Here is a 72,089-nt window from a genome sequence, read left to right on the forward strand (position 1 = left end):
AAAATATCACCCATACCATTTAACATATTTATCTATCTCAAAGTCCTATCATAACAGACAAGTGATGAAATATCAGGTTCTTGGAGATGGAAGCTGTAGTCACAACTCTGCACACAGGTGGCACAGGACATAGATTTGTCTTGTCATTGGAAGTAGCAGTAGGACTTGATGTCCCCAAGTGTCTGAGAAGTGTTTTAAGGACTGCATTGCTCACCTTCTGGTGTAAGGAAGACACTAGAAAGGTGCTCTAAAAATCATCTGCTTACCCAAGATTGGCTCATTTACCTGGGCACATGGGAATCCCAACCTATGGTAAAAACACACAAAAAAATATGTACAAAACCTTTTGTAGAGGTTATTCCACTCACCATTGATATATGGAATGTGTGCACACTTATGAAGAACACAAAATCTAACAGACTTGAAAAATGAACAGCTCTTTTTGTTAGAGAACTAATCAGGTATCCTATACAAATAGCAGCCCTGAGTGAAACAAGGCTGGCAAATGAAGGCCAGTTTACCAAAGTCACAGCTCGATACACTTTTTTTTTTTTTCTGGAGTGGCCACAGTGAAGGGGAATGCCTCTGAAGGTGGCATATGTTCCTCAATTTAAACAAATTAAGTCAACACACTTGTATGGCTACCAAAAGAGTGAATGACAGGCTCATGACTATGTGATTGCCACTTGCAAGTAAATGCCATAGCACCATCATCAGTGCCTATGCTTCCATTATGACAAACCATGATGAAGTCAAAGATGTTTATGAAAACCTAGAGACCATCATCATGAATGTGTCACAAAAGGACAAGCTTATAATTTGGGGTGACTTTGGTTCTAGCATTGGCTCAGAATACCAGACGTGGCAGGCAGTCATTGGTAGGAATGGAATTGGAAAAAGCAAAAGCAGTAGTCATTTATCATTGAAGATTTCTGCATCTCATGATATTTTCATTACTAACACTGTCTTCTGTTTGCTTACATGCAATAAAACTTCATGGATGCACCCACACAGCAAACATTGTCATTTAATAGACTATGTCAGTATAAGGAGAAAATAGACACAGGATGTGAGAATGACAAAGGCAAGGTGTGACACAGAGTGCTCAATTCATCATAGACTTATCTTCTCCAAGCTGAAAATTCACATTCAACAAAAGTAGCATCTCTAAGGCAAAATAACTACCAGAAGACTTCATGTCACCAGATTAGAACTCTTCTCTGAGAAGAAATAATTTGTTGCTAACTTGGAAGGAAAGCTGAGTCAACACACAGTTGGCAACAGTGGAGCATAAAAGGAATGGGTAGTTTTCATGGCACTGCATTTACTAATCTATGTCAGAACATACACTCATAAACATCAAGACCGGTTTGATGATAATGATGGGGAAATTCAAAAGTGGCCAAATGTAAGACAAGAATGCCACAGGGTTTACCAACAAGATAGCTCATCCATCACTAAGAAGGCAGCAGTTTACTCCATCAAATGTAAAGTACAAGTGAAGCCTTGGAGTATGCAGGATTCTTGGCTCAGTAAGAAGGAAGATGAAATTCAGTGTTACTCTGATAGTAACAAACCAAATAAATTTTATGATGCTCAGAAGGCTACTTATGGGCCAAAGATATATGATGCATCTCAACTACTCAGTGCTGATGAAGCCACACTGAGTAGTGACAAGGAGATGATTCTAGAGGGATGAACTGAATGCTTCCATAATGTCCTTTTTTTGAGACTAAATTTTTTTTTCTTTTTTTTCCAACAAGGATTTATTCATCCATTTTTCATTTACATTCATTCATTCATTTATTCATTTATCTATATATCTATCATCTATTTGTCTACTTATCAACTTATTCATTTATTCATATATATATTTATTCATTTTATATATTTATTTGTTTGATTGTTTATACATTAATGATTTTTTTTTTAGTTTTCAATATTTGTTTTTATAAGATTTATAGTTCCAAGTTTTTCTCCCTCCCTCCCTCCCTCCCTCCCTCCCTTCACTCCCTCCTCCCCAAGAAGCAAGCCATCTGATATGGCTATATATGTACAATCATATTGAACAATTTCTGCATTAGTCATGTTGTGAAAGAAAAATCAGAACAAAAGGGGAAAACTTCAAAAAGAAAAGCAAAAAATGTAGAAATAGTATGGTTCAATATGCATCTAAATTCCACAGTTAAATTTTCTGGATGTGGAGAGCATTTTCCATCCTGAATCCTTTGGAATTATCTTGGACCATTGTATTTCTGAGAAGAGTTAAGTCTATCAAAGTTGATCATCACAAAATGTTCTTGATACTGTGTACAATGTTCTCCTGCTTCTGCTCATCTCACTCAGCATTATTCATGTAGGTCCTTCCAGGTTTCTCTGAAGACTGCCTGCTAATCATTTCTTCTTATACTTCTCTTGAGTCTTGTATTTGAAGATCAAATTTTCTGTTCAGTTCTGTTCTTTTCTTCAGGAAACCTTGGAAGTCCCTTATTCCATTGAATATCTATCTTTTCCCCTGGAAGATAATGCTCAGTTTTTCTGTGCAATTGATTCTTGGTTGCAATCCAAGCTCCTTTGCCTTCTGGAATATCATATTCCAAGCCTTGCAATACTTTAATTTTGAAGCTCCCAGGTCCTGTGGTATTCTGACTATGGCTCCATGATATTTAAATTGTTTCTTTCTGGCTTCTTGTAGTGTTTTATTCACCTGATAATTCTGGAATTTGGCTATAATATTACCTGAAATTTTCCTTTTGGGGTTACTTTCAGGAAGTCATTAGTGAATTCTTCCAATAACTATTTTATCCTCTGCTTCTAAAATATCAGGATAGTTCTCCTTGATAATTTCCTGGAATATGGTGTCTAGACTCTTTTGTTGATCATGGATTTTAGGTAGTCCAATAATTCTTAGATTATCTCTCTTGGATCTATTTTCCAGGTCAGTTGTCTTTCCATTGAGCTATTTCACATTTGCTACTACTTTTTTCAATCTTTGATTCTGCTTGACAGATTCATGGTGTCCCATGGAGTCATTAGCTTCCATCTGCGCAATTTTAATTTTTAGGGCATTGTTTTACTCAGTAAACTTTTGCACCTCCTTTTGCACTTGGCCAATTTTTTTTTCCCCATTTGGTCACTTCGATTTATAAGGAATTGTTTTCTTCAGTCATTTTTTGTGCTTCTTTTTTGAAGTTGATGACTCTTTTTTTTTATAATTTTCTTGTGTAACTCTCATTTCTCTCCTTTCTTTTCCCATTTTTCTTCTACCTTCCTCATTTGATTTTTAAAAACCTTATTGAGCTCTTCCAAGAAGACTTTTTGGTCTTGAGACCAATTCAACTTCTCCCTCAAGGCTTCACATGTAGGTATTTGACAGTATTGTCCTCATCTGAGTTTGTGTTTTGGTCTTCCCTGTCACCATAGAAGCTGTCAATGGTAAGAGTCTTTTTTTTTCTGTTTCTTGCTCATATTATAGCCTATTTTTAAACTTATAAAGTTGAGGTCTTCTCCTGGGGCACAGGGACAACTGTTGAAAGCTTCTTCTGCTGGGGGATAGGGGCCTGGCCACTGGATTTCTGCTCTGATATCTCTGTGTCTGTTGGATTCCTCGCATCCCTGGGATTGCTTCCCTTCACTGGGATGGCTTGGCCAATTCATACCTGTCCTGTGGGTGGTTTTCTAGCCTCTAATAGTGGTATTGCTGAGTCAAAGGGTATGCAAAGTTTTATAGCCCTTTTGGCATAGTTCCAAACTGCTCTCCAGAATGGTTGGATCAGTTCACAGCTCCATCAACAATGCATTAGTGTTCCAATTTTTCCATAGCTTCTCCAACATTTATTATTTTCCTTTTTTTTGTCATATTAGCCAATCTAATAAGTATCAGGTGGTACCTCAGAGTTGTTTTAATTTGCATCTCTCTAAACAATAGTGATTTAGAGGATTTTTTCATATGGCAATAGATAGCTTTGATTTCTTCATCAAAAAACTGCCTGTTCATATCCTTTGATCATTTCTCAATTGTGGAATGACTTGGATTCTTATAAATTTGATTTAGTTCCTCATATATTTTAGAAATGAGGCCTTATCAGAAGTACTGACTATAAAAACTGTTTCCCAGTTTTTTGTCTCCCTTCTAATTTTGGATGTATTGTTTCAAAACCTTTTTAATTTAATGTAATCAAAATCATCAATTTTTCATTTCATACTATTCTCTATCTCCTGTTTGGTCATAAACTGTTCTCCTTTCCAAAGATCTGAGAGATAAACTATTCCCTCCTCTCCTAATTTGTCTATGGTATAACCTTTTATGTCTAAATCATATGCCCATTTTGAACTTATTTTAGTATAAGGTGTAATATGTTGGTCTATGCCTAGTTTCTGCCATACGATCTTCCAGTTTTCCCTGCAGTTTTTGTCAAATACTGAATTCCTATCCCAGAAGCTGGGGTCTTTGGGTTTATCAAACAGCACATTATTAAAGTAATTTACTATTTTATCTCCTATGCCTAACCTATTCCATGGATTTTCCACTCTATTTCTCAGCCAGTACCAGATAGTTTTGATGACTGCTGTTTTATAGTAAAGCTTCAGATTTGGTACAGCTAGCCGACCTTTCTGTGCATTTTTTTTATCATTATTTCCTTTGATATTGTTGATCTTTTGGTTTTTCATATGAATTTTCTTATTATTTTTGCTAGCTCTACAAAATAATTTTTAGGTAGTGTGATTGGTATGGCACTGAATAAGTAAATTAATTTATGTAGAATTGTCATTTTTATTATATTAGCTTGGCTTATTCATAAGCAATTGATATTTTTCCAATTATTTAGATCTAATTTGATTTGTGTGGAACATGTTGTGTAATTGTGTTCAGAGTCCCTGGGTTTGTCTTGGCAAGTAGACTCCCAATTATTTTATATATTTTATTGTAACATTAAATGGGATTTCTCTTTCTATCTCTTCCTGCTGGACTTTGTTGGTCATCTATAGAGATGCTGATGATTTATGTGGATTTATTTTATATCCTGCTACTTTATTAAAGTTTTTAGTTGTTTCAAGTAATTTTTATATGATTCTCTAGGATTCTCTAAGTATACTATCATATATATCATCTGCAAAGAGTGATGGTTTTGTTTCCTCCTTGCCTACTCTAATTCATTTAATTCCTTTTTCTTCTCTGATTTCTAAAGCTAACATTTCTAGTACAATATTACATAATAGAGGTGATAATGGACATCCCTGTTTAACCCCTGATCTTATTGGGAAGGCCTCTAACTTATATCTATTACATATAATGCTTGCTGAAAGTTTTAGTTAGATAGTGCTTATTATTTTTAGGAAAGCTACACCTATTCCTAAGGTCTCTAGTGTTGGGTGTTGTATTTTGTCAAAAGCTTTCTCTGCATCTATTGAGATAATCATATGATTTTATTTAGTTTTCTTATTGATGTGTTTGATTATGTTAATAGTTTTTCTAATGTTGAACCAGCTCTGCATTTCTGGAATAAATCTCACCTGGTCATGGTGTATTATCCTGATGATCACTTGCTCTAATCTCCTTACTAATATCTTATTTAAGGTTTTTGCATCAATATCCCTTAGGGAAATTGGTCTATAATTTTCTTTTTCTGTTTTAGCTTTCCCTGGTTTTGGTATCAACACCATATTTGTGTCATAAAAAGAATTTGGTAGAACTCCTTCTTCACCTATTTTTCCAAATAATTTGAATAATATTGGAATTAATTGGTCTTTACATTTTTGGTAGAATTCACTTGAAAATCCATCTGGCCCTGGAGATTTTTTCTTAGGGAGTTCATTGATGGCATGTTCAAATTCTTTTTCTGATATGGGCTTATTTAATGAATTTGTTTCCTTTCAGTTAATGTGGGCAGTTTGTATTTTTGTAAATATTTATCCATTTCATTTAGATTGTCAAATTTATTGGTATACAGTTGGGCAAAATAGTTCCTAGTTATTGCTTTAATTTTCACTTCATTGGTGGTGAAATCACCTCTTTCATTTTTGATACTGGTCATTTGGTTTTCTTCTTTCTTTTTTTTAATCAAATGAACCAATGCTTTATCTATTTTATTGGTTTTATCATAAAACCAGCTCTGAGTTTTATTGATTAATTTTATGGTTTCCTTGTTTTCAATTTCATTTATGTATCCTTTAATTTTAAGGATTTCTAATTTAGTATGTAATTGGGGATTTTTAATTTGTTCTTTTTCTAGCTCTTTAAGTTGCATGCCCAATTCATTGATCTCCTCTTTCTCTTTTTTATTGATATAAGCAATTAGTGATATAAAATTTCCCCTAAGCACTGCTTTGACTGCACCCCATAGATTTTGATATGTTGTCTCATTATTGTCATTGTCTTGGATGAAGTTAATGCGTGTTTCTAGGTTTTGTTGTTTGACCCACTCATTCTTCAGAATTAAATTATTTGGATAAAGAAACTTAGCATATTCTTTAGAGAAGTAAAAAAGAAAGGGTAAAGGGGGGACTATTAGAAGGGAGGGAAGAAGCAGGGGAGAAAAGGGTAAAGAAAAGGGAGAGGGGCTGATAATAGGGAGGGCAGATTGGGGGAGGCAGGGGTAAGAAGCAAAATGTTAGTGAGGAAGAATAGGGGGAAAGTACAAAGAGGATAAATAGAATGGAGGGAAATAGATAGCTAGCAATAATAACTCTGAATATGAATGGGATGAACTCTGCTATAAAATGGAAAATGAATAGCAGTCAATTAAAAAACAGAATCCTACAATATGTTGTTTACAAAAACCACATTTGAAGCAGAGAGATACACAGAGAGCAAATGTAAAAGTTTGGAGCAGAATATATTATGCTTCATCTGAAATCAGAAAAGCAGATAAAAGAGATAAGGAATGAAACTACATCTTGTTAAAGGTACTACAGAAAATGAAGAAATATCAACACTAAATATGTATGTGCCAAGTGGTATAGCATCCAAATTCTTAGAGGAGAAGTTAAATGAGTTACAAGAAGAAATAGAGTGCAAAACTATATGTCCTACCAGCCTACCCTGTCCTAAGAGGAGAGCATTCACCAACTGACAGCCTTCCTGAGCCAAGAGTAAAATACAAGATGGCGATGACCAGGAATCTCACATGTTCTTGACTTTTAACCTCTTTTGATAGAGGTGGGTTACATTATGCTTTTCAAAGCTAAATGGTTAGTATTATTCAATTCCATTGGTTGGAGTTACTTGAGGGTGGTCCATATTAAAATGATCTCTACCAGATATGTGAGACCCCTTGAGGGGCAAACACAAAGTCCATATAGTGTGGCTTAATCCCATCAGCTCAATTTAGCTACAAAAAGGAGTCTATTCTCCACCTCTATTGTACCTTTAGGCTGGTTCCAAAAAGAGATTAGAACTTTCTCAAGAATTGGCCTTTCTGAACTGAGGGGGACAGAAAGCCAACTAAAACTGGGGCCCCACAAAATTCTTTATTGGCAATCATTTTCTCACAAAGTAATATAAGTGATAAATGGAAGAAGTGAGATTTTAACCTAGAATAAGTGAAATTTCTCTTTCATTATATTGCCTTTTCCCAAATCAAATCTTCCATTTGTTTTAAATGTATTGTGAAGACAGCCAGGTGGCTCACTGGATAAAACTAGGACTGGAGTCAGAAAGACCTAAATTCAAATCTGGCCTCAGACACTTACTAGCTGTTTGACCTTGGTTAAGTCACTTAAGTTCTGTTTGCCTTAATCCACTAGAGAATAAAATGACAAACCCCTCCAGCAACTTTATGCCCCCCCCCAAAAAAAAAACACACAACAATATTGGTATATGGCTCTTAGAATCATGAAGAGTTGGATATGACTGAACAACAAAAACACAATTTTGTACATTTTGCATTTCCTTGGAGGGACCCAAGTTTAACATATATTACCTCAATATATCCATTATATTATAACATTGTTTCATGCTTAAAATAGCAAATCTTTATCCTTAAAGAAAGAATAAATAAATCACAATTACTAAACATTTGAAGCTGTTCTTTCTTTTTACATACTTTAAAGCTTGTTAATTGGGAGTGAAAATCACTCCCAATTAGACAGTGATTGATTACAGAACTGAACTGATAATTCTCCATTAAGATCAGCCCTAAACTTTAGAAATTAATAATGAATTATGTCTAACTTTTCTTCATTTTTCCTACCTTTTCTTTGTTACTTTGCCCAAGGCAATTATTAATAAATTTTATTAATGTAGCTAACCTAGACAATTAGAACCGATGGCAGATTAAAATGAAATGGGAATAATTGGTTTGCTTTCTCTTCCTAACTTTGTCTTTTTATGCACCATTGCTATGACATGAATAAATGGGGAAAAAGAAGAAACTATTTCACTGGCCTCAAACCCAGATTTTCAGACAGATACTTGCGGAGGAGGGGGAAATGTAACCTTGATTATAAAGAGCAGAGCAATTGTGAGTGTAGACAATAATAGCTTCCTAGGAAATAATCTTCTTTTTTTTTAGTTTTTTGAAAGACCCCTCTAAAATCTATGGTCAAATCATTAGATATCCATTCAATAATGAAAGGAAATACCAGATTACTTCACATTTAAGTAAACAACTTGAATGCTCACAAACTGCATGATGATGGTGTTTTTATTTGTTTGTTTTCCCTTCTTTCTCTTCATATTAGCCAAACATGTACCAAGGACACCCAACATAATCACAACATTGGACAATGATATATTTTAACTAAAATATCAGGAACATCATGGAGCCCACCCTAGTTTTTTGTAGCCAGAAAGGGAAAAGGATTCCATCCAGTTTTGAAGAAATGGTGTAGTGTGTACTTCATATCTTCATATATACTTTTGTAAAAGTATTTAATTTGAAAACATTTTATATGGAGCTGAACAAAGTTTATTTCAATGCTTTCAAGGATTCCCAGATGGCGCAATGAAAAGTTTCCTCTACAATGAATGAAAGTAAATCACTATATGAGATCAAAGCACTGAAAATGTTTGTTTCAGTATTGCTAATGTCAATTGGGCTCTCAGTGAAATAGTCTTTATATGATCTGTCTAAAATCTATCTAAATTGCTATCACAACAAAGCAAAGCCTCATAGAACTCATTCTAAAATACATTAAAAAACAAACTGAGGTTTTGAAACATGTTCATTGAAATATAAATGCATATGCAAAAAATCTGATTTTACATAGTAAAATAATATTTCTCATCCTGTCTTTATTTTTTTGGGGGGGGCAATGAGGTTTAAGTGAATTGCCCAGGGTCACACAGCTAGTGTCAAGTGTCTGAGGCTGGATTTGAACTCAGGTCCTCCCGAATCCAGGCCTGGTGCTTTATCCACTGTGCCACCTAGCTGCCCTCTACACCTATCTTCTTACATAATTTTTGAAATAGTCAACTCAAAAATAATTTATTTAGCACCTATTTGCATTTTCAAGTATTGTGTTGAACATTGGGGATACAAGAATGTCTTGCCCTCAGTTTCCACAGTGTAATGGGAGTAGACAACATCAAACAACTATGTGCAAACAATACACACATGCATCACTCTCTATCCTTGAACATTTTGGGTTATCACTTATCTACAGTCTTTCATGAAAATTGTTCACTGCACTGAGATTATCTTCTGCAATCACCTGAGGTTGAATTTCTATCTAATTTGAAAAGCACATATCAAACACTATTTTCTGCCCAAGCCTCCCTGGATACCATAGATAGTAACCACTATCCCCCTACCCCTCAGTTACTACTTTGTTTTGTGATTCTTCAGTTACTTATCATAATAGTGTGCATTATGCTTATTAGTGACTGTTTTTTATCTTCCTCAGATATTTGTCTCTCTCATAGCGCCTAATGGAACTTTTGCCACTGTAAGCACTTCATATTTGTTGAACTAATGAATACTGTTGTGTAAAGGGACAGGACTTAATCTCTTTGATGGAGTAGAACAATCTGTCAAAAAGCATTTATTTGCAAGTCACTTGAAACAAAGAAAATTAAAAAAAAAAAACTTTGAAGATGGTTACATTCTATTGCAGCTACTAACATGTACACACAAAAGGAGAGAGAGAATAAAAGGGTAAAAATGAATATAATATAGTAAAATACAAGTTAATTAAGGAAGAAAGTAATTAGCATTAGGAATTGGCCAATTTAGAAATTCTTCTTTGATTTTGGTTTTAAGGAAGAGTGTTATTCAAAAACAGAGGTGTGGAGGAAGTTCATTTCAATCATGGGGGATGGCCATTACAAAGACATGGAGGTAGGAAAGGCAGTAGCATTTGTAAATAAAAACAATGTGGTTAGACCATAGAGAGTGAGGGGAAAATAAATTATAATGAGGATAGAAATATATTTTGGGGAGAGTTAAGGAAGAAAGAGATGATTCCCCACAGCCCCTAAACTTGAAGTCTCTATAACTAGATCTTTGGGATATTTGCTCCCATTAAGAAATACTGAAAAAGGTCTCTGATCATAAAAAGGATATCATTTAACTTTCTTATGCATGACACTGAAAAATTATTCTTAGGTGAAGATAGAGAAAAATAGTGAATTCTAGAGAAGGTGTCATTAATAGCTGTGCATTCTTTTTTTCTTTCAATATATGGGATAATATTAACTTAGGGAAATTTAATTCATTTATGTAATTATTATACTTTTTCTTTTTTTCAAATTACATGTAAATAACATTTCAACATTAATTTTTAAATAAAATTTTTAGTTCCAAATTTTCTACCTCTCTCCCTTTCTTATCGCCTCTCTAAGAAAGTACACACTCTGATATAGGTGATATATGTGCAATCATGTTAAACATATTCACGTATTAGTCAAGTTGTGAAAGAAGAAATAGAATCAAAGGGGAATTTGTTTTTTGAAGTGAAAATTGTATGATTTGATCACCATTCAGATTCCATCAGTTCTTCTTGAATGCATTGCATTTTCCATCATGAGTTTTTTGGAATCACCTTAGATTATTGTATTTCTGAGAACTAAGTCAAACATAGTTGATCACTGAATAATGCAATATTCTCCTGGTTCTTCTCATTTTACTTTGCATCAGTTCTTGTAAGTCTTCCCAGGTTTTTTCTGAAATCTACTTGCTTGTCATTTCTTATAGAACAATAGTATTCTGTTACTTTCATATACCACAACTTGTTCAGCCATACCCCAATTGATTAGATCCCTCTCAATTTCCAATTCTTAGCCAACACAAATAAGAGCTGCTATAAATATTTTTGTACATGAGGGTCTCTTTTCCTTGTTTTCTTTATTATCTCTTTGGGATGTGTATTACATTATTGCTGGACCTAAGAGTTTGCACAGTTTGATTGCCCTTTAGGCATAGTCCCAAATTACTTTCTGTAATGTTTGAATCAGTTCAAAACCACACAGTGCATTACTGTATCAATTTCCCCACATCCTCTCCAAAAATTATGATTTTCCTTTTCTGTCACATTAACCAATCTGATAGATAGGTGGTTCTACAGAGTTGTTTTAATTTGGATTGCTTTAATCAAGAATGATTTCGAGCAGTTTTTCACATTACTATAAATAACTATTGTTGTTGCTCTTGGTTTTTATCTTAAAACTGCCCACTCATATCCTTTGACCATTATTTTTCCAATGGGGGAATGACTTTTATTCTTATAAGTTTGATTCAGTTCTCTCTGTATTTTAGAAATGAGGCCTTTATAAGAAATATTTGTGGAAAAAAAATGTTTCCCAGCTTTCTATTTTCCTTCTAATCTTTATTGCATTAGTTTGTGCAAAAGCTTTTTAATTTAATTTATTCAAAGTTATCCACTTTTTATCTCATAATGTTCTCTATCTCTTGTTTGGTCACAAATTCTTCTCTTCTCCAAGATCTGATAGGTAAACTATTTCTTGCTCTTTTAATCTGGTTATGGTATCACCCTTCATGTCTAAATCATACACCCATTTTGAACTTTTCACAGCATATAACAAGATGTTGGTCTACATCTAGTTTCTGTCATGGTGTTTTCAAGTTTTCCCAGCAGTTTTGGTGAAATAGTGAGTTCTTATCCCAGAAGTTTGGGTATTTGACTTTATCAAGCACCACTTCACTATGGTCATTCACTGCTGTGTCTCCTATACCTAATTTATTTTGCTGATCTGCCCCTCTATTTCTTAGCCAATACCAGATTGTTTTTGGTGATTACCACTTTATAATGCAGTTTGATATCTGGCACGGGTAGGTCACATTATTTCAGATTTTTTCTTCATTAATTACCTTGACATTCTTGAACTTTTGTTATTCCAGGTGAATTTTGTTATTACTTTTTTCTAGTTCTGTAAAATTATTTTGGTAGTTTGATTGAAGAAGTCAATTAATTTAGGTTGAGTTGTCATTTGTATTATATTAATTTGGACTACCTATAAGTGATTAATATTTTTCTTAATTTTATTTGTGTAAAAAGTGTTTTGAAATTGTGTTCATATAAGTCATGAATTTGTCTTGGAAAGTAGATACCCAAATATTTTTTATTGTCTAAAGTTATATTTAATTGAATTTCTATTTTTCATTTGGTGCTGCTGGGATTTGTTGGTCATGTATAGTCAAACATTCATTTTCATTAATTTTATATAGACCCTTTTCATTTATTTATTTATTTATTTTTATTTTGGCGAGGCAATTGGGGTTAAATGACTTGTCCAGGGTCACACAGCTAGTAAGTGTCAAGAGACTGATGCCGGATTTGAACTCAAGTCCTCCTGAATCCAGGGCCAGTGCTTTATCCACTGTGCCACCTAGCTGTCCGTGACCCTTTTTATTTTTGATACTATTAATTTGGTTTTCTTCTTTACTAAAAAAAAAAAATTAACCAATGGCTTATCTTTTTTTTATAAAATAAATTCCTAGTTTCATTTATTAACTCAATTATTTTGTTACATTCAATTTTATTAATCAGATCAAAGTACTTAGAAAGCTCACAATGGACTAGTTTTAAGAAGGGAGATTTACATGTTACCAAGGTAACTAAAAAAACTTAAACATAAACCAGGATTTCAAGTCTCAGATCAGAAACCAAAGTCTCAAAACCTGAGACTAGAGACCAAGATTCTCAGTTTATTTCCCTGTTTCTTTTATGAAGGTATTGGTAAACTTTTTCTTATTTTTCTTGCATAACTCTCTTTTCTCTCATTTCTTTTTCCATTTTTTCTTCTACCTCTCTTATTTGATTTTTAAAATCCTTTGTGAGTTTTTCCAGTAAGGATTTTTCATCTTGAGATCAATTCGTCTTTCCCTTTGAGGCTTCATATGTAGGAATATTGACAGTTTTTCTTGTCTGAGTTTATGTTTTGGTTGTCCCTATTGCAATAGTAGCTCTCTATGGTAAGGTTTCTTTTCTATTTCTTACTCATACTTTAGCCTATTTTGTGACTTTTAAAGTTGAACTCTGCTCCTGGGTTACAGAAGGCACTGTCCCAAGCTTCTTGTGCTGGGGGCAAGGGCCTTCTCACTGGTTTTCTGTTTTGAGGCTTCTGGGGCTCATTAATTCCTCACCATTTTGGGCTTGCTCTCAGAGCTGGGGTGTCCTGGCCTAGTCATGCCTATCTTCTGGGTGATTCTCTAGCTGGCAGTTTGCTGCACTCTACTCCCCTTTTAATTCTCTGAAATCCTTTTAAATTATTTTAAGTTAGAAATTTTTTTTCTCTCCATTATTTTATAGGTTCTGTAGCTATAGAATACATTTAGAGGCTTGGTTTAATGTTGTTTCTGAGGGAAACTTGGAGTGCTCAGACAACTTCCTGGCTTCTCTCTGCCATCTCAGCTCTGTCTAGAGACCAGGATTCTCAAAAGCTGAGATTAGAGACCAGGATCTCCAACCTGGGAGTAGACATCAGGATCTAAAAGCTGAAATCATAAACCAGAGTCTAAAGGCTCTAGATTAACTGGGTAGAGAAATGTTCTTTACAGAGAGGAAATAGAACAATTGGGAAAGAAAGTCAAGAAGATTCTACCTTGTGCAATTCCAAGTTCATTTCCAAAAGTTTTCCCAGGTACAGACATTTACCTTTCTCATTTCCTAGACTTCAACACATGCCACATTCTACTATTGGCTTCATGACAATTCAGACAATTATCCCTATAATGAAAACTCAAAACAATAGTAAATTATGTCCCCAAGAATTCTTAGCTTAAATAACAAAATTTCACTAACTACAACTTAGGGTTTGAATATCTCCTAATGTCTCATCCAGATGAGACAACTATCCCAAGATTCCAGATAAGGGCCAAAAATACTATTTTAGTTTTGTTTTTCCCTTCCCTTTTGTTATATGTCTAACCACCAAGGCCTAGATTTAAGCATGTGTTTTTGTGTTGTTTTTTTCCTCCCTCTATATTTTTGGACCCCCCCCACACACACACACCCACACACACACACACTTTTCTGTTTCTAACAGATAATGGCTTTACATAACCCATTACTCTATCTTCTTATGCTCTTTTCCCTATTGTTAGTTCCACAGTGATACCTGAGCCAAACTTCCACAATATGTCCCCTCAAGGAAATAATGTCCTGGCACAAAAAATTCCATCCCATCATTGCTAAGGGGAGAGCTAACAAATTATTGGATTTGCCTCCCTTAAACCCTAAGCTCACCAACCTAAGCCCATATATGCCTCTTAACATCTCATCCTGGTTCATTTGGCTTCTTGTGACATTTTGGATTATAGCAGTTTCTCCTTTATTGGCCAGAAGGGCAAGCATTCTTTTAGATGCCCCCCCTTTGGCTAAAAAGGGTTAATGTCATTATCCCTATGCTGAGACCACCCTCATTTTTGTTTTTGTTTTTTTACTATTAAAAGACAAACTTTTTTCTAGACCTTAAGATCCAGCAAGCCAGTTGTGCCCTGAGCTTAGCATAACAACAACCCTTTCTGCTCACAATTTGGATGAAGTGCTGTAACCAAATCACATAATTGATAGTTCTTGAGCTTGGCTAAGCACCAATAGACCCAGACATGAAGTCCTGTTATGAATGAACTTTTTTTTTTCACTAGGCAACCTTGCCTCACTGTTGTTGTTATGCCTCACCAGTGTACCTCCACCACACTGTTTGACCCTTAGTCTAGCCACAAGTATGCATGTCTGTCCATCCATCCATCCAACCATCCATCTATCTTTTCTTTTCCTTTTTTTCTTTTTTCCTTTTTTTTGTTTTTAGTGAGGCAATTGGACAGGGTCACACAGTTAGTAACTGTTAAGTGAATCTATCTATCTATCTATCTATCTATCTATCTATCTATCTATCTATCTATCTATCTATCTATCTATCTATCATCTACCTATCTATTTTAGCCTCACTGCCTTAAGTCTTCTACTAGAAGAGATCCTGTACATGTGTCTAGTTCCCCTCCTTCCTTTATTTGCTTTTGCATGTATTCTTTGGAATTTTTAGAGTTAACAGCAGTTGAAAAAATTCTGTTACTCTGGCTATTTATTTTCAGAGTTGGCAGCCTTTAATTAGGGACTTTTCATATGTTATTTTACCATTTTTTTAAAATTGCAAAGCCAATTAATTTGTCTAACTTTTATATTTTATTGATATAAGCACTTAGAGATATAGATTTTCCTCTGATTACTGCTTTGTTGCATCCCATATGTTTTAGTATGTTGTCTCATTATTGTCATTCTCTTTTATAAAATTATTTATTGTTTCTGTGAAAGAAATGTTTACTAATGACTAATGATTTGGGGAGATTCAGAGTTCCCCTTTCCTTATACTTATTTCAAGACCTCAATCTTCTTAGGTTGAGCTCCTCTATCTTATTCCACCCACACTTACAAGGAGTTTCTAGTCTAAGGTGAATTCTATTCATTCAAACTTGGGTGGATACAGACTCTTTTATCTAAGTCAGATGGAAACAGACATTTTTTTTTTCTTAAATTGCCCAAGGCTGTGGGTGGTGTGTGAGTAGAATATCCAAGGGTGACATAACATCAATCTCAACCACTCATTGTAATATTCATTTTCTCATCAATTTTTAAACAATCAGGGTTGATTCCCATCCTGGGGAACACCTGGTCTTCTAAGTCTATATAACCTGTGAGCCCACCACCATCATTGTCCTCGGTCTAAGAGAGATGGCCAAATGGCCATCCTTTTTATTAATGAATGTACTGGCTTTATTAATAAAATGGTTAAATTACCCAGAAACTATTTTTCTCAAACCTTTTTAATCATCATGAATGACTTATACTTTAAACCATTTTTTTAAAGATTAGGTTATTTAGTCTCCAATTAATTTTTAAAATGTGTTTCTATAGTTCCTTATTTTTTATGATTTTATGCCATTATGAATTTTTTTTATTAAACTATAGTACCAATGAGAAGAGGGTACATTCACTTTTATTCTCATTCAATTCTCTCCAGATATCTATTATATGTAGCTTATCTAAGATTCTATTAATCTCCTTGGGTACTTTATTATTATTTTAATTGGATTTATCTTGTTCTGACAGAGGAAGGTTGAAGTTCCCAACTAGTATAGTTTTGTTATATATTTCCACATGCACTTTATTTAGCTTTTTGTTTAAAAATATGGATGCTATAGCATTTGGTGCATATAGGTTTAATATTGATATGTTTTCTTTATTTATTGTACTTTTTATCTCAATGTAATTTCCCTCTTTATCTTTTAATTAAATCTAGGTTAGCTTTAACTTTGAAATTATGATTTTATATCAGATTTTTTTTTCGCATAAGCTGAAATATATTAATTTCTTCTCCAGCCTTTCATTGTTTCTCTATGTGTATCTCTCATTTTAAAAAATGTTTCTTACAAACAACATATTTTTGCTTTCTAATTTTTAATCCATTCTACTATATATTTCCATTTTAGGGTAGAGGGGAATTCATCCCATTCACATTGAAAGTTATAATTACTACTTGTGTACTTCTCTTCAGTATATTTTTGCTCATAGTTTTTCCTTCTCTTCCATCAGATGTCTGATTTACTTCTGACCATTAACTCCCTAATCCTCACCATTTTAAAGAATCCCTCCCTTATTCCTTCCCTTTACTCTGCTTTTAGTTTTACATTTATGATGCATAGTATTGGTGCCATAACAAATTTAGACAAAGGCATTTTGATTATCTCTTACTCTTGGGTTTCACCTTCTCTTTGACTAATCAAGTATTCCCACTGGTAAAGTAAGCAAATGTAAACAAAGAGAAGAATGCAATAAGTTTTTCCACAATTTCTAAGACTCCAGGTCAGATTGGTGGTTGGGTATGTTCAGTGCCATTTTGAGTGGTAAAATTTAGCTCAATGATTTAGTTGATATACATGTGACTAAATAAGTGAACTGAAAAGTGGCAATAATCTAACTCAGACATTTGATCTATAAGAAACTGCATTCCTTAGTACATACACAGTCAATGTTATTTAACACAAGATGAATTAAATAGGTATGAAGAATGTCATGTAAATTATACTTTCCCATTGTTATGTGATCATGTGTGCTCAGAAAAGAAATTACTAAAGCTTGAATATGATACTTACTAATTGACCCAAGCCTGAAGAAATTGTCTGTGCAACAGTAGAGCAACAATTGTCAAATACAAAAGTTCTCTAAGTATTAAAGCAATTGGGATAATTATACAATATTCATGATGTGTAAGACATTGAGGGTATTAAATTTCATGGTTGAATGACTCAAAATTGGATGAAAAAGGGCCCATTCAAAAAAATAAGTATATGGGGGGGCGGAGCCAAGATGGCGGAGAGGAAGCAGCAAGCTGCCTGAGCTCTCCTTCTGATCCCTCAAAAAGAACATTAAATCAAGCCTCTGGATGGATTCTGAAACTACAGAACCTGCAAAGGGACAGAGAGATGCAGTCTTCCAACCAGAGATCATTTAGAAGACTTCAGGAAAAGGTCGATCTGACTCGGGCAAAAGGGAGGCCCAGCGCAGGGCAGCAACCCAGCACTGAGGGGGTCAGGGCAAGTCAGCAGGAGCTGCGGGCCACAGCCAAACAACTGAGGTCCCTGGAACCTGGCTCAAAAATCTGGTGGCCAAGAAGGACAGTGGAAAAACCTACTTGCACCGGCCGGGAGGGCCACAAATGGGGCAGGTGGGATCGCATGCCGGGATCGGGCGCCGGGCCGAGTGCACTCAGACAGGCAGTACAGGGGGCGAACTGCACACAATATAAAGGCCTCAGAGTAAAAAGCCAGTCACCCAGCACCTATACCCCTGCACAAGAAGCCCAAAACAGGGACTCTGGTGCCCACAGAGAAGACTTCAACTCAACTTAAAAAATAAATAAATAAGCTGCAATAATGAGTAAGAAGCAAAAAAGAGCCCTCTCCATTGAGAGCTTCTGTATCAATAGGGAAGAAGCCAACACAAATTCAAATGAGGACAATACCTTCAAATCGCCTACATGTGAAGCCTCACGAGGGAAGGTGGATTGGTCTCAAGAACAAAAAGTCTTCCTGGAAGAGCTCAAAAAGGATTTTAAAAATCAACTGAGAGAGGTAGAAGAAAAAATGGGGAGAGAAATGAAAGCAAAACAAGAAAACTATGAAAAAAGAATCAGCAGCTTGGAAAAGGAAGCACAAAGATTGACTGGCCAAATGGAAATAAAAGTGCACAATTTCACTGAAGAAAACAATGCCTTAAAAAATTCAGTTGGCCAAATGGAAAAAAAAAGGTGCATAATCTCATTGAAGAAAACAATGCCTTAAAAAATTCAGTTGGCCAAATGGAAAAAAAGGTGCATAATCTTACTGAAGGAAACAATGCCTTAAAAATTAAAATTAGACAGTTGGAAGATAAGGAATCCATGAGACACCAGGAATCAGTCAAGCAGAATCAAAAGAATGAAAAAATAGAAGAAAATGTGAAATACCTCATTGGAAAGACAACTGATCTGGAAAACAGATCGAGGAGAGAGAATATGAGAATCATTGGACTCCCTGAAAGCCATGACCAGAAAAGGAATTTAGACAACATACTCTAGGAAATTATTAAAGAGAACTGCTCTGATATCATAGAATCAAAGGATAAAATCATCATTGAAAGAATCCACTGATCATATCCTGAAAGAGACCCCAAAAGGAAAACTCCAAGGAATATTGTAGCCAAATTCCAGAATTATCAGGTGAAGGAGAAAATACTCCAAGCAGCCAGAAAGAAGCAATTTAAATATCATGGAGCCACAGTCAGGATTGCTCAGGACCTGGCAGCTTCAACATTAAAGGACTGCAAGGCTTGGAATATGATATTCTGGAAGGCAATGGAGCTTGGATTGCAGCCAAGAATCTATTACCCAGCAAAAATGTGCATTTTCTTTCAGGGGAAAAGATGAACATTTAATGACATTGGGGACTTTCAATCTTTCCTGGTGAAAAGACCAGAACTGAATAGAAAATTTGATCTCAACATACAAGACTCAAGAGAAGTTTAAAAAGGTAAACAGAGGGGGGGAAAAAAAAGGTTACCCTATTAGGTTAAACTGTTTATATCCCTACACAGGAAGATAATACTCATAACTCTTAAGAATTGTAAATGTATTTTGGCAGAGAGAAGGAGTTTACACAGAGGGTATAAATATAAATTGTCTTTGAGGTGATGATACAAAAAAGAATTAAGGGGTTAAAAAGGGAATCTATGGGGAGGAGAGGAAAGGGGAGGTGGAATGGGGTGAATTATATCATATGAAGAGATGAAAAAAAAACCTATTACAATAGAGGGAAAGAAAGGAGGGGTGAACATTGTTTCAACCCTATTCTCATTAGATTTGATTCAAAGAGAGAATTACATATACATTCATTGGGATAAAGAAACTTAACTCATTCTTTAGGGAAGCAAAAGGCGAAGGGAAAGGGGGGGGGACTGATAGACGGGAGGACAAAAGAAAGGGAGAAAAGGGTAAATAAAAGAGAGTGGGGTGATAAAAAGGGAGGGCAGATTGGGGGAGTCAGGGGTAAGAAGTAAAACGTCAGTGAAGAGGAATAGGGTGAAAGAAGGGGGGAAAAGTACAAAGGGGGAAATAGAATGGAGGGGAATAGACAGTAATAATAACTGTGAATGTGAATGGGATGAATTCTGCTATAAAATGGAAGTGAATTGCAGAGTGGATTAAAAACCAGAATCCTACAATATGCTGTTTACAAGAAACACATTTGAAGCAGAGAGATATACACAGAGTAAAGGTAAAAGGATAGAGCAGAATATATTATGCTTCAGCTAAAGTAAAAAAAGCAGGGGTAGCAATCCTTGTCTCAGACAAAGTGCAGGCAAAAATAGATCTCATTAAAAGAGATAAGGAAGGAAATTACATCTTGCTTAAAGGTACTATAGATAATGAAGTAATATCAATATTAAATATGTATGTGCCAAGTAGTATAGCATCCAAGTTCTTAGAGGAGAAGTTCAATGAGTTACAAGAGGAATTAGACAGTAATACTATACTAGTGGGGGATCTGAATCTCCCCCTCTCAGAATTAGAGAAATCTAGCCAAAAAATAAATAAGAAAGAAGTTAAAGAGGTGACTAGAATGTTAGAAAAGTTAGACATGATAGATGTCTGGAGAAAATTGAATGGGGATAGAAAGGAATATACCTTTTTCTCAGCAGTACATGGCACATTTTCAAAAATTGACCATGTATTAGGGTACAAAAACATCATAGTTAAATGTAGAAAGGCAGAAATAGTAAATGCATCCTTTTCAGATCATGATGCAATAAAAATTACATGTAAGAAAGAGCTAGGGAAAAGTAGAATGAAAATCAATTGGAAACTAAATAATTTCATTCTAAAGAATGAATGGGTCAAACAACAAATCATAGAAACAATCAATAGCTATATCCATGAGAATGACAATAATGAGACAGCATCCCAAAATCTATCAGATGCAGCCAAAGCAGTGCTTAGGTGAAAATTTATAGCTCTAAATGCTTACATGAATAAAAAAGAGAAAGAGGAGATTAATGAATTGGGCATGCAACTTAAAAAGCTAGAAAAAGAACAAATTAGAAATCCCCAATTAGATACTAAATTAGAGATCCTGAAAATCGAAGGAGAAATTAATAAGATTGAAAGCAAAAAAACTATAGAATTAATAAATAAAACTAAGAGCTGGTTTTATGAAAAAACCAATAAAATAGATAAAATATTGGTTCATTTGATTAAAAAAAAGAAAGAAGAAAACCAAATGACCAGTATCAAAAAATAAAAAAGGTGAGGTTACCACCAATGAAGTGGAAATTAAATTAATAATTAGGAATTATTTTGCCCAGTTGTATGCCAATAACTTTGACAATCTAAATGAAATGGATAAATATTTACAAAAATACAAACTGCCCAGGTTAACTGAAGAGGAAATAAAATCCTTAAATAAACCCATATTAGAAAAATAAATTGAACAAGCCATTAATGAACTCCCTAAGAAAAAATCCCCAGGGCCAGAGGGGTTTACAGGTGAATTTTAACAAACATTTAAAGAACAATTAATTCCAATATTATACAAATTTATTTGGAAAAATAGATGAAGAATGAGTTCTACCAAATTTGTTTTATGACACAAATATGGTGGTGATACTAAAACCAGGTAAAGCAAAAAATAGAGAAAGAAAGTTATAGACCAATTTCCCTAATGAATATTGATGCTAAAATCTTAAATAAGATATTAGCATGGAGATTACAGCAAGTGATCACCAGGATAATACACTATGACCAGGTGGGATTTATACCAGGAATGCAGGGCTGGTTCAACATTAGGAAAACTATTAACATAATCAACCACATCAATAAGAAAACCAACCAAAATCATATGATTATCTCAATAGATGCAGAGAAAGCTTTTGACAAAATACAACACCCATTCCTAATAAAAACACTGGAGAGTTTAGGAATAGGGGGAGCTTTCCTTAAAATAATAAACAGTATCTACCTAAAACCATCAGCAAGTATTATGTGGAATGGAGATAAATTAGAGGCCTTCCCAATAAGATCAGGGGTGAAACAGGGATGTCATTATCACCCCTATTATTTAATATTGTACTAGAAATCTTAGCTTTAGCAATCAGAGAAGAGAAAGGAATTAAAGGAATTTGAATAGGCAAGGAGGAAACAATACTATCACTCTTTGCAGATGATATGATGGTATACTTAAGCAATCCTTGAGAATCAACTCAAAAATTACTTGAAACAATTAACAACTTTAGCAAAGTAGCAGGATATAAAATAAATCCACATAAATAATCAGCATTTCTATACATGACCAACAAAGTCCAGCAGGAAGAGATAGAAAGAGAAATTCCATTTGAAGTAACAGTAGATAATATAAAATACTTGGGAGTCTACTTGCCAAGACAAATCCAGGAACTCTATGTACACAACTACCAAACACTCTTCACACAAATCTAATCAGATCCAAATAATTGTAAAGCTATCAATTGCTCATGGATAGGCAGAGCTAATATAGTAAAAATGACAATACTGCCTAAATTAATTTACTTATTCAGTGCCATACCAATCAGACTACCTAAAAATTATTTTATAGAGCTAGAAAAAATAATAACAAAATTCATCTGGAAAAACAAAAAATCAAGAATATCCAGGGAAATAATGAAAAAAAATTCACAGGAAGTTGGGTTAGCGGTACCAAACCTGGAGCTTTACTATAAAGCGGCAGTCATCAAAACTATCTGGTACTGGCTAAAAAGTAGAATGGTAGACCAATGGAATAGGCAGTAGTAAATGACACTAGTAATGTAGTGTTTGATAAACCCAAAGACTCCAGCTTCTGGGATAGGAACTCAGTATTTGACAAAAACTGCTGGGAAAACTGGAAGATAGTATGGCAGAAATTAGGCATAGACCAACATCTGACACCTTATACTAAAATAAGGTCGAAATGGATACATGATTTAGACATAAGAGGTGATATCATAGGTAAATTAGGAGAGAAAGGAATAGTCTACTTATCAGACCTTTGGAAAGGAAAACAGTTTATGAACGAACAAACAAGAGATAAAGTATATTATAAAATGCAAAATGGATGATTTTGATTACATTAATTTAAAAAAAAATTGTATAAACAGAAGCAATGCATCCAAAATTAGAAGGAAGGGAGAAAGCTGGGAAACAATTTTTGAGGCCAGTACTTCTGATAAAGGCCTCATCTCTAAAATATATAGGGAAATAAATCAAATTTATAAGAATCCAAGTCATTCCCCAATTGAGAAATGGTCAAAGGATATGAACAGGCAGTTTACTGATGAAGAAACCAAAGCTATCTATTCCCATATGAAAAAATTCTCTAAATCTCTAATGATTAGAGAGATGCAAATTAAAACAACTCTGAGGTACCACCTGACACCTATCAGATTAGCTAAAATGACAAAAAAGGAAAATAATAAATGTTGGAGAAGCTGTGGGAAAATTGGAACACTAATGCATTGTTGTGGATCTGTGAACTGATCCTACCATTCTGGAGAGCAATTTGGAATTATGCCCAAAGGGTGATAAAGCTGTGCATACCCTTTGACCCAGCAATACCACTTTTGGGTCTTTTTCCCAAAGAAATCATGGAAGGGGGAAAGGGACCCACATGTACAAAAATATTTATAGCTGCTCTTTATGTGGTGGCAAGGAATTGGAATTTGAGGTGTGCACTTCAATGGGGAATGGCTGGGTAAGTTGTGGTATATGAATACAATGGAATACTATTGTGCTGTAAGAAATGATGAGCAGGAGGAGTTCAGAGAAACCTGAAGGGTCTTGGGCGAGCTGATGACAAGTGAGTTGAGCAGAACCAGAAGAACACTGTACACAGTATCATCAACATTGAGTGTTGACCTACTGTGATGGACTATATTCTTCTCACCAATGCAATGGTACAGAGGAGTTCCAGGGAATTCATGATGGAAGAGGATCTCCAAATCCAAGAAAAAAAAAAAAAGAACTGCAGAGTATAGATGCTGAATGAACCATACTATTTCCTTTTTTTTTTTTTTTTTGGTGCTGTTGATTTTTTCTATTTTGAGGTTTTTCATCAGTGCTCTGATTTTTTCTCTTATAACATGACTAATGCAGAAATAGGATTAATGTTATTATGTGTATATATATAAAACCTATATCAGATTACCTGCTTTCTAGTGGAGGAAGAAGGGAGGGGAGGGAGGGAGAAAAATCTGAAATTGTAAAGCTTGTATAAACAAAAGATGAGAACTATTTTTACATGTAATGGAAAAAAATTAAAAACTTTATTAATTAAAAAAAATAAGTACGTGTTTCAAAGAAATCTAAGAAGAGACTTACTGTCATGTGTTTAAGTTGTGAAGCTCTCTCATCTTTATGAATGGACATTCTTTTACCCAATGAAAATATTAGTAAAAGAATCATGTAAAAATAAAAAAAAACACATTATTCAGGAATGAGGATCAATGGGCAGATGGAATAAGCCAGTACAGTGCTTTTCTGTTCAGAGTTCTCTCGGCTACATAAAACAATCATGGGAACAAAGATGCCATGGAATCAAGCAAATACTTTTTGTTAGTCCCAAATCAAAGCCAAATGTGGGATTTGTCATATATCTATATATATGTATGTGTGTGTGTGTGTGTATATATATATATATATATATATATATGTAATTTTCATTGACTTAATGTATGACTTCTTAGATTTAGACTCAATGCACTAGTTAGAATTTCAATTCATTTTATGACTAATAATGAGAAAGCATTCATGGAAAATTCATATATATGGGAAAATACCCCCAACAAAGTTAAGTAGAAATCAGCCATGCATTTTAGAAGTTTGTACTATCTAAAACTTAAAAATAAACAAAACAGAAAGAAAACTATACCCCCAAACCAACCAACCAAATAACCAAACAAACAGAAAACAGAGCAGACGAATAATACAGTTGAAAGTTTAGTAGTGAAGGGGAAAAGACGGGTAGAGTCAAGGTATGGGAGTAAAAGGTCATGATGGTCAAACCTTCCTCAAAAGCTCTCCTACAAAATGATTACACAAAGCATCAAATTCTGAGAAAAAAGTTGAGAAGCAGTCACAATCATTCATTTTTTTTTCCTGATTATAAAAAGCTTCTGTGGTGACAAGTAAGCTTTAGGACAAACATATCTTCTCAGCTGGATTATTACACAGGTTCCTAGTTTGAATTCATCTTCAGTATGTTCCTTTTCAATACATCCTTCACATACATGTGAAAACAATGATCTCCAAAGGCAAGATTTCTCATGTCACTCTCTTGAGCAAGAAGTTTCAATGTCTTTCCATTGCATTTAGAATGAATAGTGATCTTTTAACATTGGCATTTATAATACTTCATAATCTTATTATCCTTAAAGTTAAAAGTACTTTTGGTGCTGGTTCATGAGAAACAGAAAAATCAGCTTTGTGTATGTGCTTTTCATCCTCTGTTGTACATTTAATTTCTGTATCATTAACATGACAATATTATACCTATATGTACCAAATGCCAGAGTGGGGAGGGGTGAAAGAAAAAAAAACTGATCTCTGGGTCCCCCCAAGAAATTTATTATCAATAATTATTTTCTCATCCCTTAGAGTCCCACTATGTTCAGATTTAAATAATTATGAATTCTACTCATTGGAATGTATGGTGATGGCTTTAAATCATTTAAAGGAGTGAAGTAAGAGCAAGATAGGGGCATGTTAGGTGAAAGAAAGTTGGAGACATGTTAGGTTTCCCTAATACAATTTGGAGCCACGACAGTTGTCACCTAAATGCTTGTTTAGACCATAGTTTCAAAATCTGTGAAGCAGGAATAAAAACCCTGTATCTAAAATGGACGTAGGAAATTTGGTGGAATTTCTTTAAACAGAGTGTTTGTATAACTATGAAACTTGGTGCCCGAGGCAAAGACCACAGAGTGCACCTTAAAATTAGTATTTGGATTTTTTTTTGTTTTTTTTTTGTTTTTGTTTTTTGTTTTTTTAATCATTTGAGAATGAGGTAGCAATAAAATGATTCTGGCACACATTCAGGCTTCTGATGTATAAGCTATTATCTAGGCATAGAAATTGGGCAGGCCTCAGCTAGAGAGACATACTGAGGTGTCATCATCAGGGAAGTGAAACAAAATATCAAAGAGCTTCCCAGATTAAATAATTATTCCTGTTTAAACATTTACCTATGTACCTTGATATGAATGAGTACAAATTCTGTTAACATCTTAGAAAATTTATACTCCAAAATCACCTCATCCCTACTGTACGACTAGCTCTAAGTAACTAATGACTCTAATAAAACTGTTTTACATGTATGAGTTCCAGTGCAAGCTGTTTTGGATCAGGGTGTGCTTTGCTTCATTTTTGCCTTTCTTCCACAAGTTTCTAGCACATTTTTTTTAAGTATATGAAATATATATATGTGTGTGTGTGTGTATTATACGTGTGTATACACATATAGAGCAGATAGGACATAGTAGATAGAATGCCTGGCCTGAAGTCAGAAACACTCACATATACATATGAATATGCATAAATATGTACATACACACATGCACATGCATACACCATGCATATAGGTATCTCTACCCATAAAACTGTGAACACACATATATGTGCATACATGTATCTTTGTACAAATTGCACATGCACATGCGTATTGTATATGTATATCTGCATGTGTGCATTATGAATGTATAAATGAATACAAGTATATGTATACTTGTGTATGTGTATATGTATACATTGTATATGCATGCATGTATATGTGTACACATATACACATGTAGGTGCACATGCATACATGTACAAATGCACACATATATGATGAGAGTGCATCTGTGTCTGCATATATTATTATTGCTTAGTCATTTCAGTAATGTCCAACTCTCTGTGGCCCCATTTGGGTTTTTTGGCAGAGATAATTCAGTAGTTTGCCATTTCCTTCTCCAGTTCATTTTATATATGAAGAACTGAAGTAAATAGGATTAAATGATTTACCCAGGGTCACACAGCTTTGAGGCCAGATTTAAATTCAGGAAGATGAGTCTTCCTTACTTCAGGTCATGTACTATGCACTTTGCCACCTACCTGCTTTAGGTGTACACATGTACACAAATGTGTATATAAGCACATATTCAGATATATGTGTAGATGTGTGCATACATGTTCACATACATATATACACAAAAACAATAAAAGGCAGTACATAAATGTATTTTTAATTTGTCATTTGGCAAAGTAATCAATTGAATATAGATTACACAAGTGTAGTCATGTAAAACATATTTTCACTTTACCCATGTTGCAAACAAAAACACAAAAAAATGAGAAAAAATTTAAATAAGGCCAAATATTTTTCAATCTGCATTCAGACGCCATTTCATTCTCTGGAGTTGGATAGCATTTTTTCAGAATAAGTTCTTCAGTATTGTCATTGATCATTATGTTGCTGAGAATGGCTTAGTCATTCAAAGTTGATAATCATATGTAAAAAAAAAATAATTTATCCCAATCTAATCTGAAAAATTTATAACTGTGGGCTACAGAAAAAATTATAACTATAAGAAAAATTATAACTTTAGAAAAATTATAATTGGGCCATAAGTCCCTTCTGGGGTGCCATTAAAAGGTAAGGATATTTTTAACTAATTTTTGGCCCTAATCTTTTGACTTTTGACTGGCTGGCTATCTGACTGCTATTAATTTCTTAAGTCAGTCTGTTAAGGCAGTTCCTTCCCCCATTGCTCCTCAGACTGATAAGAAAAAAAATGAATTAAAATGCCTCTTTTAATTAAAGCAAATATTGGGTTTATTTGGTTGAATAAATTTAGAGTTAAATGTAGAAACAAGGATAAAAAAAGTAAAATACACTCTGTCAGCTTTTCTGCCAACTAACTCTCCACTTTATCTTTTAACTCTCTCTCCTGCTGCCTCAACTTGCACTTCCTGTTTGCCATGCCTGGAACTTTCTTAGCATCCTTCTGCATCTCTATACCAATCAACCTTCTTTTAGCATTCCCCCCTTTTCATCTAACTTACCTCTCTGCACTGTAGTGACCCCTGAAAAGCCCCTTATCCCATTCTGTTGTAAACCTACTTTCTTTACTTTAGCCACCATCTCCTTAGCAAAACCCCCTTTCTGTACTGTCACAATGACCCCCTAAGTGCTTCTCTCACTGACCTCCTTCTGTCCTGAAGCAATGAACCCTGAAAAACCTGTAACTCCATCCTCTTGCCAACCCCATACTGTTGCAAATCCCCAGCATCTCTTCTCTCACTGATCTCTTAGCATCTCTGCCTCCCAGACTATATAGTCTCCAATCTTCCCACAAACCTCAGGATCCTTGTGTCCCCAAACATGCCAAGCCAATTTGCTGGCTAGCACCATGGCCAGCGGGCTTGAGTGAGCCATGCACACCACACTCAGATCTCGAGGGGCCCATGCTCCCTGTTGCACACCCAGAACTTCCTCGTGGGCCATTCCAGGGGCCTTCCTGGGCTTCTCAGCTCAGTTGCTGAAGCAGACAGGGAAGGGCAGCTCTGCTTACACAGAGAAAAACCCTGAGGGCCTAAGGCTTTTTAATCTCAGCCCAAAGGCAGGGTCCCCAAATTGCAATAAATTCCCACATATACAATATTGTCATTACTATGTAGTAAAAATTATTTGTGGTAAAATTACTGCAGTTTTTAGCTGACTAATTTGGGAGGGGCCACACCTGGCCCACCCCGAAGTTATGTATGCTACTGAGGTCAGAAGGAGAACTCTCCATAGACAGGTTTCGAAGGACCTACCCTTTTGGGGGGAGGAAAGATTGAATGCTCCCTGTGGGGAAGAGGAGGCTCTTCCAGAACACTATGTCTCTTCCGGAACATGCTCTCTCTCTGGCGGCTGCTCTCTCAGACTGCTCCCCTTCTGGTGGTGGTGCAAGTTCTGTCATGCTCGTGCCGCTACTTTTCCCGGTGGCATAAGCAACTTCAGACTGTCCAGGTTTTGGTGAGTTAATTACAGAAAACCCTAAATCCCTCTGAACTAGCTTAATTGGAAATGGTCTGGGGACTGAATAGGTTAAGTTTAGAGTTAAGAGTATTTATCTGTATTTCTTTTTTCCTATTTCCTTATCTTTGATTTTTATTAGTTTTATGTTTGTTGTTTAATTAATTACCAAGTAATAAAATCTGATCCTTCTGTGAATTAAAGCTGTAAGGCTCCTTTCTTATTGACCTGGGAGAAATATCTAAGAAGGGCAGTTCAGAGGGGATGGTGAACCTAAAAGATCATTCATTATTTCTGGGACCCCAATATTAAGGCGAGTCACCCAAATAATGCTCCATATATCAAATTTTGGCCCTCACAACTGTATATAGTATTCTGCTAGTTCTGCTTATTTCACTTTGAATCAGTTAATAGAAGACTTTCAATGTTTTTTTTCTAAAATTAGCCTAATTGTAGTAGTTTATTGCCCAATAATATTACAACACTCATATAGCAAAAGTAGTTTGGACCTTCTCCAGTTGATGTGCATTCCCTTGATTTCCAATTCTTGGCCACCACAAAAATATCTGCTATAAATATTTTTTGTACATATAGGTCTTTTTTTTTTCCTTTTTGTAAAAACCTCTTTAGGATACCAACTTAATAGTACTATTGCTAAGCTAAAGGGTATGCAGTTTTAGAATCCTTTTGGAATACATCCAACTTACTTTTCAGAATCATTGGCTCAATTCACAAGTCCACCGTAAGTGCATTACTGTCCTAATTTTCCAATAACTTCTCCAACATGTCATTTTTTTCTATTGTATTAGTCAACCTGATAGGAGTGAGGTGGTACATTAGAATTGTTTTAATTTGCATTTCTACAAACAATAATGACTTATAGCATTTTTTTCATGACTATAGATAGTTTCAACTTCTTCTGAAAGCTGCCTGTTTATAGTTATTTACCATTTATGCATTCAGGAATGGTTCTTTTTAGAAAAAAATAAAATTAATGGGTTACCTGTTTTATGTAAGTTCCACATACCTCTGAGTAAAAGGTATATTACTTTCTATCCCTATTCAGTTTTCTTTTGATGCCTATCATGTTTAACATTTCTGAAATTCTATTTATCTCCTTAACCTCTATTTTCTTGAATTTTGGGTTAGATTTATTTAATTCTCACAGTGAGAAATTGAGGTCCCCCTGATAGTATATTTCTACTGTCTATTTCCTTTTATAATCCATTAATTTTATTTAAATTACATTATTTATTGTTCCTTTAATTTGTTTTATAACCCATTTAAAAAAGGACAAAAAGATAGCATGCCAAAATTAATGGTATGCAGCCAAACTAGTACTAAAGGGAATATTTATAACTCTAAATGCTTAATAAAACAGAGAAAGAACAGATCAATAAATTGGATATGCAATTAAAAAAAAGAAAATTAGAAAAATAACAGATTAAAAATCCCCAATTAATTACCAAATTGGGAATCCTGAAAAACAAAAGCAAGAATAGAATTGAATGCAAAATTGATAACTAATGGCAAAAAAAGGTACAAAAATTCACTAAAAAAAAGAACTTTAAAAATCAGAATAGTTTGAATGAAAAATCAGGTACAAAATTTCACTGAAGAAAAGAACTCTAAAAATATATTGGCCAAATACACAAAAAAGGTACAAAATCTCACTAAAAATAATAATTTCTCAAAAATTAGAATTAGGCAAGTGGCAACTAATAATTCCATCAGATATCAAGAAAATAAAACAAAGTGAGAAGAATAGGAAAAATAGAAGAAAATGTGCATGCTGTGTGTGAGGTGGGATGGATTTGGAAAATAAATCAAGGAGAAATAAACTTCAAGAAATTATCAAAGAAAACTGCCCTGATATATATAGTGGGTAAAATAGAAATGTAATATTCTATCAAACCCTCCCCCCACCTTTGAAATAAATAACAAAATAAAATGAACTGCAAGAATTAAGGACTTGCTAAAATTAAAATTCCATAGAGACTGGAGGTGTGTACTCTGAGTTGGAAGCAGCTATTTTTAATCCAAACAGCCATGATATACATACATAGTTTCTAAGAAAAGACAAATCAGCTAGTAATCATCAGAGAAGGAAAAGACACATAGTAGTATTTACAAACTACTTGAGCAATACAAGAGAGATATAATTTTACCTACTTCTCTAATGTTATGAATAACAAATCCCATAAATGGTCAGCTATGTAATATTAGATGTTGTAATTATATAAATATAATAATGTGTCCAGACCAATAGAAATATTCAGTATAAATTTAAATTATTCTACCACTGTGGCATTCATTATTTTCACTAATTGGTACCTACTTGTAGGTGTCAATTTGTCTTAAAAAGGATGTGGCAGGGCAGCTAGATGGTGAAGTGGATAAAGCACTGGCCCTGGATTCAAGAGTTCCTGAGTTCAAATCTGGTTTCAGATATTTGACACTAGCTGTGTGACCTTGGGCAGGTCACTTAATCCTCATTAACCCCCCCCCCCCAAAAAAAAAGGACTTGGTGGTTTTATTAAACTAGGAGTTTAGTATCAGTCAAAATAACCACCCATATAGTGGTTGTAAGTGATTTTAGAGTTCATTTAATCCAACGTCATTTTATATGAATGGAAAGAAGTTGAGATCTTAAGTACTGAGTTAATCTTACATTTGTGATAAGTTACATATTTGGGACTTTAACACAGGTCTCTAGATTCAGAACCTAGCTGTCTTTTCCTCCATATTATACTGTTGTAATAAAGAAATCTAATACATTAATATGGTCTTTGGCTACAATGTGAAGGATGAAATAAAAATGTCCATATCAAGGAAGTGATAGTGGCATTATCCCTGAATATATTGTATTTTTTTTTAGCATTTCAGGAATGATTTTTATAATATGAAAAGAATCCAGAATGCAATGGAGAAGAAGATCCATATATAACTAAATGAGTATCAGTAAAAGGAACTAGGGATGTGGAAAGCACAAAGAATAAGACTTGAGAGACACATGGTAGATATCTGTATGTATGTGAAAAAAAACTGTCATACAAAAGAACATTTAAACATGTTCTGCCTTTTCCCAAAAGGTAGAATAAAGAAGAAGGTGTTGAAGTCGTAGAGAGGGAATTGCAGGTTTGAAGAAAGGATGAACCTCAAATTGGTCAGATATATCAAAATTAAAATGGTCTACTTTAGGAGGTAGTGAGTTTCCCTTTACTAGAAGTGTTCAAGGGAAGACTGAATGATTATTTGTCAAGATTATTATAGGCAAAATATTTACTGGATTTGAAGGCCTATATGTCGTCATTAAATTTTGATATTTTATAATCCAATATTTCTGTAAAAATAAATTAATTTTTCTGATTAGGCACAGTTAATGGATCTCATAGAATTGGAATAGATATCCTGATAAAAGACTAGTGCTGCTTCTACTTTTTCACATGGCCACTAATCCTTTACAGGTAGATGATGATGCCAAAGGACTCTCAAATTTTACACATATATAGGGGTCATTTAAAAAATATATCTGAAAATGGTCATCTTTTTAAGTGATTTTGTATTAAATGAGGGATACCTACAGGAAACTTTATTGAATTACTATTCCCTGTCACAAAAGCCAGTATTAAGGATGGTTAACTTAAAAATTAAAATACATTCAAAAAGGGGCAGCTAGGTGGTTCAAATCCGGCCTCAGACACTTAACACTTACTAGCTGTGTGACCCTGGGCAAGTCACTTAACCCCAATTGCCTCACTAAAAATAAAAAAAAATCCTTCAAAAGGAAGACCACTGTTATTCAAATCTTAAATGAAAATGATATATAATTAATCAGATAAATAGTGAATCTTAAAGTCCATTCTAATCCTAATTACTTCATATAACTTGAACTGGGATGTTCTCATATTTCCCAAGAATGTATGGCCAGTATACATCTTCTCAAGATGCATCTGAACATCTCATTAAGTGTGGCCACTTGGGGCAGCTAGGTGGCACAGTGGATAGAGCACCAGCCCTGGAGTTAGGAGGACCTGAGTTCAAATCCGGCTCAGACACTTAACAATTACAAGCTGTGTGACCCTAGGCAAGTCACTTAACCCCAATTGCCTCACCAAAAACAAAAGACAAAAAACAAAAACAACAAAAAAAAGTGTGCCCACTCAAATGAGCTATTAAAATCTCCATTAAATGCAACAGAACACTGGAAAGAGAAATTAATTATGAAACTTAAGAATTGTTGCAGAAGCAATACCATTAGCCTTGAAAAGCATTGATACATTTAGTATTGATTTTGAAGACCTATAAAGCAAAAACAAATTATTGTTTGTTAATTTTTTAATAACAATAACTAGCTGGAAATGTGGGTTCACAGTAGATAGAGCAGCACATCTGAATTCAATGAGAGTTGAATTCAAATCCAGAAACAGACACTTACTAGCTATGTGACCGTTACCAAGTCATTTGATGCTGTTTCCTGTTTCCTCAACAGTAAAATGAGTGGGAGGAGGAAATGCCAAATCACTCCACTATCTTTGCCAAGAAAAACCCAAATGAGGTCACAAAAAGTCAGACATGACTGAAACAACTGAAAAACAACAACTGTACCTTCATTATAAGACAATATAATGTGCTTTTGAATTTAATATGCTACAACTCCTCATTAATGCAAAGTACTGAATCCTTTCAAAACTTAATCTTATTTTAAGACCTTGAGGATGCTCTTATATTATATTTAACAAATATGAATGGTAAATACAGGAGGAGGAGGAGGAGGACCATGATGACATTGGTCAAATGAAAACATACTTTCTATTGTAATGTCATAACAAGTTAAAAATAATGTCATTATTTGTAAGCTAAAATGAATGATTATGTGATGGTTAAAAATCTAATTGTTATGTCTAAACATCTAATGAGTGATTGCCTTATATTAGAAATGTATAGCACCAATCTTTGAGCATTAAGTATTTATTAAATTATATTAGGGGTAAGTAAAGAGAACACGTGGAGAAAGAAATAACCTACCTGACTGCACCTGCTGCTCCTATCACCAACTCTGACCCCAGAACTGATCCCTGTTCTCTAGAGTAGAAGCCCCCTTTGGGCCTGCCCAGTCATGGTCCCTACACACACACAGCTCCAAGCTAATTGGCTGGTCCATTGATTGGCATGACTTACAGGTGGTAAATGTGGGCAGTAAATGAGCCTAACACTCATCAGAATTGGCTCAAAGACCTTAATCTCATCAAAATTGGCTCAATGAGGGAATAACATACACACTCAAATGGGTGGAGTAATCTATCTAACCCTGCAGGAAAATAGGAGGGGAAGGGGATAAAGAGGGAGGGGCAAAAGAAGGGAGGGCAGATTGGGGGAGGGGACAGAAGCAAATCCCTTTTGAAGAGGGATAGGCTAGAAGAAGATAGATAATAGAGTAAATATCATGGGGAAGGGAATAGGATGGAGGGAAACTGTTAACAATAGTAATTGTGAAAAAGAGAAAAAGTGGGAAATCTAGCCTACAGCAGCTCAGAACTTCTGATCTCAAATGATGTGTATGAATACATATATATCCATACAATGAACACATTAAGCACCTACTATGTACCAGGCTCTCTGCTAAGCTCTAAGAAGGCAAATTCAATCTAAAGCAGAGACAAGAAACAACAACGAAATGAAAAGGATCTCCTGGAACTGGAATAGATCTCCTGATACAAAGTCTGGAACTGCTTCTACTTTCCTATAAGACCTCTCATCACTTACAGATAGAAGATGCACCAGAGGTCACCTGGAACACATGATGATGATGTTGAAGAAGAAGGTGAAGAAAAAGAACAAGAAGAAGTCAAAACCAAGCAGAGAAGATGATATGAAGAAAGTTGCTAGGAAATGAATCCTTTATAAAGGGAGGTTTTGGGTGAGTACTAAAGCTGACACAGTCTCTATGATGATGCGTTTCCTGAAGGCTTAGCCTCTCTAGTAATTATAAAAATATAGATACATACCAACAACCCTGGCCAACACAGTTTTACATTATGGTTCTTCATATCCTTACTTCATGATGGTCAACAAACAAACAACAACCTTGACGGTCTATTCAAGTACTTACAAAATCAATGTCATTCTTAATGTCAGACTTTCATTTCCTAGACTACAAGTCCATCATTCCTTTCACTATACTTCGGAATAACAGTTTTGGAAATGTTTTCTATCTATCTATGGTCATGGGCTGACTTGAGATATTACAGATTTCTTCTTATTGGAAATCTTTTAGTAGAGAATAGAAGACTACTTATCAAGTTCATAATGTTTGACCCACTACAAATGTTGCTATGGCTGAGGCCAAGGCTTTTTCCTACATTCTCTTTCATACAAACACCTTGACATTCACTTTTTTTCTGTCTACCCAGAAGTCCCACCCTTGTTGTAGCTACTTTGCACATTGGATAGAACAATAGGCTTGGAGGCAGGAAGACCTGAGTTCAATTCTGGCCTCAGACACTTAATAGATGTGTGACCCTAGGAAATTCATTTGACTTCTGTTTGCATGTTTCTTCATAGTAGGTTATATATAAATATTATTGATGATAGTCATTATGATGATGACATATGTATGAATGGAAGCACCAGAGACATAGGTTAGCTTGGCCTTTTTTTTTTTGGTGGGGCAATTATGGTTAAGTGACTTTCCCAGGGTTCCAAAGATAGTAAGTGTCAAGTATCTGGGGACAGATTTGAATTCAGGTCCTCCTTGTAAGGAATTAATTGTGATTTAGGGTTTCCATGACCCCATCTTTGCTTCATTATTGTTAGACTGAAAAGATGTAATCTTGAAAAGCCTAAGAGAAGATAGGTATGTATTGAAGAGATTATAGAACAAACAAAAGGAACTCTGATCATATTTGCAATGTATATTAGGTGGGATTGAGTAAGGGTATCCAGTGGAGTGCCTAAGCCCCACATAGGAGTTCCCCCATGCCCCCATGGGCCTGGCCAAATTATAATGGGGACAGCAAGGGGGTATGTTGAACCAATTTGAGACTCAGCATAGCTAAGAACCTCCCTTCCTGTGGGAGAGGCAGGAAGGGGAAAGAATTCTCTCTGAGAGGCAGAGAGGCAGAGAGGCAGAGAGAGGGAGGGGGAGGGGGAGGGGGAGGGGGAGGGGGAGAGGGAGAGGGAGGGGGAGAGGGAGAGGGAGAGGGAGAGGGAGAGAGGGAGGGGGAGAGAGGGAGGGGGAGAGGGGGAAAGGGGGAGGGGGAGAGGGGAAGAGGGGGAAGGGGGAGGGGGAGAGGGAGAGAGGGGGAGGGGGAGAGGGAGGGGGAGAGGGAGGGGGAGGGGGAGAGGGAGGGGGAGGGGGGAGAGGGAGAGGGAGAGGGAGAGGGAGAGGGAGAGGGAGAGGGGAGAGGGGAGAGGGAGGGGGAGGGGGAGAGGGAGGGGGAGGGGAGGGGGGGAGGGGGAGGGGGAGGGGGAGGGGGAGGGGGAGAGGGAGAGGGAGAGGGAGAGGGAGAGGGAGAGGGAGAGGGAGAGGGGAGAGAGGAGAGAGGAGAGAGGAGAGAGGAGAGAGGAGAGAGGAGAGCTGGTGATGGACTTTTGGACTCAGTCAAGAGAGACTTCAGAGCTGATTCTCCTTAGAGCTGCAGATTCCAGGTGGTAGTGAGTTTGTGTTGTTGAGGTGAGGTTGGCCCTTTGGGCCAGCTGAGCTGGAAGCAAGTTTAGGGTTTGAGTCAGTTTTGTTTGACTCAAGCTGTTCTGAGTAGCTGAGGAGCAGAGGTTATTTGAGGCACCTGGGTGGGGGGGGGTGGGCTTTTTACCTTAGAGATTAGTATCTAACCATCCTGGAAAAGGGACATATTTTTTCCTTTCTCTGTCCCCTTTCTCATTGTCCCTAGCTCTATTAACTTCACTTGTGTTGTAAATTTTGTTCCCATTAATAAAACCTGAAAAGATGTTGTTAATCTCCTTTCTTGTCAGTCTGAGAGAAATAACTAAAGAAAAGGCAGTTTGTAAGAGAAGAAATTCTGGACCTAGAGGTCTCCAATTATTTTCTGAACCCCAATATTATGGAGAGCTGCCCAATTAACTCTCCCCATACTAAATTTGGCCCATATATTCTGAATCCAGGGCTGGTGCTCTATCCATTGTGCACTGAGCTGCCCCCTGCCTTGGCCATTTGAAGTCCTAAGAAAGAAGTTTGGCTACTTTCCTGTATAAACAAAAAAAAATGAAGTAAGTAAGAATTGGGTAAGTTTTATGTGAGATTTAGTAGCTTAAGGAAGGTGAGTGATTGAGTAAGCTGAGTGGTTTCTTTATTGAGGAGGCCAAAGGGAGTAATCTCTTTTACATTCTTTTTAACTGAAAATTTTGTACCTATAATAATTTATTATTAAATTTCCTTTTACTTAATTTTATAATTAAGGCCTCATTGTAGCCTGGGTTTATGGATTGGCTTGCCTTAGACTGTAACCAGAACATTTGGTGTATCAGGAAATAACATGGGGAAACAGTGGATTTTATTCCCTCTGTTATGTTATAATGGTGCTTCTTTGGGAATATGTTTTGAACTAAATGGTTCCTGAGATGTCTTTTAGTTCTCAAATTCAGTCACTCTGTGGACATGATAAGAAACAATATATTAGGGATATGAAATAAGATCCAAAATACATTTGAGTATAGATCAATATTCTTTGAAAACTTTAAATACTTTAAGTTTTAAAACTTTATTTTATACCTGGTTGTTTTCTTAGTCAAGATATCATTACAGTGAAATACTACAATTTTAGTGCATTTTTCTTCTTTTTTTGTTAATGGATTAGATTAATTTGAATCATAAAATTGCTTTGAAAATATCTGTTTGTTGTCCCCATTTTCCCATAATATGCCTAGTGACTTTGAATCAAAGTGCAATTTTAATTAATTCATGGTACATATATATTTTATAAAATAAAAACATTCATTATTGGATAAAGCAAATCCTCTCTGGTAACTCAGTTTTAGAAGTACAAATTGTAGAACATTTATAGATTAAATGAATTATGAGTATTTCTATGTAGACTTAGCATACATCTAAATAAGAGCAAAATGAATCTCACTAAGGAGGCAATTTATGTGTTCCTATTATTGAATATTCACTGATGTCATCATCTTCCCTCACTTACAAAGTCTAGAAAACATTGTGCACCCCAGGTTAGAAAATTGTAGCCAATGTTAATTATAGTTCATAGGAAACATTGAACCTTCACTGAAACATAAGTGATTTGACATATCACAAAATAAATTCTGATGTGCCAAGGAGAGCTAAGTTGTTTAGCATAAAATCAAATGCACTGAACAAATATGATGGCATAAAGTGTTACATGTTGCAGAGTCCTCCCTTCATGTTTTTTTCTAGTGGGCTAACTCTCTTGATTTTTTGTTTTGTTTTGTTTTTTTTAGTGAGGCAATTGGGGTTAAGTGACTTGCCCAGGGTCACACAGCTAGTAAGTGTCAAGTGTCTGAGGCCAGATTTGAACTCAGGTACTCCTGACTCCAGGGCCGGTGCTCCATCCACTGTGCCACCTAGCTGCCCCTTAACTCTCTTGATTAACCCTACTTTTTGCTCTAGTTGTTGATGTTGGATATCTAAGCTTTCATAGGGTCACATTATTAAGAAAGGATCAGAAAAGGTCACATGAATAAATTATTATATAATATATGCGCACATATATGTGTACATGCACATGTATAATATAGGCACATAATGTTTTACTGTGCATAAGTATATGATAAATGTGTACATATATAGGTATATATGTATAAACATATTTCCTGGTGTATTATAATTAATGCCATATACTATACAATAAACATATAATATACACGAATTTACCATAGGATCAAGAACTGTATTATGCATGTTTGTCATAACCAGAAGTGTATCTCTGTGAAATGTATGGCTAATTTTTGTAATATTTGATTGCAGAAAACCCACTGATTTCTTTAGGGTGAGAAGAAAAAGAATACACTTCAAGGGGCTGCGTCAAGATATCAGTGTAGAGAAAGCATTTAGCAGAACTTTCCTAGCATTCTCCTCCAAACAACTTTAATGCATTAAATTTAATTCTAAAGTGTAATATTAAAAGGAAAAAAAAATGGCTTATAGGCTTAGCACTCCTAGCTATAAGACCCTAGCAAGAAATAATAAATAATAATAATAATATAATATATGTCAATAATATATATTCACATGTAAATAAAATCATGATCTATGGCAATAATACATAACAATTTTAATGCTTTAATATTTGGAGAGATCTTTACCTATGTTATATAATTTAATGAATGGGAAGGTAGTAGACACACAGAGGAGTAGGACATTAGGCATACCATGGGAGGTACCCCAGTGATCAAATTTAATAGTCAGTTTTTAATCTAGGTAAGTAGTAATTATCTGGCAGTCCAGTGGCTACTTGAGTTATAAACTAGAGTACATTGATTTAGAAACATAGGCTGATCACCAAGTCAACATAACTGAGTGAGAACAAGAGAACTTGCAGATCAGAGAGTAGGCTTCACATTAAAAGTAATATGGAGGCAAGTTCACACAGAGCAATGATATGGTTCAATTGTCCACTGAGTGGGATTTCGTAGTCATGGGTGATTCTTTACTGCTGAGATGGTCCAACTTTCAAGCCCTTTTCAAAATCTTAAAGAACTGGCATTGATCACTTGTGAATGACTTAGCTATTCTCAGCAATATAATGATCCAAGACAATTCTGAGGAACCTATGATGAAAATTGCTATCCACCTCCAGAGAAAGGAATGATGGAGTGTGCTTCAAATGTGTTTCTTGTAAACAACATATTGTAGGATTCTGGTTTTTAATCCACTCTGCAATTCACTTCTGTTTTATGGGATAGTTCATCCCTTTCACATTCACAGTTAGGATTACTAACTGTGTATTTCCCTCCATCATATTTTCCCCTTGTTTATACTTCCCTCTCACCTTTCATCCTGTTCCTCCTCACCAGTGTTTTGCTTCTGACCACTGCTTCCTTCAATCTGCCCTCCCTTTAATGAACTCCCTCCCTTTTCTTTCCCTTCTCCCTCCTACTTCTGCCTTCCCTTTCTTGCTTATCCTTTTATTCCCTATCAGGTAAGATAAATTTCTTCATCCACATGAGTGCATATGTTATTCCCTCTTTGATTCAAATCCAATGAGAGTAAGGTTTAAATAATGCTCATGCCTCACTTCTTTTACCTCTATTGTAATAGGTCTCTTGCCCATCTTCATGTGATGTAATTTATCCCATTCTGCCTACCCTTTTGTCTTTTCCCAGTATAATCTTTTTTCACACCTTATTTTTTCATGTCATCAAATCAAAATCAATTTATACCCACACCCTTTATATATGTTCTTTCCATCTTCCCTAATAGAGATACAGTTTGCAAAAGTTACAAGCATTATCTTCCCATGTAGGGATGTAAAGAGTTTAACCTTACTGAATAAAATGTTTTTTTTTTTTTCTGTTTACTTTTTTATACTTCTCTTGAGTCCTGTATTTGAAGATCAAATTTAGTTCTTGAATTTTTATCAGGAAACTTTGAAAACCCCCTACTTCATTGAATGTCTTGAATGTCCACTTTTCCCCAGAAAGATAATGCTTAATTTTGCTGGGTAGTTGATCTATATTTGCAATCCAACTTCCTTTGCCTTCTGGAATATTACAAGGCCTCCAATCCTTTAATGTTGAATCTGCTAGGTTCTGTGTAATCCTGACTGTGGCTCCATGATAATTAAATTGTTTCTTTCTGACTGCTTACATTATTTTATCCTTCACTTGATAATTCTGGAACTTGCCTCTAATATTCCTTGGAGTTTTCCTTTTGGGGTCTTTTTCAGGAAGTGTTATGTAGATTCTTTCAATGACTACTTTATCCTCTGGTTCTAGGATAGCAGGGCAGTTCTCCTTGATAATTTCCTGGAATATGGTGTTTAGGCTCTTTTTTGCATCATGGCTTTGAGGTAATTCAATAATTGTCATATCAACTCACCTGGGTCTATTTATTAAGGCAGTTGTCTTTCCAATGAGGTATTTCACATTTTCTTCTCTTTTTTTTTCATTCTTTTGATTCTGCTTGACTAGTTCCTTGCGTAGAATAAAGGCATTAGCTTCCACCTGATCAATTATAATTGTTAAGGCATTATTTTCTTCAGTCAGCTTTTACACATACTTTTCCATTTGGCCAATTGTACGTTTTCATAGTGTCACTTACTTCAGTGAGTTTTTTTTCCCCTCATTTGGCCAATTGTATTTCTTAAGGAATTGTTTTCTTCAGTCAATTTTCATGCTTCCTTTTCCAAGCCATTGACTCAAACATATTTTTCTTGCATTTCTCAATTTTATTTCCCATTTTTCTTCTTTCTCTATTATTTGATTTTTAAAAACCACTTTGAGCTCTTCCAATGAGGTTTGCACCCAGGTGAGACAGACCTTGCCTGAAGTTCTTCTAAATTATCTTAAGTGTGAAGATTGTTTCTCTTCATCTCTTTTTAGGTTCAGAATTTATTTAGAGTCTTGATTTAATGTTTTTTTTTTCTGGGAGAAATTTGGTAGATTTCAGGCAACTTCTTAGCTTCTCTCTGCCTCTAATGATGGAGTCTAAATCAAGGTTGAAGCATACTTTTAAAACTTCTTTTTTTCTTTCTTCTTTATATATATATGTGTGTGTATATATATGAAGGTTAAGTGATTTGCCCAGGGTCACACAGCTAGTACATGTCAAGTGTCTGAGGCCAAATTTGAACTCAGGTCTTCCTTAATCTAGGGCTGGTGCTTTATCCACTGTACCACCTAGCTGCCTCCTTATTTATTTTTTTAATCTTTTTTTTTTTTGCAACATAGATAAAATATTTTCCATGATTACACATATATAATCTGTATCAAATTTCTTGCATACTTTCTCAATTCATAGGTGAGGAAGGTAGAGAAATGAATGTAACTCGAGATTTTAAAATATAATTTTTACATTTAATTAAGAAAAGAAAAGAAAAGAAAAAATATATTTCAAAAAAGAATGATTTTACTGGCTTTCTATGACATAAAGACCCTTTTATATCATTTATTCATTTTCCCTCTTTAGGTACAGCTTTAGCTTTATTATTCCTGGTAAACATACTCTTATCCAATTTTGTTTTTATTAGAGGAGTGTAGAATGCATTTATGATTTTGTTGATATAGGGGATCCCAGTAAGGAGATTGACAGATACTCTTCAGTTTGTAATCTTAGAGCAGGGTATTTTAATCTAGTGTTTATTAAACCTACTTCCCTGCACCACAGCTCTATCACCAAAGGATCCATAAACAGATGTTATTGGGTCAATGAACTAGAATGATAAAAAAGTACATCTTTATTAATCACTAACTGATGATTGAAATTTAGCAGTTACTACAGTTACAGATTTAATTCTCAAACCATTACATTGACTATAACTATGTCACCAAGAGAAATGAGAGATATTTTTGGCAGTTATTTCACATATTTTAAAATGTAATTTATACCTATAACTACTTCAAAGTCACTACAGTTAATAGACCTGATACTAGATATTTTGCTATTTCAAAATTTAACATAATTTGATAAATGTATAACAATATAATTGACTTATTTGATATTCCTATATATTATTCTGAGAAATGACATTTATACTTGGATGCTTAAATTTGCCCAACATCACATAGTCAATATTTGTCAGAGGCAGAATTTGAATCTTGGTGTTCCTATTTCTTAGGCAAAATCTCTGTCCACTACATCATGTTGCCTCTTCTCTATATGTATGTGAAATACACACCCACATATATATATAATATTGAATTTGGAATTAAACTTTTAAATTCTACATAAATAAACTCTCATTGGGCTTTCTTGGGAAAAAAAGCTTTATGTACAATATCTATCATCAAAATGCAAATGAGGGAAATTAATTTTTTATTATTAATAGGTGACAATGAATCAACAAACATTTTTGAAGTACCTCCTATATGTCAGGCACTGTACTACATAAGCGAAATAAAAAAAAGAAGCAAATAATATGGTTCTGCCATAAATAAGGTCATGATGTAATGACAGTATTAACATGTGTGATAATACAGAAAAAATATACAAATTTCAGGAGTGAGTTAAGATAGGAGAAAAATGGGTCAAATAACTCACATTTACCTAACACTTTAGAACTCTCTATAACAACACTATAAAGTGTGTAATGCAAATATAATTTTCATCCTATAGATGCAGAAACAGAGACATAAAGAGTTCAAAGTACTTTCTCCAGGGCACATAATACTAACACAGGGATTTACACCTGGGTCCCTTATATCTAAGTCCAAAATATTTCTTATTTCACCACACTGACTTTCAAGAAGGTACTGAGTAGGGAAAAAGTCTATAGTTAATATGGGAAAACAATTAGATGCTTGTTATAATGCTGAAACAGATTCAGATGACAAACTGAAATTTTAACCTTTAATTAGCCATAAAATCCCAATGTTCTAATGACTCTTACTACTCTTCATCAGCCCGTTTTGGGGTTTCTTGGCAAAGATATTGGAGCAGTTTGACATTCCCTTCTCCAGATGATTTTAGAGATGAGGAAACTAAGGAAAACAGAGTTAAGTGACTCTCCCAAGGACACACAGTTAGTATGTGTCTGAGGCCAGAGTTAAACATTGAAAGAGGATACTCCTGACTACTTTCAACACTCTTTTTCACTTAACAACCTAGCTGCCATAGTTTAGTAAAGACAGGTGCATTCAATACATAATAGAAAGGAAAGTAGATGACCAAAGAAAAGTTTCTTCCTCCCTGATTTACCTAGGTCTTCTCCCACCTCCCAGACAGTTAAACATTACTTGAGTTCTCTTCTATGTGAAAGCACAAATCAAATTCATTGTGAGTGTGTGTGTGTGTATACATGTACAATATAAGTGTGTGTGTATGCATTTCTTTCTTTTATATATACATGCATGTGTATATGTATGTGTATATGTACATATACATGCGTGTGTGTTTTCAAGCTTCCAACTCTATCCTTATACCCTCAGCCATTGAACTTACCAACTATTTTACTAAGAAGACACATGATACGTAATGGAAATACAGTCTTTTCTCCTCTTCGATGTCTATGACTTCGTCCATATTCTTTTTAATTTCATAAGATGAGGAGGCTGTCTCTCTTACCAAGGTTAACCCTTTCACTTGTGCACTTCATCACTGACTTGAAAGACATTTCTATGTTCGTAAAGTGTGAGATTGTATTATCTGAATGTAATATATCTATCATTCATCTTCTCCCTCTGTTTTGTCATCTGAAAGCTCATTCTTCCATATTTTGACTTCTAATCTCTCAACCCTCTAAGTTTTCCCTCAGGCAAATCCTCCTGACCTATCTAGACTTTTAATTTCCCATTCCTTTCCTTTGTTGATCTCTTGGTAAACTTATTTGCCTCCTCATACTACTGATCTTACTCTGTTAAGCCTCATTTTCATATTACTCCTACCACTCACTCTCTTTGTTCTTTCATAAAATGTTGGAGAAAATGATCAAACTACTGTGATTGTATCTACTACAAGTTTAGATTTTTAAACCTCAATCAGGCCCTCACTGCAGCAAGGTAATCCTTCTGGTTTTTCAATCATTCAGTCATGTCTGACTCTTTTTGAATGTGTGGACTGCAGCAGGGAAGACACTTCTATTGTCCACTTTCTTTCAAAATCTATCCAAGTTCATGCTCATTGTTTCCATGATACTATATTGCCATCTCTTCCTCTGCCATCTCCTTATCCTTTTGTCTTCAGTCTTTCCCAACAGCAGGGTCTTTTTTTTAATGAGTCTCATCTTTTCATTAAGTGACTGAAGTATTTAAACTTCATTTTCAGTATTTGACCATCCAGTGAATGGTCTGAATTAATTTAAGTATTGACTTTTTTTAAAAACACCTTCCTGTCCAAAGGACTGTCAAAAGTACTCTTTAGCACCACAATTTAAAAGCACAAATTATGTAGCACTCTGCCTTACTTTTAGTCTAACTCTCATAGTCCTATATTGTTACTAGAAAAACATACTTTTGACTATACACAGACATTTATTGGCAAGGTAATGTCTCTGCTTTTTTAGTATGCTGTCCATATTTGCCATATATTTCCTTATGAGGGTCAATTATCTTTTAATTTTATGGCTGTAATTGCCCTCTGCAGTGATTTTTGAGCCCAAGAATATAAAATCTGATACTACTTCAATTTTTTCTCCCACTATTTTCCAGGAAATTATGGGACTAGTTGACAAAAACTTAGGTGTTTTGGTTTTTTTATGTTATACTTTAAGAAAGATTTTAAACTCTCCTCCTTCACCCTTACCAAGAGACTGCTTAATTTTGCTCCACTTTCTGCCATCATAATGGTATCATCTACATATATCAGATTATTGATAATTCTCCCAGCAAAGTTAATGTTACCTTTGATTCATCCAGCCTCCATTTAGCTTATATACTTGGAATATAAATTAAATACATAACATGACAATATACTGCCTTGTGCTCTGCCTTTTCTTTTCTTTTTTTAAGCAACACAGTTTTAGGTTTAATCTGTAGTATTAATATTTTCTCCATCACTTTCTTAAATTTACACTAGAAGTATCAAACATGCTAGCAATATCCTCTAGTGCAAGCCCAAACCAGATCAAAATGAAATTGGTAAATATTTAACAAAATAAATAATAGACAATAGATAATGTTAATATGTGGTTTTCTAAATCAATATAGAATATTTATATATGGTATAATTTCTCCTAGTTTGAAACCACTGCCCTAGATGGTAAAAAGAACAATAAATCATGCTCTGATTTGTAGCAACTTGTCAGTTTCTGAGATGTAAATAGTCACACTAAAAAATTAATAATCAATTATGAGCTAGTAAGAGCAAGCTCCTGCATACCCCTGGGTATGCAGGCGGAGCCAAGATGGCGGAGAGGAAGCAGCAAGCTGCCTGAGCTCTCCTTCTGTTCCCTCAAAACGAACATTAAATCAAGCCTCTGGATAGATTCTGAAACTACAGAACCTGCAAAGAGACAGAGAGACACAGTCCTCCAACCAGAGATAATTTAGAAGACTTCAGGAAAAGGTCGGTCTGACTCGGGCAAAAGGGAGGCCCAGCGCAGGGCAGCAACCCAGTGTTGAGGGGGTCAGAGCAAGTCAGCAGGAGCTGCGGGCCACAACCGAACAACTGAGGCTCCCGGAACCTGGTTCAAAAATCTGGTGGCCAAGAAGGACAGTGGAAAAACCTACCTGCACCGGCCGGGAGGGCCACGAACGGCGGGATCAGACGCCGGGGTCTGGCGCCTGGCTGGCCGAGCACAATCAGACAGGAAGTGCAGGGCGGGGGATCTCCACACACCATAAAGGCCTCAGAGTAAAAGCCTGGTCACACAGTACCTATACACCTGCACAAGAAGCCCAAAACAGGGACCCTGGTGCCCCCAGAGCAGACCTCAACTTAAAGAATAAATAAATAGGCTGCAATAATGAGTAAGAAGCAAAAAAGAGCCCTCTCCATTGAGAGCTTCTGTATCAATAGGGAAGAAGCCAACACAAACTCAGATGAGGACAATAGCCTCAAATTGGCTACATCTGAAGCCTCACAAGGGAAGGTGAATTGGTCGCAAGAACAAAAAGCCTTCCTGGAAGAGCTCAAAAAGGATTTTAAAAATCAATTGCAAGAGGTAGAAGAAAAAATGGGGAGAGAAATGAAAGCAAAACAAAAAAACTATGAAAAAAGAATCAGCAGCTTGGAAAAGGTAGCTGAAGAAAACAAAGCCTTAAAAAATTTGTTTGGCCAAATGGAAAAAAAGCTGCATAATCTCACTGAAGAAAACAATACCTTAAAGAGTATTATGTTTTTATTTGTTTTTTAATTATTTATTTATTTAAGTTTTCAACCTTTGTTTAGATAAGATTTCCAATTTCAAATTTTTTCTCCCTCCCTCCCCTCCCTGCCCCCTTCCCCTAGATAGCAGGTAATCTGATATATAACATTAAACATATTTCTGCATTAGTCATGTTATACAAGAAGAATCAGAGCAAGAAGGAAAAACCTTAAAACAGATAAACAACAGCACCAGAAAAAAAGAGATAGTATGGTCCAATCAGTGTCCATATTCCACAGTTTTCTTTTGTTTTCTTTTTTCTGGATTTGGAGAGCCTTTTTCATCATGAGTCTTCTGGAACTTTCTTGTACCATTGGATTAGTGAGAAGAATCAAGTCTATTACAGTTGATCAACACACAATGTTTTTGATACTGTGCACAATGTTCTCCTGGTTCTGCTCATTTCACTCATCATCAGCCCATGCAAGACCCTCCAGGTTTCTCTGAACTCCTCCTGCTCATGCTTTCTTACAGCACAATAGTATTCCAGTGCATTCATATACCACAACTTGTCCAGCCATTCCCCAATTGATGGGCATCCCCTCAACTTCTAATTCCTTGCCACCACAAAAAGAGCAGCTATACATATTTTTTGTATATGTGGGTCATTTTGCCTTTTCCATGATCTCTTTGGGGAAAAGACCCAAAAGTGGTATTGCTGGGTCAAAGGGTATGCACAGCTGTATAGCCCTTTGGGCATAATTCCAAATTGTTCTCCAGAATGGTTGGATCAGTTCACGGCTCCATTAGTGTGCCAATTTTTTCACAGCTTCTCCAACATTTATTATTGTACTTTTTTGGCATTTTAGCCAATCTGATACGTGTCAGGTGGTACCTCAGAGTTATTTTAATTTGTATATCTCTAATCACACATGACTTAGAGCATTTTTTCATATGGGAATAGATAGCTTTGATTTCTTCATCAGAAAACTGCCTGTTCATATGCTTTGACCATTTCTCAATTGGGAAATGACATGGATCCTTATAAATTTGATTTAGTTCCATATATATTTTAGAAATAAGGACTTTATCAGAAGTACAGGCCCATAAAAATTGTTTCCCAGCTTTTGGCATCCTTTCTAATTTTGGGTGTATTGCTTCTGTTTGTAGAAAACCTTTTTAATTTAATGTAATCAAAATCATCCATTTTGAATTTCATAATATTCTCTATCCCTTTTTTGGTCATAAACTTTTATCCTTTCCAAAGATCTGAAAGGTAGACTATTGCTTCCTCTCCTAATTTACCTATGGTATCACCTCTTATTTCTAAATCATGTACCCATTTTGATGTTATTTTGGTATATGGCATAAGATGTTGGTCTATACCTAATTTCTGCCATATGATCTTCCAGTTTTCCTAGGAGTTTCTGTCAAATATTGAGTTCCTATCCCAGAAACTGGAGTCTTTGAGTTTACCAAACACTACATTACTAATGTCATTGACTATTGTGTTTACTGTGCCTAGCCTATTCCATTGATCCTCCATACTATTTCTTAGCCAGTACCAGATAGATTTGATGACTGCCAATTTGTAATACAGCTCCAGGTTTGGTACAGCTAATCCACCTTCCTGTGCATTTTTTTTCATTATTTCCCTTGATATTCTTGACTTTTTCTTTTTCCAGATGAATTTTGTTATTATTTTTTCTAGCTCTATAAAACAATTTTTAGGTAATCTGATTGGTATGGCACTGAATAAGAAAATTAATTTAGGTAGAATTGTCATTTTTACTATATTAACTCTGCCTATATATGAGCAATTGACATCTTTCCAATTATTTAGATCTGATTTGATTTGTGTGAAAAGTGTTTGGTAATTGTGTTCATAGAGTTCCTGGGTTTGTCTTGGCAAGTAGACTCCCAAGTATTTTGTATTATCTACTGTTACTTTAAATGGTATTTCTTTTCTATCTCTTGCTGCTAAACTTTGTTGGTCATGTATAGAAATGCTGATGATTTATGTGGATTCATTTTTTAGCCTATTACTTTGCTTAAGTTGTTAATTGTTTCAAGCAATTTTTGAGTTGATTCTCTAAGTACACCATCATATCATCAGCAAAGTATGATAGTTTTGTTTCCTCCTTGCTATTCTTATTCCTTTAAGTCCTTTTTTCTTCTCTGATTGCTAAAACTAACATTTCTAGTAGAATATTAAATAATAGAGGTGATAATGGACATCCCTGTTTCACTCCTGATCTTACTGGGAAGGCTTCTAACTTATTTCCATTACATATAATGGTTGCTGATGGTTTGAAGTAGATACTGTTTGTTATTTTAAGGAAAGCCCCACCTATTCCTAAGCTCTCTAGAGTTTTTATTAGGAATGGGTGCTGTATTTTGTCAAAAGCTTTCTCTGCATCTATTGAGATAATCATATGATTATGGTTAGTTTTCTTATTGATGTGGTTGATTATGTTAATAGTTTTCCTAATGTTGAACCAGCCCTGCATTCCTGGTATAAATCCCACCTGGTCATAGTGTATTATCCTGGTGATCACTTGCTGTAATCTCCTTGCTAATATCATATTTAATATTTTAGCATCAATATTCATTAAGTAAATTTGTCTATAATTTTGTTTCTCTGGTTTTGCTCTGCCTGGTTTTGGTAATACCACCATATTTGTGTCATAAAACGAATTTGGTAGAACTCCTTCATCTATTTTTCCAAATAATTTGTTTCATATTGGAATTAATTGTTCTTTAAATGTTTGGTAAAATTCACCTGCAAACCCATGTGACCCTGGGGATTTTTTTCTTAGGGAGTTCATTAATGACTTGTTTAATTTATTTTTCTAATGTGGGCTTATTTAAGGATTTTATTTCCTCTTCCGTTAACCCGTGCAGTTTGTATTTTTGTAAATATTCATCCATTTCCTTTAGATTGTCAAATTTATTGGCATACAGTTGGGCAAAATAATTCCTAATTATTGATTTAATTTCCATTTCATTGGTGGTAGTGACACCCCTTTCATTTTTGATAATTGTCATTTGGTTTTCTTCTTTATTTTTTTAAATTAAATTAACCAATATTTTATCTATTTTATTGGTTTTTTTCATAAAACCAGCTCTTAGTTTTATTAATTAATTCTATAGTTTTCTTGCTTTTAATTTTATTAATTTCTCTTTTAATTTTCAGGATTTCTAGTTTAGTATCTAATTGGTGGTTTCTAATTTGTTCTTTTTTAGCCTTTTATATTTCATGCTCAATTCATTAATCCCCTCTTTCTCTTTTTTATTCATTTAAGCAGTTAGAGCTAAAAATTTCCCCCAAGCACTGCTTTAGGTGCATCCCATAGATTTTGGAATGTTGTCTTATTATGGTCATTCTTTTGGATAAAGTTATTGATCATTTCTATGATTTGTTGTTTGACCCATTCATTCTTTAGAATGAAATTATTTAGTTTCCAATTGATCTTCACTCCACTTTTCCATGGCTCTTTCTTACATGTAATTTTTATTGCCTCATGATCTGAGAAGAATGCATTTACTTTTTCTGCCTTTCTACATTTGACTGTCATGTTTTTGTGCCCTAATACATGGTCAATTTTTGAAAATGTGCTATGTACTGCTGAGAAAAAGGTATATTCCTTTCTATTCCCATTCAATTTTCTCTAGACATCTATCATGTCTAACTTTTCTAGTCTTCTATTCATCTCTTTCACTTCTTTCTTATTTATTTTTCAGCTAGATTTATCTAATTCTGAGAGGGGGAGATTCAGATACCCCATTTGTATAATATTACTGTCTAATTCCTCTTGTGACTCATTCAAATTCTCCTATAAGAATTTGGATGCTATACCACTTGGCACATATATATTTAATATTGATATTACTTCATTATCTATAGTACTTTTTAGCAAGATGTATTTCCTTCATTATCTCCTTTAATTAGATCTATTTTTGCCTGTGATTTGTCTAAGGATTCCTACCTCTGCTTTTTTTTTTTTTCCCATTAGCTGAAGTATAATATATTCTGCTCCAGCCTCTTATCTTTACTCTGCGTGTATCTCCCTGCTTCAAATGTGTTTCTTGTAAATAGCATATTGTAGGATTCTGGTTTTTAATCGACTCTGCAATTCACTTCCATTTTATATGAGTTCATCCTATTCACATTCACAGTTATTATTACTGTCTATTCCCCTCCATTCTATTCATCCCCTTTGAAATTTTCCCCATTTTCACCCTCTTCCTCCTCACCAACGTTTTGCTTCTTACCCCTCCCTCCTCCAATCTGCCCTCCCTTTTTATCACCCCCCTCACTTTTCTTTACCCTTTTCTCCCTTGTTTTTGCCCTCACTTCTATCAGCCCCCCCCTTCCCTTCCCCTTTTACTTCCTTATAGAATGAGCTAAGTTTCTTTATCCAAATTAATGTATATGTTATTCCCTCTTTGAACCAAATCTAATGAGAGTAGGGTTGAAGCAATGTTCACCCCTCCCTTTTTTCTCTCTATTGTAATAGGGCTTTTTTTACCTCTTTATATGACATAATTCACCCCATTCCACATCCCCTTTCCTCTTCTCCCCATAGACTCCCTTTTTAAGCCCTTAATTTTCTTGATATCATCACATCAAGGACAGTTTATATTTATACCCACTGTGTATAATCCTTCTGTCTGCCCAAATACATATGCCATTCTCAAGAGTTATAAGTATTATATTCCTGTGTAGGATTGTAAGCAGATTAAACTTATTGAGGAACTTTTTCCCCATGTTTACCCTTTTAAACTTCTCTTGAGTCTTGTATATTAAGATCGAATTTTCTATTCAGTTCTGGTCTTTTCTTCAGGTAACCTTGAAAGTCCCTAATGTCAGTGAATGTTCCCCTGGAATAGAATGCTCAATTTTGCTGGGTAATATATTCTTGGCTGCAATCCAAGCTCTTTTGCCTTCCTGAATATCATATTCCAAGCCTTGCCATCCTTTAAAGTTGAAGCTGCCAGGTCCTGAGCAATCCTGACTGTGTCTCCATGATATTTAAATTGCTTCTTTCTGGCTGCTTGGACTATTTTCTCCTTCACCTGATAATTCTGGAATTTGGATACAATATTCCTTGGCATTTTCCTCTGGCAGTCTCTTTCAGGAGGTGATCAGTGGATTCTTTCAATGATGATTTTATCCTCTGATTCTATAATATCAGGGCAGTTCTCCTTAATAATTTCCTGGAATGTGATGTCAAGACTCTTTTTGTGATCATGGCTTTCAGGCAGTCCAGTGATTCTCAAATTGTCTCTCCTGGATCTGTTTTCCAGATCAGTTGTCTTTCCAGTGAGGTATTTCCCATTTTCTTCTATATGTTCATTCTTTTGATTCTGCTTGACTGATTCCTGGTGTCTCATGGATTGTTTATCTTCCAACTGTCCAGTTGTAATTTTTATGGCATTGTTTTCTTCAGTGAGATTATGCACCTTTTTTTCCATTTGGTCAGATGAATTTTTTAAGGAATTGTTTTCTTCAGTCAATCTTTTTGCTTCTTTTTCCAGCTGCTGATTCTTTTTTTCATAATTTTCTTGTTTGGCTTTCATTTCTCTCCCCATTTTTTTCTCCTACCTCTCTTAATTGACTTTTGAAATCCTTTTTGAACTCTCTTCCCATTTTTTCTTCTACCTCTCTCAATTGATTTTTAAAATCCATTTCGAGCTCTTCCAGGAAGGCTTTTTGTTCTTGAGACAAGTTCAACTTCCCTCCTGAGGCTTCACATGTAGGCAATTTGAGAGTATTGTCCTCATTTGAGTTTGTTTGCCTCTTCCCTTTTGATACAGAAGCTCTCAATGGTGAGGGCTCCTTTTTGCTTCTTACTCATATTGAAGCTTATTTATTTATTTATTTATTTATTCATTCATTCATTCATTCATTCATTTATTTTAAGTGAGGTCTGCTCTGGGGGCACCAGAGGCCCTATTTTGAACTTCATGTGCTGGGGTATAGAGGCTGTGTCACCGGCTTTTTTCACTGAGACCTCTGTGGTGTGTGGATTTCCCTGCCCTGGACTTCCTGTCTGACCACACTGGGATCAGTAGGCCTAGTCGCGCCTATCCTGCCTTGAGCTATGCCTTTTCCAATCTTAAATCAAGCAGTTATTTCATGTTCAATGATAACTATTGCTTTTTTTCCTGCATACAGGTTCATATTGAAACAAGGGAGATGAGCTAGTAGTCCCCTGTCTTTGAGAACTTGTCATATTTTGTTGTGATCCACACTGTCAAAGGCTTTACTGCAGTCAGTGAAACAGAAGTAGCTGGTTTTGTTTTCTTTTGTTTTTCTGGATATCTTTCTCCGTAATCCAGTGAATATTAACAATTTCTTATCTAGTTTTTCTGCCTCCTTGTAAAACAGCCTTTTCTCCTGGTAATCCTCAAAACACCTATTGATAAGGCCTTGCTTGCAGAATTTTAAGCATAACCACATTGACATGTAAAATGAATAAAGTTGTTCAGTAATTTGAACATTTCCAGGTGTTGACTTTCTTTAGGAATGGAATATAAATTGGTCTTTTCCAATCTAGTGGCCATTGCTGAGTTTTCCAAATTTCCTGGCATATGGAATGCAGCACTTTAACAGTATCATCTTTTAGAATTTTAAATAGTTCATCTGGAATTTCATCTCCTCAACTATCCTTATTGCTAGCAGTGCTTCATAAGACCCAGTTGACTTTGTTCTCCAGGATGTATGACTCTAGATCAGTAACTACACCATCATGTTTATTACTGATATTAAGATTTTTATTGCATAGTTCTTTTGTGTATTCTTGCCACCGCTTTTTCATCTCTTCTACTTCTGTTAAATCCCTACAAATTTGCCTTTCATCGTGATGATTTTTGCATGAAAACTTTTCCTTCATATCTCTAATTATCTTGTCTTTCACAGTCTATTATTTTCTTCTATTTTTTGCATTGCTCATTTAAACAAACCTTCTTAAGCCCCCTTGATATACTCATAAATTCTGTATTCAGTTGGGTATATCTTTCCATTTCTCCATTACCTGTCACTTTCAGTCTTTCCTTAGTTATTTGTAAAGTTTAATCAGGAAGCCATTTTGCTTTCTTTCTCTTCTTTTTCTTTGGAATGTTTTTGTTGTTGTCATTGCTGCTGCTACCTCCTATAGAATTATTTCTTCACATACTCTATCTTACAGAACTAATGCCTTAAATATATTTATCACCTCCACTTAGTTATTTATGTTATGCCTATATGTTTTCATGGGGGTGGGGGGAGTGCTGGAAAATACAGTCATGTCTGTGGGACCTAAGGAGGAATTTGTCTATCCTACCTCAGCAGAGTACCAGGAAGAAATATTGAGTAGTGGGAGGCCTAGATAGGGGAGGGGCACAGGCTCATCAGAGCTAAGAACTGCAGCACACAAAGTTCTGCTGGCTGATTAATTAGCAAATTGGCTTGAGGTTATCTTCACATCAGAGAACAGGCCAGTTGAGAGAAAAACCTGCCCTCTCTCAAACCAAAACACCTAGGACCCTCTGAAGCTTGGGACAGTATATCTTGGAAATAGGGTCTCACTGTAAGAGGGCGCTAAAAGTCAAGTAAAAGACAGCAAGATGAGCAAGCAAAGAAAGTTGAGAAGAGGATAGCAATCTCAGGGCCCCTACATCCAAAGCTTCCAAGAAAAATATGAATTGGTCTCAGGCCATGGAAGTGCTCAAAAGGGACTTTGAAGAGAAAGTAGGAGAGATAGAAGGAAGATTTAGATAGTTGTGTAAGGGCCAAATTTATCATGGGGAGAGTTAATTGGGTGGCTCGCCATAATATTGGGGTTCAGAAAATAATGCGGAACCTCTAGGTCAAAAGTTTCCTCCCTTTCAAACTGCCTTTTTAGTTATTTCTCCCAGGCTAATAAGAAAGGAGATTAACAGCATCTTTTTCACAAATAAACCACGTTTTATTACTCTTTTTTTCCCTTTTTTTGGTGAGGAAATGGTGTTAAGTGACTTGCCCAGTGTCACACAGCTAGTAAGTGTTAAATGTCTGAGGCTGGATTTGAACTCAGGTCTTCCTGAATCCAGGGCCAGTGCTTTATCCACTGTGCCACCTAGCTGCCCCAAACCAGGTTATATTAATGGGAATAAAATTTACAACAAAGGTGAAGTTAATAAAACCAGGGAAAAGCAATAGGAGAAGAGAAAAACAGATAAGCTCCCTGGCTCTGGTAGACTGATTCAAACCCCAAACTTGCCTCCAGCTCAGTTAACTTGAAGAGTTAGCCTCACTTCTAATAACTCAACACCTGGAGTCCATAGTTTCAATGGGAGTCAGCTGTGCAGTTCCTCTCCAGTCTGCTCTCAAAGCTTACCAAAAAGAAAAAGAGCGAGCATTCCTATTTTTATCTTTTCCTCTCCCTTGCCCAAAGGGAAGATCCTTCAAGCTGGATGACTGAGAGTAGTATCCTAGTGATGTCAATAGTATACTAACATGTCATTCAGGGCAGGCTACGTGTGTCCTCTATCTAGTCATCCCCAAATAGGTACTTATTAGATTTCTCAATCTCACCCAATTCAAACAATACTAAATCAATCAGGTGGGGCCCCTGGGCATCTGCCAAATTCCATTATTTTGTCACAGGTGGAAGAAAGAATGAAAAGAGAAATGAGAGTGATGCAGGAGAGTCATGAGAAAAAAGTCAACATTTTGAAAAGTGAAATGGAAAAGGAGATTAAACAAGCTCTCAGAAGAAAATAATTGCCTAAGAACTAAGATTGAACAGATGGAAGCTAGTAACTTTATGAGAAACCAAGACACAGCAAAGCAAATCCAACTGAATAAAAAAAAAAGGGCAATATGAAATATCTTTTTTGGAAAAACAGCTGACCCAGAAAATAGATCCAGGAGAGACAATTTGAAAATCATTGGGCTACGTGAAAACCATGACCAAAATGAGAGTTTAGAGAACTTCTTCCAGGAAATTGCCAGGGAAAATTGCCCTGATATTCTAGAAGCTGAAGGTAAAATAGAAATTGAAAGAATGCACCAATCACCTCCTGAAAGAGATCCCAAAAGGAAAACCTCCAGGAATGTTATAGCCAAATTCAGAACTCCCAGGTCAAGGAGAAAATATTGGAATCAGCTAGAAAAAAAGAATTAAAATTCTGTGGAGCTATGATAAGGGTAAAAACAATATCTAGAAGCATCTATATTAAAGGATAAGAGGACATGGGATATGAATATTCCAGAGCACAAAAGAACTGTGACTACAGCCAAATTGCAATCCATCTACAAAGAAAGAACTGATGGTATCTTAAACAGATTGAAGCATAGTTTTTTGACAGTTCCTTAATCTTAAGTTTTGTTTTTTATCTGTTTTCTCTAAAAAACAAGTTAATGTGGAGATGTTTTCCATCACTACTCATTTATAACTTATATCGAATTGCCTAATTCTTGGGGGGTGGGGGTTGGAAATGGAGGAAAGAAGAGAAGTTGGAACATAAAGTTTTAAGAAATTGATGTCAAAATTTGAGCTTTACATGTAATTTGGAAATGCAATTCTAAACAGAAAAAAAAAGAAATGGGGTGAGTTCTTTAAATGCATATTTATCATCTTAAGTGATGACATCAGTATTGTCATATAATATGTGAATAAATGTACAGAAATACTGTTTCCATGACTTGCTCATACGTGATCAGCATTACAAAATAAAGTGAGTATTTTTCCAGTTTTCAATGAAGATCCAAATTTGAGGTATAATTTCAGTCACCATAGTTTAGATGCTCTCCATTCATCCTAATGATTCATTATATCTTTAAAGTAATATGGACATGAATCATTAGTATAGGACTAGTTTTCCTCTCTAAGACAAAGCCATTTTAACTTTGGAAGTGAAAACTAATACATACAGTGTTAATATAGCAGTATACCTAGCAGCATACAGCTGCTTATTTATCTGAATTTTAATAATTTTTGAGAGCCATCTTCTGAAAAGCAACAATAATGTGAGGTTTAATTTCCTTTTTTGATTGATTCTTAGGTAGTTCTTTCTGAGCCTGCATATAATTTGATTGCATTTCTTAGTTGCCTGATCTAAAGAATGAGGGAAAAAAAACCTTACAAGTTCTTATACCTTTGTTTTTAAATACAATGCTCTTCTTTAAATAATATAATTAGTGAAATGGTTAAATTTGTGATACCATTAAGGGTTGTTTTAAGACAGTTTTACTGGTACATTAATTCCAAATTCTACTTACTGAGACAGCCTCTAAAACACTAAAGCGTTTTGCTTGGTACATTAACTCTTATACCAAGGGAAGGTTCTACCAAAAAAGTATTTTGTTTTTTTTTGCTGTTGCTGCTTTTATTCCAATTTAACAGAGATATGTTAATTGGTATTCTTTGTTACTTTCTTGTGTTATAAAATGTTTCTTCAAAAAGACTACATGAATATATCACTCAAATCTTCACAAGGTAACTAAGCCTTAGCATAGAGAGAAGTCACAAAAACTGTATTTCCAATAGAAGAGAAAAGACATTTAAAGAGAGAGTCTTTCTTGTGGATCAGAAGAAAGATTAGTATAGGAGGCAGAATACAGATGAGCAGAAGCTTGATGCAATAATAAAAATGGCTCCAGAGACATAACAAAATACCCTAATAAAGAAAAAGATAGGGGGTGGAGACATGGTGGCATAGTAGAAGCATAAAATCAGATAAACTTTATCATTATTTACCTTCAAAAAACTTTAACATAAACATAACACATCAAATAGAATTCTGGGGTAGAAGAGTGAAAAAGAGGTCTGGATAGACTTTTATCCAGCCTAAGCCAGCTTAATAAGGTAGCAGGAGATATCTGTAACACAGGGTTAGGGCCAACCAGAGCACATGCAAGGGCAGCAACATCATGTACCCTGGAGTTGGCTGCAACTGTAACAGCAGCTATAGCTTTGGGAACTATCAGCCCAGAGGTGGTAAGGGGCTTGAACAACCAGTAAGAAATATAGGAAAACTTTTTTCTGGCACTGGGTGCAAGATCCTGTTGCATTGCCTAGATACAGCTCCAGGTTAATGTTCAAGTGTGAAAAGTACTGCCATATGGATAAATGGGAGAAGAGTTCTGATCATACTTCCAAGAAGAGAATGTTTATGGGCATTCCAAGGATCAGGGATTATGGTATCAATTCCAAGGCAGAAAAGATCACTAGCACTTGTGGATCTAGAAGATCTCGGGACCTGGGCACAATTTTAGGGCCAAGAATATCTATAGAATGTGCAGCTTCAGGAGACCAATCCCCCTTTCTGGGTAAACTGGGAAAAGAATGACCATACCTCTCCTTGGCTCATACCACTTTGGAAGTATGAAAAACTTATAGACCACTAGAACTAGTTCTGAAAAAAAAAAACACAGCAGCACACACAAAAAAAATGTGACAAAAGGAACAAACAGCAAAAGAACCTGACCATATAACCTCACCATACTCTGGTGACAGAGAAGATAGAGATACAAACTAAAAAGAGGACAATGTCAAAAGTGTTACAAGAAAAGACTCAGAGGCAAATGTGAATTGAAAACAAGCCTAATACAAATTCTTGGTGGAACATAATTTTTTTCAATAAAATAAGAAAGGTAAAGGAAAAATAAACTGTGAATAAATAAGTGATAAAAGGATAATTGTTAAAAGTGTCAGCCATTTTTAAGAGACACAAAAATACTGAAGAAAAATAACAACTAATAACTAGAATTTGTTAAATGGTAAAAGAAGCATAAAAATTCAGCAAAGAGAAGAAATCCTTTAAAAGCACAATGACAAAAGTTTTTAAAAGAGGTACAAAAACTCATTAAGGAAAATAATTCCTTAAAAATTAGAATTGTAAAAGTGAAAGCTAATGACTCCAGAAAATCAAGAAATTATAAAACAACCAAAAATATTTTTAAAATACAGAAGAAAATGGTAAATATCTCATTTAAAAAACTGACCCTTGAAATAGATCCAGGAGAGTTAACTTAAAGAATTGCTAGCCAACCTGAAAAAATATGATAAAACAACCCTACACCACTTTATTTCAAGATATTATAAAGGAGGAGCTGTGAGCTAATCCAACCATTCTGGAGAGCAATTTGGAATTATGCCCAAAGGGCGATAAAGCTGTGCATACCCTTTGACCCAGCAATCCCACTTTTAGGTCTTTTGCCCAAAGAAATCATGGAAGGGGGAAAGGGACCCACATGTACAAAAATATTTATAGCTGCTCTTTACGTGGTAGCAAGGAATTGGAAGTTGAGGGGGTGCCCATCAATTGGGGAATGGCTGGACAAGTTGTGGTATATGAATACAATGGAATACTATTGTGCTGTAAGAAATGATGAGCAGGAAGAGTTCAGAGAAACCTGGAGGGTCTTACGTGAGCTGATGATGAGTGAGATGAGCAGAACCAGAAGAACATTGTACACAGTATCATCAACATTGAGTGTTGACCTACTGTGATGGACTATATTCTTCTCACCAATGCAATGGTACAGAAGAGTTCCAGGGAACTCATGATAGAAGAGGATCTCCAAATCCAAGAAAAAAAAAAAGAAAGAAAGAACTGTGGAGTATAGAAGCTGATTGAACCATATTATTTCTTTTGTTTTGGGTGCTGTTGTTTTTTTTTTCTATTTTGAGGTTTTGCATCACTGCTCTGATTCTTTCTCTTGTAACAGGATTAATGCAGAAATAGGATTAATGTTATGTGTATATATATATGTGTGTGTATATATATATATATATATATATGTATATGTATATAGATATATAGATATAACCTATATCAGATTACCTGCTGTCTAGGGGAGGGGTGAGGGAGGGGAGGGAGGGAGAAAAATCTGAAATTGTAAAGCATGTATAAACAAAAGTTGAGAACTATCTTTACATGTAACGGAAAAAATAAAATATCTCATAAAAAAAAAGATATTATAAAGGAAAACTTCCCTGATATTCTAGAACCAGAGTGTAAAACAGAAATTGAAAGAATACACCTGAAAAAAATCCTAAAATGAAAACTCCCAGAAATATTTAAGGCACATTTCAGAGCTCCCAGTTCAAGGAGAAAATAAGATAAGCAGCTAGAAAGAAATTCAAATATTATGGAGTCACAGTGAGAATCACACAAGCTTTAGCAACTTCATGTTAACAGAATGGAGGGTTGCAATATGATACTGTAGAAGGCAAAGGAACTAGGATTTTGTATTAAGAAGAAACTACCCAGAAAAAAAATGAGGATAATCCTTCCAGGGGAAAAATGGATATTTAATGAAATAGAGGAGTTTTAAGCATTATTCATGAAAAAAGTAAGAGCTGGATAGAAAAATTTGACATTCAAACACAAGACTCAAGAACCATAAAAAAAGATAAACAGGAAATTAAATCTTAAAGGACCTTAACATGTATAAATTTTTTTATATTCCTATATGGGCTGATGATACTTATAACTACTAATAACTCTATAATTATTAAGGTAGCTTGAAGCAGTATAGAGACGTAACACCAGTACTAAACATATATGGGCAAATAGACTAGTGAACAAATTCTTAAAAGATAAATTAAATGAGTTAAAGGAGGAAATAGTAAAACTGTATTTGTGGGAATCTTCAACTGTCCCCCATGAGAACTAGATACATCTAACCCATAAAATGATAATAGATGATAGATAGATAAATAACTGAAGGACATGAATAAAATTTTAGAAAATTTAGAAATGACAAAACTTTGTAGAAAATTTAATGGGAAAAGAAAAGAGTATACCTTTCTTTTCTCAGCTATATATGACATCTTCACAAAAATTGATAATATATTAGGGCACAAAACTTCACAAGCAGAGGCATAAGAACAAAACTATTAAATGTATCCTTCAAACCATAATTCAATTAAAAAAATACAATCTGTAGAGGGCTATTAGAAAAATACATTAAAATTATTTGGATGCTGAATCTATTCCTAAAGAATTAGTGTGTCAATGAACAAATCCTAGAAAAAATCAATAATTTCATTAAAAGAAAGAAAATGATGAGACAAAATATGAACATTTGTGGTATGTAGGCAAAGTAGAACCTAAGGCAAAATTCATTCGCTAAATGCTTATATCAATAAAATAGAGAAAGAGCCAATAAATTAATTGCATATGCACTTAAAAATTGAAAAAGAACAAATTAAAAATACATAATTAAATATCAAATGGAAATCCTGAAATTCAAAGGAGAGATTAATAGCAATGAAAGTTAAAAAAAACGAAATAAAGCTAGGAGTGAGTTTTATAACAAAAACAATTAAATAAAATCGGTTGCTTTTATTTAATAAATGAAACAAGAAGACCAAATTATAAGTATTGAAAAAGCAAAGGTAAATACACCATCAATGATAATTAAATTAATGCAATTAAGAGGAATTTTGCTTATTTGCCAATAAAAATAGAAATAGAATAAAATTTTATATTCCTTAGACAAACAGAAGTCAAAGGATATTTAAATACCTCCCTTGTAGTAAAATAATTTGAATAAACTATTAGTGAGCTTGCTTAGGAAATATTTCCATAACCAAATGGATTCACAAGTGATCTCTATCAAATATTTTAGACACATATAATTCAAACAGTATGTAAACTATTTGCAAAATTTGACAAAAGAGGACTTCTACCACATTTTTCTTGGCCCAAATATAGTGATAAAACCTAAGGTAGGAAGAGCAAAAACAAAGAAATAAAATTATAAACTAATTTCCTTAATGAAAAAAAATATTAAGATTGCTACAAATACTCTTCAACTCCAGTCTTTATAAAAGTATCAAATATAAATAAACAAATATTATTTCTTATTTACATATTTCTAATTTTGAGGAAAGAATGATGATTTTCTTCTTAGCAGTATAGCATTTGCAATTATTAACAATGTTGAATTACCTTTACAAAAGAGTAAGAAAGCAATTTCAGCAATTTAAAAAAGGAATTATTTATTTTCAAGGTTATGCTTGTATGAAAAAGTCATATTTTATAAACCTCATGTTATACACACAAGTTTGCAAACTTCAAATGTCTTAGTGCTAGCCTAGGCTTATTTTAAGAACAGACATTCCATAGGGCATTAAAACCTTCGTTGAAAGGGCATAGGGTTTGATGATGATGAGGACATACATGTTCTTGCATCTTTGTAATTGATCTTGAAGGTTTTCTGGTTCATCTACGATGCTTCTAACCTTAAGGGTGATGCCAAAAGGATCCACTATTAATATAACATCAGATGAAAAGTTTCAGAGAAACATGTAATCTGATATTCAGAAATAATTTCTCCTCTATCTTTTAGTATAAAGGAGAAAAATGATGTTTGTAAAAACTTAACCTTGAGATTCAGGGAAGGAGGAGTGAAACAAGATGCATTGATTTTTAGGAAATACTTAAACTTTCAGATACATCAAAGCCAGTTTGATAAACATCTTCAAGGTCTAGGCATAATATAGTGCCTTAAAGATAGAAAGTATTCAATAAATAAGATTCAGTAAATATTTGTTGAATAAATGAATGAAGGTCGGGGGCAGCTAGGTGGTGCAATGGATAAAGCACTGGCCCTGGATGCAGGAGGACCTGTGTTCAAATCCGCCCTCAGACACTTGACAATTACTAGCTGTGTGACCCTGGGCAAGTCATTTAACCCCCAGTGCCCTACTAAATATAAAAAAAGGAATGAATGTCAGTGAAGGCTTCCAGGCAAGCCCGAAGAGAAAAATTTACCCAATATGAAAATGGGAAAAATGTTCTATTAATTATTTAAGCAGAAGAAAACATTTATAAGATATTATTAGAGTGATAGATAATGATCATGGTATGTTATTAGATGACAAATAAATGTAGACCTTAGGTGGTCTTTGTATGAAAGTTAATTCAACCCAGTAAGAATAATAGTAGAGTGGAAGGAACAATTTACTCAAAAACTTTGACACTTAGTGACATTACCAAGAGCTTAACACTTGATTTCTCTTGGCCTCAGTTTCTTATAAAATCAGGGGATGAGTTTAGGCAAACTCCAAGATCCCTTTAACTGCTAACATTTTATGATTTTTTGATTCCATTATTTAAGGAATTTGTCCAATAAGATAATGATATTATTAAAAATTGCTTAATGCAAAGTATGTAACATAGTAAAAGATCAATAAATGTTTATTGACATTCATTCAGTTTCTGGGATTGAAAACTTTGATAAGGTCACTTAATCATTGCTTGCCTCACAAGTGCTGAATGAAAAATACTTTGTAAACCTTAACTTTTTTTTTGTGGGGCAATGAGGGTCAAGTGACTTGCCCAGGGTCACACAGCTAGTAAGTGTCAAGTGTCTGAGGTCAGATTTGAACTAAGGTCCTCCTGAATCCAAGGCCAGTGCTTTATCATAAACCTTAACTTTTATTGTTGCTTATTTGAATACTCATATCCTTCCTTCTGTTTTAATAGATATTTAAGAAAAAACAAAAAAAAGTATTTATGGGATGTTATGAACAGGAAGTAGCTGAGGATGTCAAAGATTAATAATTTATAAAATGTAAAATGATGATAACAAACATAAGGGAAAGAGAATGCAACTATTAATTGAAAATAAAATTCTCTATAGAATAAATAATCATTGCCTGACATTCAAGATTTCTGATTAAAATGCATTTTCTTCTTAACAAGTCAATTCATCAAGAAATAAGCAACTTTTTATAGATGTAGATAGTCCTTATAAGTGATGCAAAACATATAGAAAATATAGTTAGACATTTTGACTGTATCATAGTTCATAAGCCCAATTTCAAATTCATTACTATGGGAAAGTCTCTTCTAAGTAGTGACAAAGGATGCCAGCATTAGGTTTCCCCTAATGCCTGCATTATATCGATTGAAAGGTTAAAAAAAAAACACAAAGAATAACAACACAACAGCAAAACCTACTTTGGCAGCAACTCTGGAAGAGAAGTAAGCAGTTTGAGTTTGGAGAGTGAACTGAGGACAAGTCCCTGAAATCTTGGTAGAGGGAGTTTGGGAAATGTCAGCAATTGTAGATGAGTAATGGGCACATAGTTATAAGAGTCATTCAAAATTCAGGTATTTTTAAATCATTTATTCCCAGTATTTTAAAAACTGGCATTTTCTAGCATCTAAGAATGCTGGACAACAGAAAATAACAAGTGGCAGGTTTAAGTTGATGACAATTAAAGAAAGCTTGTGAAATGTTTGTTGAATTCAATTAGATTGACCAAAATACTTAAAGGCAAGGATTGATGTGATTCAATCAATTTATGGTAAGAACAACTAATATAGCTTTAAATACATTAAGTTCAAAATTATTTAGAAAAGTATCAAAATAATATCTTCCTTTTTAATTCTAAATTGAAATCCATAATATTTTTAAAAGGTATACTTCAGCTCTTCTTTCTTGTATTAGTGAGCTTCAGGCAAACAACTTGAACATGTACACTGCCAGACCATATTAAATCTTTGGGATGAGGAGTGAAGTACCAGAAGAATGACTTTTATTAGTGGGCATAGGGCATTGCCCTGAGGTTAAAACTTTACTCCCTTAGGGACAAATTAGCTTTAATCTAAGAGACCAGAAGGAGAAAGATTCAAAGGAAGGCTGACTGGTAGGTCACTGAAACTAAATCAAGATAATATTATAACACCACACATTCATAATTAGCCCACCGGATTTAATTGATTTTCATCAACACCAAGTATATGTTTACAGGGAAAATGTCAACAATATTTGGTACTATTTTGCTATTAGAATAGTGAAATGTATGCCACATATTTACTCTCTCAAAAAAATAAAGATAGATTACTTCATGTGGAAACCAAACTAACAAAATCTGATTCTGCTACATCTAGACAATGGTCCCACACAACTCTGGGTGATCATACCGTGCTGTATTTTTAACTGGTTATGTGCAAGAGTTATACAGAATGGAGAGACAGAGGCACTTTGTGATCCAGGTCATTGAAGGGATAAAATCCTTTCTATGTCAATGAACTCATGTGTCGAAGCAAGTTATCCTTCACTTTATTAAGGTACCATCAGAGCTTTTTCTTTTTGATCGTATATAAACTTCTTGAAAGATCAATTACAAAATAAAATTTACCTTATTTAAATGAGTTCACTGCAACATATTGTGGTTGATAAGTCATACAAAGACAGAATAGTTCCTACCTTCAGGAGACCTTGTAGTCTTGTTGAATCTAGTGGCTCAATATTTTCTTTCCCATCAATTCTAAGTTCTTTTGCCAGTCTCACAAGGATATCAAAAATACACTTTGCCCTACCTGTCCAAACTTAATTCCCACTGTTCTTCATTTTTCACACACACACACATGCACACGTACACACACACGTGATCATATACAAACCAAACAAACCTCTTTTCATCTTGATGTCTAAAATTGACCTTTTGCCTTGTCTGCCCCCACATTCCTGGCATGCATTTTTCTCCTCACCTCATTCTCCATGAAATCCTTCTTTGACTTTAATAGGTGGCTTCAGTGTAACCTTTTACACAAAGCCTTTTCATATCCCTTCAAGTTCTAGGGTGATACTTCTCAAGTTGGCTCATATTTAACTGCTTTGTATTTATTCATTTTTAAAATTTATTCTACATATACTTTTTATTTACTCAATGTTTTCTTATTAAAATGTAAGCTACTTGAGAAGAGAGGAATTGTTGTATTGGTAAACCCCATATCTAGCATAGTTCATGGCACGATGTAAGTGCTTAATAAATACTTTGCACTTAATGTTATTTCTCAAGTGGATATTCCTTTTTGAAATACCCTATCCAGATCTCCTTGGCTATCTAATTTTATATATTCTTCAATGTCCATATAACATCCTACTTCTCCCATGTAGATTTCCCATGTTTTTTTTCTTAGCTCACTATGAAATTTGTTTTCTCTGTCTCCTATAGCATCTAAAATTATTACCATGCACTTTCATATCTAAATACGTGTAATGTAGCATTGATATTAATTACTTTATTTTGAAAATAATAGATGTTAAATCATAGGAATGGAGGGATCATGGATTTTAGAAGCAAAGGAATCTTCAAATCACCTCTTTCAATCTCATAATTTTACATATTAGAAACTGAGTCTCAGGGAAGTTTCAAATTGCCTAAAGACACATAGATGGTAAGTGGTTGGCAGAGTTTGGATTCAAAACCAGGTCCTCTGTAAATCCAAGACCTTTTCCATTAAACCACATTATAGCTTTGGGCAAACAATCGGTGCTCAATAAAATATGCATTGATTCATTAGCTAAAGACATTGAATAGATCTTTACAAGTCAATTACACAAGCATTTATTATTCATCAACTATATGCCAGACACCATGATAAGCATGGGGATACAAAGAAAAGAATAACAAACAAAAAACAAATCTGTCAATTCTCACAATCACCAAATATTTATGAAGCCGGTACTATATGTGGTGGGTTGTGCTAAGAGGAGGAGTGATGGAGTTGAGATAATAATGTAGTGGGGTAATAAAAGCACACGTCCCTTACTCTCAAAGAGTTCACAATATAATAAGGGAGACAACATTCAAAAAACTATGAATAAACAAATTATGTATAGGGTAAATTAAAGATAATCAGTGGAGAGAAGGCACTAGTACTGAGAAGGATCAGGAACCCCTTCCTATAAAAATTGGTAATTTGACATGGGACTTGGATGAAGCCAAAGAATTAGGACATGAAAATGAGTCTTGAGAGAATTCTATGCTTGAGGAACAGTGAGTGAAAATGCTCATTGCAGGAAATGAAATGTCTTCTTCAAAGAATAGCAAAGAGGCTAGTCTCCTTGGATCACAGAATGCATTTTTTTCTTTTTTTTTTTTTTACATATAAGGTATTTTATTTTTTACATTACATGTAAAGATAGTTCTCAGCTTTTGTTTATACAAGCTTTACAATTTCAGATTTTTCTCCCTCCCTTCCCTCCCTCCCCCCTCCCCTAGACAGTAGGTAATCTGATGTAGGTTATATATATAAATATATATATATATATATACATACATATATATATTTATATATATAAATATATATATACATACATACATATATATTTATATATATAAATATATATTTATATTTATATATACACATAATAACATTAATCATATTTCTGCATTAGTCATGCTATAAGAGAAAAATCAGAGCAATGAAGAAAAACCTCAAAATAGAAAAAACAACAGCACCAAAAACAAAAGAAATAGTATGGTTCATTCAGCTTCCATACTCCACAGTTCTTTTTTTTTTTTCCTGGATTTGGAGATCCTCTTCTATCATGAGTTTCCTGGAACTCTTCTGTACCATTGCATTGGTGAGAAGAATATAGTCCATCACAGTAGATCAATACTCAATGTTGATGATACTGTGTACAATGTTCTTCTGGTTCTGCTTATGTCACTCACACAGAATGCATTTGTAAGATAAAAGAAAATCAGAATGGTGGGATAGGATCATGTTATAAATTACTTTAAAAGCCTAAAATAAAAATTTTATATTTAATCCTGGATATAATAGGGAAAACTGGAGTTTATTGACTGGGGAATTGACATGATTAGACCTGCAATTTAGGATGATCAGTTGGATAAAAGAATGGAGAATCACATAGAGTAAAAGGATAAGACAGAGAGATCAACCAGAAAGATAGTGGCATAATCCAAGTTTGGAGATATGGGGATTGTACTAGGGTGATAACGATGTCAGAGGAGATAAGGGGGAGTATACAGTAGATGTTTCAAGAGTGGAATCAAGAGGTTTTAGTCATAGATTGAATATAGGGATGGTGGTGAGAGAGAAAGAGAAGTCAAGAATAATGTCTAGGTTATGAGCTCAGATGATTGGACAGTAGTGGTGCCTTTGACAGTAATAGAAAAGTTAAAGTTTGGAAAGGTCTTCAGGGAGGGAAGATAATGAGTTCAGTTTGGGGCATGATGAGCTTAGTATATCTAAGTTACAATGAATTTTAGATGTCCTGTGGGAAAACTGGGCATAAGAGATTTGACATTAAGGATGAAGTTATATGGAATTAGGTATATTTGAGAATCATCATCACAGAGATAATTGAACCTATCAGAACTGATGAAATCCGCATAGAAGAAGAAGACCCAGAGCAGAATCCTTTGGAATAACCACAGTTATTGAGCATGGCCTAGATGAAGATTCAACCAAGGAGACCAAGGAGCTATGGTTAAATAGATATGAGAATAACTAGAATAGAATAGAATTATGATAATCTAAAGAGAAGAGAGTAGCAAGGGTAAGAGGATGATTGACACTGACAAAAGATGCATAAAGATCAAGAAAAACAAAGTCTGAGAAAGAAAGACAATTAGAGAAATGTATCATTCTGGTGCCTAATTATGGCATCTGCTCCAAGCTCTATCTGGTTGGAAAGGCTTTAAGCCAGTCCATGTACTGAACCTGGTATTCAAGCATAAATATAATTCATCTTGGAAAGTATTTACAGCAATAAATAAGATACTCAATAAGGAATTTCTTTTTTCCATAGGAATTCAAGAAATGAAAAAATAAATTTACCTCAGGGTTAATAGAATCTCTTGCTTCTGCAATGATTTTGACACCAAAAAAAGGAAAAGAATGTGTGACTATCAGTCCTTGGACAAGTCTATTTTTTCTTTTTAAATTTTTTAAATAATAAACATTATTATTTATAGTTTTGGGTTCCCATTGCTATCCCTATTTCCCTCCCTCCCCTTACCCCTTCCTGAGGCAACAAATAGTAAGATATGGGTTATACATGTATAATTATGTAAAACATTACTATATTTGTCATTTTGTATAAGAAAATCTGATTAAAAGAAAAAAATGAAAGAAAGTGAAAAATAGCATGCTTTAGTCTTTTCCATGAATATCAGTTCTTTCTTTGAAGGTGGATAGTTTGTTTCATCAATAATCCTTTGGGATCATCATAAATCATATTGCTGAGAATAGTCAAGTCATTCATGGTTCTTCAAAAAATATTGCTGTCTCTGTGTACAATATTGCATTGGTTCTGATCACTTCACAACACATCATTTCATACATGTCTTTCCAGGCTTTCTGAAGTCAACTTGCTTGCTATTTCTTACAGCACAATAGTATTCCATCACCATCATATACCACAGTTAGTTTAGCCATTCCCAACTGATGGGCATTCCTTTCATTTCTAATTTTTAGCCAGTAAAAGAAAAAAGCTGCTATAAATATTTTTGTGCAAATAGGTATTTTTTCTCTTTTGGGGGATGCCTTTGGGATATAAACCTAGCATTGGTATTGCTGGATCAAAGGGTATACACAGTACTATAGCCCTTTGGGCATAGTTCCAAATTGCTCTCCAGAATGGTCGATTTTTCCGCAACTTCACCAATAGTGGATTAGTGACCCATCTTTCCCACGTTCCCTCCAACATCCAATATTTTCACTTTTTCATTCACACTCTAAGAGGTGTGAGGTAATAGTTCAAAGTTGTTTATTTTGAATTTCTCTGATCAATAATGATATAGAACATCTTTTTTATATGATTTTAGATAGCTTTGATTTCTTTGTCTGAAAACTGCCTGTCCATTTCTTTGACCATTTATCAATTGGGGAATGACTTAGGATCGTCATTTTTATTATATTTCCTTTGCCTACCCATGAGCAACTAATATTTTTTCCAATTGTTTAGATCTGACTTTGTGTGAAAAGTGTTTTGTAATTCTGTTCATATATATAGTTTCTGTGTTTGTCTTGTTAGGTAGAAACCCAAGTATTTTATATTGGCCACAGTTACTTTCAATGGAATTTCTCTTTCTGTGTATTGTTGCTGAACTTTATTGGTAATATATAGAAATGCTGCTGATTTTTTTATGTTTTATTGTATTTTTATTTATTTTGCTAAATATTTCCTAATTGCACTTTAAAAAAATAATAAATTTATTTATTTTAGTTTTCAAATTTCTTTAGATAAGATTTCCAATTTCCAATTTTTCTCCCTCCCCTCCTTCCACCCTCCCCTAGACAGCAGGTAATCTGATAAAGGTGTTATATATATATATATATATATATATATATATATATATATATATATATATATATATATATATATATATATATATATATATATATATATACACACACATACATATATATATATACACACACATACATATATATACATACATATAAATAATATCATTAAACATATTTCTGCATTAGTCATGTTATAAGAGAAGAATCAGAGAAAAAAGGAAAACCCCCCAAAAAGAAAAACAACAGCACCAAAAACAAAAGAAATAGTATGGTACAATCAGCATCCATATTCCACAGTTCCTTTTTTTTTTCTGGATTTGGAGAGACTTTTCCATCATGAGTCCTTTGGAACTTTCTTGGACTCTTAGATTGGTGAGAAGAATCTAGTCTATCACAGTTAAGCAACACATAATGTTGATGATAAAGTGTATAATGTTCTCCTGGTTCTGCTAATTTCACTCATCATCAGCCCATGCAAGACCCTCCAGGTTTCTCTGAACTCCTCCTGCTCATGCTTTCTTACAGCACAATAGTATTCCAGTGTATTCATATACCACAACTTGTCCAGCCATTCCCCAATTGATGGGCATCCCCATAACTTCTTATTCCTTGCCACCACAAAAAGAGCAGCTATAAATATTTTTTGTACATATGGGTCATTTTCCTTTTTCCATGATCTCTTTGGGAAAAAGACCCAAAAGTGGTAATGCTAGGTCAAAGGGTATGCACAGCTTTATAGCCCTTTGGGTATAATTCCAAATTGCTCTCCAGAATGGTTGGATCAGTTCACAGCTCCACCAACAATGCATTAATTTTCCAATTTCCCACAGCTTATCCAACATTTATTATTTTCCTTTTTTTGTCATATTAGCCAATCTGACAGGTGTCAAGTGGTCCCTCAGAGTTGTTTTAATTTGCATCTCCCTAATCAATAGTGATTTAGAGCATTTTTTCATAAAGTTTTCTGATTTTAGCTGAAGCATAATATATTCTGCTCCAGCCTTTTACCTTTACTCTGCATGTATCTCCCTGCTTCAAATGTGTTTCCTGTAAACAGCATATTGTAGGATTCTGGTTTTTAATCCACTCTGCAATTTGCTTTCATTTTATAGCAGAGTTCATCTCATTCACATTCACAGTTATTATTACTAACTGTCTATTCCCTTCCATTCTATTAACCTCCCTTTGAACTTTTCCTGCTTCTTTCACCCTATTCCTCCTCATCAATGTCTTGCTTCTTACCTCTCTCCCACTATCTGTCCTCCCTTTTTATTACCCCCCTCCATTTTCTTTGCACTTTTCTCCCCTGCTTTTCCCTCCCTTCTATCAGTCCCCCCTTTGCCCTTCCCCTTTTACTTCCCTAAAGAATAAGCTAAGTTTCTTTATCCAAATGAATATATATATGTTATTCCCTCTTTGAATCAAATCTAGTGAGAATAGGGTTGAAACAATGTTCACCCTTCCCTTCTTTCCCTCTATTGTAATAGGTTTTGTTCACTTCTTCATATGATGTAATTCACCTCATTCTACGTCCCCTTTCTTTTTCTCCCCATAAACTCCTTTTTTAACCCCTTAATTTTCTTTATATCATCATTTCAAAGATAGTTTATATTTATACCCTCTTTGTATAATACTTCTGTCTGCCCAAATATATATACAGTTCTCAAGAGTTATAAGTATTATCTTCCCACGTAGGGATGTGAACAGTTTAACCTTATTAAGTAACTTTTTTCCCACATATTTACCTTTTTAAGCTTCTCTTGAGTCTTGTATGTTAAGATCAAATTTTCTATTCAGGTCTGGTCTTTTCATCAGGAAACCTTGAAAGTCCCCAATGTCATTGAATGTCCATCTTTTCCCCTGCTCAGTTTTGCTGGGTAAGAGATTCTTGGCTGCAATCCAAGCTCCTTTGCCTTCCAGAATATTATATTCCAAGCCTTGCCATCCTTTAATGTTGAAGCTGCCAGGTCCTGAGCAATCCTGACTGGCTCCATGATATTTAAATTGCTTCTTTCTGGCTGCTTGGAGTATTTTCTCCTTCACCTGATAATTCTGGAATTTGGCTACAATATTCCTTGGAGTTTTCCTTTTGGAGTCTCTTTCAGGAGGTGATCGGTGGATTCTTTCAATG

This window comes from Dromiciops gliroides, chromosome 3 (assembly GCF_019393635.1).
Source record: "Dromiciops gliroides isolate mDroGli1 chromosome 3, mDroGli1.pri, whole genome shotgun sequence".
Lineage (NCBI taxonomy): Eukaryota > Metazoa > Chordata > Mammalia > Microbiotheria > Microbiotheriidae > Dromiciops > Dromiciops gliroides.